At 40.7% G+C, this 64,646-nt stretch overlaps 1 protein-coding gene across 1 annotated transcript; it reads left to right on the forward strand.

Annotated features, from left to right (window-relative positions):
• The first annotated feature begins 10,709 nt into the window (after window positions 1–10,709).
• Window positions 10,710–57,110, forward strand: marc1 (mitochondrial amidoxime reducing component 1). Its single transcript, XM_063055831.1, has 7 exons — window positions 10,710–11,269; window positions 15,198–15,371; window positions 24,259–24,424; window positions 30,122–30,262; window positions 32,629–32,690; window positions 38,132–38,203; window positions 47,227–57,110. The coding sequence occupies exons 1-7, from the start codon at window positions 10,998–11,000 to the stop codon at window positions 47,354–47,356; spliced, it is 1,017 nt and encodes a 338-aa protein (XP_062911901.1). The 5' UTR covers window positions 10,710–10,997; the 3' UTR covers window positions 47,357–57,110.
• Window positions 57,111–64,646: the final 7,536 nt, after the last annotated feature.

Here is a 64,646-nt window from a genome sequence, read left to right on the forward strand (position 1 = left end):
TGACTTCCGCTAATGCCCCACCTCCCCCTCGTACCCCATCTGTTACTTATTTTTATACACACATTCTTTCTCTCACTCTCCTTTTTCTCCCTCTGTCCCTCTGAATATACCCCTTTCCCATCCTCTGGGTCTCCCCCCCCCCACCTTGTCTTTCTTCCCGGACCTCCTGTCCCATGATCCTCTCTTATCCCTTTTGTCTATCACCTGTCCAGCTCTTGGCTCCATCCCTCCCCCTCCTGTCTTCTCCTATCATTTTGGATCTCCCCCTCCCCCTCCCACTTTCAAATCCCTTACTCACTCTTCCTTCAGTTAGTCCTGACGAAGGGTCTCGGCCTGAAACGTCGACTGCACCTCTTCCTCGAGATGCTGCCTGGCCTGCTGCGTTCACCAGCAACTTTTATGTGTGTTGCTTGAATTTCCAGCATCTGCAGAATTCCTGTTGTTTGCCCTGACATCTCCTCTGTACTTACTTCCAAGCACCTTAAAACTGTGCCCTCTCGTGTTAGCCATTTCAGCCCTAGGAAAAGGCCTCTAACTCATTCAATGCCTCTTATCATCTTATACACCTCTATAAGGTCACCTCTCATCCTCTGCCACTCCATGGAGAAAAGGCCGAGTTCACTCAACCTATTCTCATAAGGCATGCTCCCCAATCCAGGCAACATCCTTGTAAATCTCCTCTGCACCCTTTCTATGGCTTCCACATCCCTCCTGTAGTGAGGCGACCAGAACAGAGCACAGTACTCCAAGTGGGGTCTGACCAGGGTCCTATAGAGCTGTCACATCACCTCTTGGCTCTAACCTCAATCCCAAGGTTGATGAATGCCAATACACCGTATGCCTTCTTAACCACAGAGTCAACCTGCGCAGCGGCTTTGAGTGTCCTGTGGACTCAGACCCCAAGATCCCTCTGATCCTCCACACTGCCAAGAGTCTTACCATTAATACTATATTCTGCCATCATATTTGACCTACCAAAATGAACCACCTCACACTTATCTGGGTTGAACTCCATCTGCCACTTCTCAGCCCAGTTTTGCATCCTATTGATGCCCTGCTGCAACCTCTGACAGCTTTTCACACTATCCACAACACCCCAACCTTTGTGTCATCAGCAAATTTACTAACCCATCCCTCCACTTCCTCATCCAGGCCATTTATAAAAATCAGGAAGAGAACAGATCCCTGAGCCACACCACCAGTTACCAGCCTTCATGAACAATATGACCAATCTACAACCACTCTTTGCCTTGTGTGAGCAAGCCAGTTCTGGATCCACAAAGCATTCTCCCCTTGGATCCCATGCCTCCCTACTTTCTCAATAAGCCTTGCATGGGGTACCTTGTCAAATGCCTTGCTGAAATCCATATACACTACACCAACTACTCTACATTCATCAACGTGTTTAGTCACATCATCAATAAATTCAATCAGGCTCGTAAGGCATGACCTGCCTTTGACAAAGCCATGCTGACTATTCCTAATAATATTATGCCTCTCCAAATGTTCATAAATCCTGCCTCTCAGGATCTTTTCCATCAACTTACCAACCACTGAAGTAAGACTCACTGGTATATAATTTCCTGGGCTATCTCTACTCCCTTTCTTGAATAAGGGAACAAAATCCACAACCCTCCAATCCTCTGGAACCTCTCCTGTTCCCATTGATGATGCAAAGGTTATTGCCAAAGGCTCAGCAATCTCCTCCCTTGCCTCCCACAGTAGCCTGGGGTATATCGCATCCGGTCCCAGAGACTTATCCAACTTGATGTTTTCCAAAAGCTCCAGCACATCCTCTTTCTTAATGTCTATATGCTCAAGCTTTTCAATTCACTATAAGTCATCCCTACAATCGCCAAGATTTTTTTCCATAGTGAATACTGAAGCAAAGTATTCATTAAGTATGTTTACTACTCCTTTGGTTCCATACACACTTTTCCACCGTCACACTTGATTGGTCCTATTTGTTCACGTCTTATCCTCTTGCTCTTCATACTTTGAGAAAGCTTAGGGTTTTCTTTAATCCTGCTCACCAAGGCCTTCTCATGGCCCCTTCTGGCTCTCCCTAATTTCATCTTTAAGCTCCTTCCTGCTAGCCTTATAACCTTCTAGATCTCTATCATTACAGAGATGAATTTAATAATAAGTACTTTGGATCTGTCTTCACTAGGGAAGACACAAGCAATCTCCCAGATGTATGGATGGGCCAAGGACATAGGGTAACAGAGGAACTGAAACAGATTGACATTAGGAAGGAAACGGTGATGAGTAGACTGATGGGACTGAAGGCTAACAAATCCCCAGGTCCAGATGGTCTGCATCCTAGGGTACTAAAGGAGGTGGCTCTGGAAATTGCGGATGCCTTGGTGATTATTTTCCAGTGTTCCTTAGATTCAGGATCAGTTCCTGAGGATTGGCGAATGGCTATTGTTATCCCACTTTTTAAGAAAGGAGGGAGGGAGAAAACAGAGAACTGTCGCCCTGTTAGCCTAACATCAGTAGTGGGGAAGATGCTAGAGTCCATTATTAAAGATGAAATAGCGGCATATCTTGAGAGCAGTGATAGGATTGGGCTGAGCCAGCATGGATTTACCAAGGGCAAATCATGCTTGACTAATCTATTGGAGTTTTTCGAGGATGTAACCAGGAAGATAGACGTGGGAGATCCAGTGGATGTGGTGTACCTTGACTTTCAGAAGGCATTTGATAAGGTACCACATAGGAGATTGGTGGGTTAAATCAGAGCTCATGGCATTGGGGGAGGATATTGACATGGATAGAAAACTGGTTGGCAGATAGAAAGGCAAACAACAGGAATTCTGCAGATGCTGGAAATTCAAGCAACACACATAAAAGTTGCTGGTGAACGCAGAAGGCCAGGCAGCATCTCTAGGAAGAGGTGCAGTCGACGTTTCAGGCCGAGACCCTTTGTCAGGACTGTCAGATAGAAAGCAAAGGGTAGCAGTGAATGGGTGTTTCTCGGAATGGCGGGTGGTGACTAGTGGGGTGCCACAGGGCTCGGTTTTGGGACCACAGCTGTTTACGATTTACGTCAATGATTTAGAGGAAGGCATTGTGAATAACATCAGCAAGTTTGCTGATGATACTAAGCTGGGTGGCAGTGTGACATGTGATGAGGATGTTAGGAGACTTCAAGGTGACTTGGATAGGCTGGGTGAGTGGGCAGAAACTTGGCAGATGGCGTTTAATGTGAATAAGTGTGAGGTTATTCACATTGGGAGCAAGAACAGGAAGGCAAATTATTATCTGAACGGTGTGGAGTTAGGTAAGGGAGAAATACAAAGAGATCTAGGAGTACTTGTTCATCAGTCACTGAAGGTGAATGAGCAAGTGCAGCTGGCAGTGAAGAAGGCTAATGGAATGTTGGCCTTTATTACAAAGGGAATTGAGTACAAAAGCAAGGAAATCCTTTTGCATTTGTACAGGGCCCTGGTGAGACCACATCTAGAGTATTGTGTGCAGTTTTGGTCTCCAGGGTTAAGGAAGGACATCCTGGCTGTGGAGGAGGTGCAGCGTAGGTTCACTAGGTTAATTCCTGGGATGTCCGGACTGTCTTACGCAGAGAGGTTAGAGAGACTGGGCTTGTACATGCTGGAATTGAGGAGATTGAGGGGGGATCTGATTGAGACATATAAGATTATTAAGGGATTGAACAAGATAGAGGCAGGAAATATATTCCAGATGCTGGGAGAGTCCAGTACCAGAAGGCATGGTTTAAGAATAAGGGGTAGGTCATTTAGGACAGAGTTTAGGAGGAACTTCTTCTCCCAGAGAGTTGTGGAGGTGTGGAACACGCTGCCTCAGAAGGCAGTGGAGGCCAATTCTCTGGATGCTTTCAAGAAGGAGCTAGATAGGTATCTTATGGATAGGGGAATCAAGGGTTATGGGGACAAGGCAGGAACCGGGTATTGATAGTAGATGATCAGCCATGATCTCAGAATGGCAGTGCAGGCTCGAAGGGCCAAATGGTCTACCTCTGCACCTATTGTCTATTGTCTATTACCTAGTTTTTTGAACCTTTTGTAAGCTTTTCTTTTCTTGACTAGATTCACAACAGCCTTTGTACACCATGGTTCCTGTACCCTACTATCCTTTCCCTGTCTCATTGGAACGTACCTATGCAGAACTCCACACAATTATCCCCTGAATATTTGCCATATTTCTGCCATACATTTCCCTGAGAACATCTGTTCCCAATTTATGCTTCCAAGTTCCTTCCTGATAGCTTCATATATCCCCCTACTCCAATTAAACGTTTCCCTAACTTGTCTGTTCCTATCCCTCTCCAATGCTATGGTAAAGAAGATAGAATTGTGATCACTATCTCCAAAATGCTCTTCAACTGAAAGACCTGACACCTGACCAGGTTCATTTCCCAATACCAGATCAAGTACAGCCTCTCTTCTTGTAGGCTTATCTATATATTGTGTCAAGAAACCTTCCTGAATACACCTAACAAACTCCACACCATCTAAACCCCTTGCTCCAGGGAGATGCCAATCAATATTTGGGAAATTAAAATCTCCCACCATGACAACCCTGTTATTACTACACCTTTCCAGAATCTGTCTCCCTATCTGCTCCTCGATGTCCCTGTTACTATTGGGTGGTCTATAAAAAACACCCAGTAGAGTTATTGACCCCTTCCTGGATCTAACTTCCACTCACAGAGATTCAGTAGACAATTCCTCCATGATTTCCTCCTTTTCTGCAGCCGTGACACTATCTCTGATCAACAGTGCCATGCCCCCACCTCTTTTGCTTCCCTCCCTGTCCTTTCTGAAACATCTAAAGCCTGGCACTCTTTGTAATCATTCCTGCCCCTGAGCCATTCAAGTCTCTGTAATGGGCACAACATCATAGCTTCAAGTACTGATCCATGCTCTAAGCTCATTTTGTTCATGATACTTGCATTAAAATAGACACATCTCAAACCATCGGTCTGAGCGTATCCCTTCTCTATCACCTGCTTATCCTCCCTCTTGCATTGTCTCCAAGCTTTCTCTATTTGTGAGCCAACCGCCCCTTCCTCTGTCTCTTCAGTTCAGTTCCCACCCCCCAGCAATTCTAGTTTGAACTCTCCCAATAGCTTTAGCAAACCTCCCTGCCAGGATATTGGTTGCCCTCGGATTCAAGTGCAACCCGTTCTTTTTGTACAGGTCACGCCTGTCCCAAAAGAGGTCCAATGATCCAGAAATCTGAATCTCTGCCCCCTGCTGCAATCTCCTATTTCTTACCTTCTTATGTAGTGCAACAGATGGAGTATCATGCACGACAGGTCATCATGCTGGTTTAATAGCATTTACGAAAAATGAAATTCCAAGCCTCTTTGCAATCATTGTGTAATTCATCATCAACATCTCGTAGCTAAATACCTCAGCCAGAGACTTTTTTCAAGCATGACTCTTGTAATATCTGCTATCAACTAAATTAAAGCTCATCCATTAAATACAGTACCTTGTAAAAGTATTCAACCCTGAACCCCTTGTTCACATACATGAGTATTACAGCTAGGGATTTTGACTAATTTAACTGAGAATTTTTATTTGTGAATTACATGCTCCTTTTTCACTTGTAGAGCCCATAATCAGAGAAAATTGTAAAGCATGAAAAACTAAAAATTCAAAACCTGACATGTCAGCAGTTCAAAAGCATTCCTCCCCTTTGCTCAGTACTTAGCTGAATCATCTGTTGCAGATATTACAGCCAGTATTCTTTTTGGATAAATCTATTAGCATTGCACAATATGATGGAACAAGATTTGCCCATTCCTTCTTGCTGAATTGCTGAAGTTACAGAGAAACATAGAAACATAGAAAACCTACAGCACAATACAAGCTCTTTGGCCCACAAAGTTGTGCCGAACATGTCCCTACCTTAGAAATTACTAGACATCCCCAAAGACCTCTATTTTTCTAAGCTCCATGTACCTATCCAAAAGTCTCTGAAAAGACCCGCCTCCACCACCATTCCACACACTCACCACTCTCTGAGTAAAAAACTTACCCCTGACATCACCTCTGTACCTACTCCTCAGCACATTAAACCTGTGTCCTCTTGTGACAACCGTTTCAGTCCTGAGAAAAAGCCTCTGACTATCCACATTATCAATGCCTCTCATCATTTTATACACCTCTATCAGGTCACCTTTCATCCTCCGTCGCTCCAAGGAGAAAAGGCCGTTCACTCAACCTGTTTTCATAAGGCAAGCTCCCCAATCCAGGCAACATCCTTGTAAATCTCCTCTGCACCCTTTCTATGGCTTCCACATCCTTCCTGTAGTGAGGCGACCAGAACTGAGCACAGTACTCCAAGTGGGGTCTAACCAGGGTCCTATATAGCTGCAACATTACCTCTCGGCTCCTAAATTCAATTCTACGACTAATGAAGGCCAATACACCGTATGCCTTCTTAACCACACCATCAACCTGTGCAGCTGCTTTGAGCGTCCTATGGACTTGGACCCCAAGATCCCTCTGATCCTCCACACTGCCAAGAGTCTTACCATTAATACCATTGTATGCGCCAGGTTAGTTGGGGAATGGCAGTGGAGAGCAATCTTGAGGTCTTGCCAAAGATGTTTTGTTTGGGTTAAGATTAGGTTTTTGACTGGGTCACTTGAGGACATCAATTTTCTTCATTTGAAGCCACTCCGTGGCTGCTCTGTCAGTGTGCTTTGGGACGTCGTCCTGCTGAAAGACAAACCTCCTCCCCAGCTTCTCCCCTGCCACTCTTCCATAAATACCCTTTTTGCAAAGGCCTTCATTATTGTGGAGCCATGAACTTCATCTCCAGTTGCAGCCACTGACGGCTGCAGCTCACTCAGACTGACTGTTGACAGTAGCCTCTTTTACAGTTGACATTCTTCTCTGGCGTCTAAGTTTATAAGGGTGGCCTGAACTAGGCAGTGTGTCTGTGGTTTCTTATTTTTTTCCACTTTTTCATGATGGTCTGCACTGTGCTCTGAGGTATGTTCTGTGATTTTGGGATGCTCTTGTACCCTTCCCCAGATGTGTGCTTCTCTATTATCATTTTCCTGACTTGTCTTGAATGCTCTTTTGTCTTCATTTTGGTTTGGTCTATTGAAAATCTACCATACTGTTGCACCTTACAGAAAGGGGGGTTATTTATTCAGGTGATTTTCTTGTTTTCTGCATCAACATATTGGATGCATTGGTACTATGCAATATTGCACCTGATGTAAGTTAGCATAGTAATTACAAAGGGGATGTATACTTTTTCAACCTCACAATTTTGGTTTTTAATTTTTAGCAAATTGTTGAAAGGTTTTGGATTTTTTCTTTCGATCCGACATGATGCGCAATGTTTTGTAGATTAGCTCAAAATCCGACTTCAATATATTTTAAATTTATAAAATGAGACAGTAAAATGTGAAAACAGTTATGCCAAGATAATGATGAAGAGTTTGAATGCTTGCTTCTTTACACTGAAGTGTGTTGGCTGTTAAAAGCTGCTGTACAGTGCACAGGTACTGTGTAAGCTAGACGTAAAGACAAATAGAAATTTAAAGCAGGGTCATTTATCTCATCTGGTAGACCTGTTTTTATACTATGGGCGTGCTGGAAAGTATATTGAGTCTAAGGGATAAGAAGGCTGTTGGCAAGTATGAAGGAACTTTAGGGGGGGATTTTGGCGAGTATGAAAGTGACTTGGGGGGGGACATAGGGCTTAAAAAGGTTGGGAAATACTGGCCTTTGGTCATGTGTTTAAACAGCCTGAAATATCAACAATTTCTTTCTTCTCACTGATGCTGCTCGACCTGCTGACTCCCTCTAACAGATTGTGTGTTGCTCCAGATTCCGGCAACTGCATTCTCGTGTCTCCATCTCATTGTGGGTTAGCCACAGAATTTTTTCTGATAATACTCCAGCAAAGGGCATTATATAAATGTAAGCTCTTACTAAATTGTGCCGAATTCTGGTTGCCCTTTGCTTGATGCAGACAGCTCAGCTATGATGCATCATCATTATCATCAGGTGCCATGCCCAGTCTGAGCTTTGACTGCCATGGCCCACACACTCCTGTGGGTCAAGTGGATCAATTCATTGGTATTCATTTCCAGTTCTCTGGCTGCTGTCCCCATCATCATTTGTCTTTGCCTTCCTTTTGCTTTCTTCCCTTAAATCTTTCCCATAATTACCGAGCATTCTAACTCCTCTTTCCTAATCACATGCCCAATGAAGTTACGTTGCCTTTTCATGATCTCATACATTACTTCTCTTTTTGTGCTTGCTCTGTTCATGACATCCTCGTTAGATATTTGTTTCGTCCATGATATTCTTTGCATCCTCCTCAAAAACCACATCTCTGCTGCTTCAGTTCGTTTCCTCATGTTACTAGATATTGTCCAACATTCTGAGCCATATAACATAACTGGATAAATGTAACATTTCAGTACTCTGAGGTGGGTTGTCATGCCTAGTTTAGAGTTGGTCATTATACTCTTCATTCTCGTAAAGGTGTCTTTTGCCATCCCTATTCTTCTTTTGATGTCCATGTCGCACCTGCCATCTGATGTCACCCAACTTCCTAAGTAGTAAAAGTTCTGTACTTGTTTTACGTCTTCCCCGTTTATTTTCAGCCTGTAGATAGGATTCTCTTTCTTTTTGGATATCACCATACATTTTGTCTTTTCGGGTTTGATAGACAGACCCTGTTTTGCACTTTCTTCAACAATTATATCAATTAAGTTTTGTAGTTCTTCCTCCGTACCTGCAATTAACACAGCGTCATCCGCATATTTGAAATTATTGACGTTTTCACCGCCAACTTTGATTCCCAAGATGTCTCTTATTTTTTGTAATATTGTTTCACTGTACACATTAAACAAATCAGGGAAGAAAACATATCTTTGTCTAACGCCTCTCTTGATTTTTGTAAACTGACTCACTTCTCCATCTATTCCTACAGTGGCAGTTTGCTCCCAGTGCAGATTTCTGATTAGGTGGAGGTCTTTCGAATCTAGATCTAGAGTTTCCTGTAATATTTCAAATAACTTATTGTGCTTCACTTTATCAAATGCTTTTGTGTCGTCGATAAAACAAACAATCTTTTTGCACTTGAATAGCTCGTTCTGAAAATATCCTTAACATCAACATCGTGTTTCTTGTACCTTTGTCTTTCACAAAACCACATTGTTCTTTACCTATTTCAGCTTGTATCTTACTTTTAGCTCCTGTCATCAAAATTCTTAAAAGTATCTTAGTGATATGACTCATTAAACTCATGGTCCTATGTAATTCACATTCTATTGCTCCAGGTTTCTTAGGAAGAGTGATAAATACTGATTTTTTTCATCTCTTCCGATATTATTCCAGTCTCATAAATGTCATTGATTAAATCAGTAAGTTTTTCAATTCCATAATCTTCAAGGGCGATAATTTGTTCTATTACTAATTCATCGGGACCTGCTGCCTTTCCTTTCTTCATCACATTTATTGCATTACGAACTTCGGATTTTAAAATACTTGGACCTTCAATGTTTTTCTTAATTTCTGGTTTATTGTCTCCATTGTCTTCAAACAATTCCTGAATATATTCAGTTCATCTGTTCATAATCTCATCTGTTCATCTTTTCCATGATAATGGTACCATCCTTTGCTTTCAAACATCCACCTGAAGAACAGAGGAGCTTTTTACCAGTGATATTCTTGATTTGTTGATGTAACCTTTTTGGATCAGTAATAGGGATTCTTTCTAGTTGCTTACATTCCTGGTTTAACCATTCTTCTTTGGCTTTTTGACATAAGCTTTTAACTTTTTTATCTAAGGACTTACATTCCATAGGATTTGCTTTCTTCAGTCTCCTTTCTTCCATTAGATTTTTGATGCATATTTGTGTGCACCTATTGATAATAAACTGAGAATTCCAGTGTATGATATCCCCACCTTCACTTTTGTTTCTGTATCCCTTGAATTATCATTTTAAGGGGCATCACTGAATTGTATTTACTATGCTTTTTGTTGAAGAGTAAATATTAAACAGTAAACTTAAGGGCATATTGCAACAGCCTTAGATTGTATAATTGTTGAACTGGAATGTAGATCCCTTTGTTATAATATACTTAATCTTGCTCTCTAATTGGCATCTGTTGTTCATAACCTTTAATGTAACCTGTGACTGAGATTAGCACCCTCAGAATAGAATGAAATTATTCCTATTATTAACTTTACTTGATGTCAACCTGAGTATTTTATTTGCTATTTCTTTTTGGTAAAGTTACCAGCATAAGTAATCCCTGAATTTTCTAATTCAAAGGGGGAGGGGGTGATGGGAATAAAAATGATTGTGCCTAACAGCAGGGAGAATGAATTGGTAGTGTTAGAAGTGAAGGGGTGTCAGTGTGGGCAGTGGTGTGGGGGTGAAGGGTAGGTCTGGTTTTTGGACAAGGATAGAAGCTAAGGAATGCGCTTCCCTCTTACTCTTCAGCCAAGAGAAGGGTCGGGTCTTTCTTATCCCAGTTTTACCTCCTCCTAGAGTTACCAAGAGCTTTAACTTTTTAACTCCCCACCCCGCCCCCGAAACCGAACACTTGTGAATTTGCAGCTGTGTACGGATTAGTGCCTGGCCCTGAGACAAGGAACATTTTGGCTTCGTTCTTAAGCCGTGCCATTGAAAATCGCTAGATATTTCCGCAGTTGACAAGAATTGCGACCGGGACAAACATGGTTTCCGAGCAGAGTGTTTCCAGTTAATGTGCTGAAACCCACACAGTTCCCGGCAGTTTCGGCGAGTTGATCGAAGTTTCGATTTTTGCCCGGGAGGACCTTGGATCTGGATCCCATAAGAGGATTCGCTGCATGGGATGTTTTGATGTAGAGCGGGAAGCAGTCCGCGTTCGATCTGAACTGTTGAGAAACACCGCCCCTTTGCTGACATCAGGGCAGCCGAGCGCTGGGGGCTGTGCGAGAGACGGCGGGACGGAAGCCGGTGATCGCAGTGCCTGTCCAAATCCATGAATCGTCTGGCCGGGCCAGGGGGAACAGGGAGCTCAAGACAGACCATGTTGGCACTGGCGGCAGGGCTTGGAGTCGCCGCCGGCCTGGGGCTGGGAGCCCTCGGGCTCAGGCGGCTGTGGCAAACCTTCCAAGCAAGTCGAGTTGAGCTGGTCAAGGTGGCTGAAGTTTCCAGACTCTTCATTTACCCCGTCAAATCCTGCAAGGGCATCCCCCTGACCGAGGTGGGGATTGACGAGTTAGGATTTAAGAAGGGCCCGTTGAAAGACAGGTACTCACTATACTTTAATCCCGTCAATATCCTTTGATTCTCTGTAAGTGTTTTCAGACTCCAACTTATAACATTGCTTCGTGTCAATAACGGTAGCAACACTTATTCTCTTGTTTGACGCTGCCATAACTTGTTTTCTTGCTTAACACTGTAATTTGTAGTAGGATGTTGTTAAATATAACTTTTTATGTATCATCGAATTTTATTCTTCGTTTATCTTGACGTTGTTTGCAACACATTTAAACACGCATCCCGGCAGATCAGACGATGATTCCAATAGCGTTTGATTTTGACCTTGTTTGAAAGCAATTATTTGTGTCCTATTTCATTCATTCTACTGCTGCATTGTAATTTTAGGTCTGAATAGCGTTTCGTGTTGCACGCTTTGTTTTGTTGCGAGGTTCCAGTGGACGTGCATTCTAACAAGGGCTATTCACCATCACTATTGTCCTGTTTCTGGTTAGTAATGTAAGAAACTGTATACACGCCCTGCTTTAAAAGATCAGAGAGAAATGGAGAAGTCCTGCTGAAGGGTCTCGGCCAGAAACGTCGACTATATCTTTTTCCAGATACTGCCTGGCCTGCTGAGTTCCTTCAGCATTTTGTATGTGTTGCTTGGATTACCAGCATCTGTAGATTTTCCCTTGTTTGAGAAGAGTAGGAAGTTGGTTTTACAAATAATGTTTTGTATTTGACCTTGAGGGAAGAGTGGATAAGCATTAATGTGGAAAATATTGGTCAAATAGTCGGTAGTGGATGTGTATGTTTAATTTTAAGTACGTAGAAGATTCAGTAACAATAAGGCTGATGGATATGCTTTTTAAAATGCGAAACTTGAGTAAATTACCTTAAATTGACCTGCTTAAGGGTCTCGGCCTGAAACGTCGACTATACACTTTTCCATTGACCTGCTGAGTTCCTCCAGCATTTTTTGTGTGTTACCTCAGAACTGAATTCAGTTTGTGAATCGGAGAGAAGCTAACATGCACAGAAATGCATGGGAGTTTTTGGGATGTTGGAGCAATGTAAGTGGAGTGTTAGATCGTTGTTTGGTATACTGGAAAAGGGCTAGGGCATATGTAAGCAATCTTTATTCCCCCGGGGTCTTTCCGCGGGTATCGCTTCCTCCGTGATTCCTTTGTCCATTTGTCCCTCCCCACTAATCTCCCTCCCGGCATTATTACCTGCAAGCGACCAAAATGCTTAAAAAAGCATGCCCATCAGCTTTATTCTTACAGAATCTTCTACGGACCTACCCATTCACCTCCTCCCTCGCTTCCATTCAGGGCATCAAACAGTCTTTCCAGATGAAGCACACGTTTTGTTAGTTTTAATTATCGAAGGTGAAAGAAAAAATCCTGAACATGACTTCATGCTTTTGAGAAAACTTAGTTGTGTCCTGCTTCTTATTGCTTTCCAGTGGGCCCTGGTGGAAGGTATGTTAGTATAGATATAGGGAGCGTCCAGCTGAACTGTGTTATAACACAGTCAACTTTCTGTAAAGTTATACTTGCAAAATAATAATTTAGGCAGGCATTTCACCATATAAGATATCTGCAGAAGTCAACATAATTAAAAATTTTCAGTAGAAGTGGAAAGATATAATGAAAGATTGTAATGGCACAAAGGCTGTTAATTGTTTACTTATCAGTGGCTCATTGAGCAGGAGTACACTAGGGGACATAAACTTCATCATGCTATGTTAAGGATTAATATTGCAAAATATAATTTTTCTAGAGGAGTTGTCCATTTTAAAAATATGATTTAAATAATATATACATGTGAGTTTTAGTTTCTTTCAGTAATGTGCTACAGCTATTTAATTGACTATCTCTTCCATTGCTTTAAGGGAAATTTGAACTGACAGCTGCAGTTTGGCTGGTTGGTTGCCAACAGGTTCCAGTAATGGCTTAACTAGATTTTTATCTACATCTAAATGTATTAATATGCACCTCATTATTTTGGAAATGCATTCAATACCCTGGGGTAACAAAATAAACTATAGAAACATATTTTTCCTCGTTAGTTATACCTGGACCAATCTGCATTTGCTACATGCCTCATATCTCACTTTGTGGAATAGGGAATAAAAGAAACATACAGTAGGTGGAATAGCTAAATCTGCTTTAGTTGAGTCATAAAGCTATAACTGAACCTCAATGGTAACTACCTCATGGCACTTATGTTTTACTGAGCAAACACCCAAGGTGACAGCTGCCAAAAAATATAAGTATTTCAAAAGTTACTACTTATTTAATTTCTTCTGAATGAAAAAAAGACAAAAGCGAAATTGCTCTTAAATGATTGTGCATTAAATAAAATCCTCTGTAGATTAAGACGTGTAGGTTCCTGCTGAGAGATTGCAGAGCTGAACTTTTTTTAAGCCTGAGTAATGTGACAGGAAACAAAATATTGCAAAGCAACTACTTTTGAATATGATTAATGAAGAGGTGAAGAGCAATGGACAATGTGCACCAAAAGAGCTACTCAAGACTGATCTCACTAATACCTTGCTATTTTCTGTCAAAGCAGAAGAAAAGAAAGGTAAGTTAAGGACCCATGAGAAGAGTGGTCCAAGCATGTGGTTGCATGGATTAAATTTAATAACCAATGCTTAAAACTATTACAAAAGGGTAGATGGGACTTTAGAGGGACATGGTAAAATTAGAAAGGTAAGGATATCATTTTGGTTGAAAGTTTAAAGTTCAAACTAAATGTATTATCGAAGTACTTTTAAAAAATATAGCCCTTAACTCAGCAATGGAATTACCGGGGCACCGTCTTTTGACGGTGTTTCCGTAGCAAGCTATTCTGGTTTTTTTACGAGGCCGAGTTGCTAGCTCGACGCTCAACCTGACTTGGATTCAAACTTGGGAACCTTCGCTCCGGAGTCTGGCGCTGATATTATTGCGCCACCAAGCGGGACAATCGAAGTACATACAAGTCACCATATGCAACCCTGAAATTCCAATGGAAAGGAAGGAAATTGCCTTTGAACTCACGAGAGAGCAAAGGCCATCAACTTTTTTGCTGTTGATGTTTCTGTAGCAGGCAATTTCTTTTTTACGAGGTTGAGTTGCTAGCTCGACGCTCAACCCAGCATGGATGGAAAGCGTGCTGGGGAGCCGGCTGGATTCGAACTCAGGAGCCTTTGCTCTGAAGTCCAGCGCTGATGCCACTATGCCACCAGCCAGCTCAAGATTCCAATAATCATAATAAATTCAATGAAAAGCAACACTAACTGGGTGCACAACCAGTGTTCAAAAGACCACAAACTGTGCAAATACTAAAAGAAAAAATAAATAGGTAATAATAACAACAATAATAAATTAATTACTAAGCAATAAATATTGAGAACATGACATGAAGAGTTTTTGAAAGGGAGTCTGTAGGTTGTGGAACATTTCAGTGATGGGACATTGAAGTTGAGTGAACTTATCCCCTTTGGTTTAAGAGCCAAATATTAGGCTCTTTCAGAGTAGTCAGGGTACAGAGATACTAGAAATCTGAAATTTAAAAATAGAAAATGTTAGAAGTATTCAGCAGGCCAGGCCACATCTGCATTGAACCAGTATGCAAAAGGCACCAAACTCCAAAAAAACTAAAAGAAATATAGGCAATAAATATCAAGATCACGAGATGAAGACTCCTCGAAAATGAGTCCATAGGGTGTGGGAACAGTTCAGTGATGGGGCAGGTGAAGTTGAATGAAGTTATCCCCTCTGGTTCAAATGCCCGATGATTGAGGAGTAATAGCTGTTTCTGAACTTGGTGGTGTGTGTCTTCAGCTTCCTGTACCACCTTCCTGATGTTTATAATCAATAGAGAAAAAAGGCAGTAAAATCTGAAATATTTGGAAATAATATTTGGACAATTCTCTTTTATGTACATTTAGGTCTCCTAATAAGCTTTTTCTTTAATGTTCCAGACAATGGCTTATAGTCGATGAGAAATGGCATATGATTACTGGTAGAGTAGAGCCTACCTTGGTGCTTGTCACAGTATCACATGAGGGTGGCTATCTATGTCTTAATGCACCAGGCATGGAAGAATTGAGGGTCCCTTTGAAACTGCCAGCGTCCAATCCTGTGAAAATGTGCAGGTAACCAAATCATTTTTTTGTGCCTACTGTGTTTCCTTTTGCCCACATACAGTGAAGGTAAATTGAAGTTATCTGTTTCTTGCTGAAGAGTTGATTCACTGAGATAACTGAGCAGACTTACAGTCTGTAAGATTTTAATGGATGAATGACACACTTGGTGCACAGATGGATTTTGTGGTGCAATGAATTGGATCATTATTTTCAAAACAAAAATCGTTATTCATCTTTGTGACCTATGTTTGAACTTTGTACTATAATGGACAGCTGTTTAGTTTAATTTATAACAAAGACTCTGTGGAACAATTGTAAATTGATGATTTCAAACAAATTTAAGATAGTGGGTTACTAATTATGGACCAATTCTGAATTCTTATTGCGTACTTCAGAGTTATGAAATATTAACTATTTGCATCGAGGGGATAGAGTGTCCTGTAATCAATTGCTGAAGTGGGATAAAACATCTGTAGCATAATCAATGATAGGCGGTGCCTCAGAGATCATGTTAGCCATCAAAAATGTTATCTCTTCCAAAATCAAATCATTCTAAAATCAACATTTTTAATAAAGCAACAACATTTTTGCAATTAAGTTGGACTGGTTGATATCCTAATACATTAACCATTAGAAATTGTGACATTATTCCAAATTATAATGGATAAATATTAACTGTATGATTATAATGTAGTTCTTAAAACTCTTAACTCCTTTCTTAGGCAGAGGCCTGCTGCCCAACCTGGGATCACAGAGCTAACAACAGATGTGAAATCAGCTACACTTCTGTTGTCCAGCTGATTAAATGTTCTTGCCACCTCAGGAGTGGATATCCTTTCAATTTACACTGTGTTTTAAAATATAGTATTTTCTTGATTATATGGAGATTTTCTGCATACATTAATGGAATTTCATGTACGAACTAAAAATTCATGTATGAACTAAAAAAGTAATAATCTCTGGATTGTTACCTGGGTCATGTGCAGATTCGGACTGGGTTAATAAGATCAGAGAGCTAAATGTGAGGCTCAAAGATTAGTGTGGGAGGTGTGGGTCTGAGTTTGGTACCAATGCCATAGGAAGGAAAAGCAAAGAGGTCCTGAAGAGAGAATTTAGAGAGCTTGGTAGAAAGCTGAGAAGCAGGACCTCCCAGGTAGTAGTTTCTGGATTGCTACCTGTGCCACACACCAGTGAGGGTAAAAACAGGATGATTTGGCAGATAAATGCATGGCTGAGAAGTTGGTACAGGGGGCAGGGCTTCAGGTTCTTGGATTATTAGGATTTCTTCTGGGGGAGGTATGACCTCTTCAAAAGTGATAGGTTGCACCTGAATCCGAGGGGGACCAATATTGTCGCCGGCAGGTTTGTTAGATCTGTTGGGGAGGGTTTAAACTAACTTGGCAGGGGGTTGGGAACCGGATTGAAAGGACTCAGGATAAGGCAGATGGTAAAAAAGTAAAGATAGCGTGTAGTAAGACTATCAGGAAGTGCAGGCAGGTGATGGGACTTAGTTGCAGCCAACAGGCTGAGTATCAAAACATTAGGGATGCAGAGTCAGACAGGACAGCAAATATGGTATTCAGGGTGTAGTATAAGAAATAAAGTGGATGATCTTGTTGCACTATTACAAATGACCAAGTGTGATGTTGTAGACATTACTGAATCGTGGCTGAAGGATGGTTGTACTTGGGAGTTGATGTCCAAGATTACATGATATATTGGAGGGATAGGAAGGTAGGCAGAGGGGTTGGTGTGGCTCTACTGGTAAAGAATAGCATCAAATCAGTAGAAAGATGTGACATTGGATTAGAAGATGTGGAATCCTTGTGGGTTGAGTTAAGAAACTGCAAGGGTAAAAAGACGTTGATGGCAGTTATCTGCAGGCCTCCCAACAGTGGCTGGAAGGTGGACCACAGGTTATAATAGGAAATAGAAAAGACGAGTCAAAAGGGCAATGTTATGATAGTCATAAGATTTTAACATGCAGGTCGATTGGGAAAATCAGGTTGGGAATGGATCTCAAGAGAGTGAGTTTGTTGAATGCCTAAGAGATAGCTTTTTAGAGCAGTTTGTCATTGAGCCTACTAGGGGATCAGCTATACTGGATTGGGTGTTATGTAATGAACCGGAAGCGATTAGGAAGCTTAAAGTAAAGGAAGCCTTAGGAACCAGTAATCACAATATGATTGAGTTCAATTTGAAATTTGATAAGGACAAAGTAAAAGTCTGATGTAGCAGTATTTCAGTGGAGAAAGGGAAATTACAGTGGTATGAGAGAGGAGTTAGCCAAAGTAAATCGGAAGGAGCTGCTGGCAGGGATGTTAGCAGAGCAGCAATAGCGTGCATTTCTGGGAAAAATGAGAAAGGTGTAGGACATATGTATTCCAAAAATGAAGATACACTCAAATGGTAAAATAGTATAACCGTGTCTGACAAGGGAAGTCAAAGCTATTGTAAAAGCAAAAGAAAGGACATACAATAAAGCAAAAATTAGTGGGAAGATAGAGAATTGGGAAGTTTTTAAAAACCTACAGAGAGCAACTAAAAAAATCATTAGAAGGGAAAAGATGAAATATGAAAGCAAGCTAGCAAATAATATCAAAGTGGATAGTAAAGGTTTTTTCAAGTATGATAAAAATAAGAGAGATGAGAGTGGATATAGGACAGTTAAAAATGAGGCCAGAGAAATCATAATGGGGGACAAGGAGATGGCTGATGAACTAAATGAGTATTTTGCATCAGTCTTCACTGTGGAAGACACTCGCAGTATGCCTGATGTAGTTTGTGAAGGAAGAGAAGTGGGTGAAATTACTATTACAAGAGAGAATGTGCTCAAAAAGCTGAAGGTACATAAGTTACCTGGACCAGATGAACTGCACCCTGGGGTTCAGAAAGAGGAAGCGTTAGAGATTGTGGTGGCATTAGAAATGATCTTTCAAAATCATTGGACTCTGGTACGGTTCCAGAGGACTGGAACATTGCAAATGTCATTCCACTCTTAAGGAGGAAGGCAACAGAAAGGAAATTATAGACCAGTTAGCCTGACCTCCGTGGCTGGGAAGATGTTAGATTCATTTGTTAAGGATGAGGTGATGGAGTAGTTGGTGACACAGGACAAGATGGTACAAAGTCAGCATGGTTTCCTTCAGGGAAAATCCTGCCTGATGAACCTGTTGGAATTCTTTGAAGAGATTACAAGTACAATAGATAAAGGGGATGCAGTGATGTTGTATATTTGGACTTTCAGAAGGCCTTTGACAAGGTGCCACACATCAGGCTGCTTACCAAGTTAAGAGCCCATGGTATTACAAGAAAGTTACTAACATGGTTAGAGCATTGGCTGATTGGTAGGAGGCACCAAGTGGGAATAAAAAGATCCTTCTCTGGCTGGCTGCCAGTGATTAGTGGTGTTCAGCAGGGGTTGGAGTTGGGACCACTTTTTTTTATGCTTTATATAAATGATTTAGATGATGAAATAGATGGCTTTGTTGCCAAGTTTGCAGATGATACGAAGATTGGTAGAAGGGCAGGTAGTGTTGAGGAAATAGATAAGATGCAGAAGGACTTAGACAGATTAGGGGACTGGGTAAGAAAATGACAAATGAAATACAATGTTGGAAAATGCATGGTCATGCACTTTGGAAGTAGAAATAAATGTGCCGACTATTTTCTAAATGGGGAGAAAATCCAAAAATCTGAGAAGCAAAGGGACTTGATAGTCCTTGTGCTGAACACCCTAAAGGTAAACTTGCAGGTTGAGTCAGTGGTGAGGAAGGCAAATGCCATGTTAGCATTCATTTCAAGAGGTCTAGAATACAAGAGTAAAGATGTGATGCTGAGGCTTTATAAGGTACTAGTGAGGCCTCACCTTGAGTATTGTGAATAGTTTTGGGTCCCTCATTTTAGAAAAGATGTGCTGGCATTGGAAAGGGTCCAGAGGAGGTTCATAGGAATGATTCTGGGAATGAAAGGGTTATCATACAAGGAATGTTTGATGGCTCTGGGTCTGTACTCGCTGGAGTTCAGAAGAATGAGGGAGGATTTCTTTGAAACCTTTTAAATGTTGAAAGGCCTAGACAGAGTAGATGTGGAAAGGATGTTTCCCATGGTGTGAGAGTGTAGGAGAAGAGGGCACAGCCTCAGGATAGAAGGTCGGCCTTTTAAAACAGAGATGTGGAGAAATTTCTTTAGCCAGAGGGTGGTGAATTTGTGGAATTTGTTGCCACATGCAGCTGTGGAGTCCAAGTTGTTGGGTGTATTTAAGGCAGAGATTGATAGGTTCTTGATTGGACATGGCATCAAAAGTTATGGGGAGAAGGCTGGGAACTAGGATTGAGGAGGAGGTTAAAAAAAAAAGGATCAGCCATGATTGAATGGTGGAACAGACTCATTTCGCCACATTGCCTAATTCTGCTCCTATGTCTTATGGTCTTATGAATTTGTAGGACATTGGCACCAGTATTGGGGAAGTACTGCTGTATGAAAGGGATGGACTTCACTTGAATCATGCTGGGACCAGGCAAATCACATAACTAGGGCTGTGGATAGGGCTATAAACTATAATAAAATATTAGGAGGTGGCGTAGGGTTTGCTTCAACAGCTTGGAAAAGTAAGGATAAATTAAAAGGGAAGGTGAGTGCAGGAAAGGTTATGGGAGTCTCCAGAACAAGAGAATGACAAAAATTTTAGAAAGGGATAAAAATTTAAATTCTAGTAACATAGAGACAAAATTGAAAAGGGTGATGAATACAGGACCGAAGGTGTTAGGATCATACAGGGCATAGGATCAGGCGATGCAGGATCCTTGTGGGTAGAATTAAGAAACTGCAAGGATAAAGGAACCCTGGTGGGAGTTATATGCATGTCTCTGAACAGCATCCAGGATGTGGAGTACAAATTACAATGGGAGATAGAAGATGCAAGTCAAAGAAGTAATGTTACAATTGTCATGGGGGGGGTGGATTTCATTATGCAAGTAGATTGGGAAAATCAAGTTGGTGCTGGATCCCTTGGGAAGGCATTTGTAGAAATCTTATGAGAGAGCTTTTTAGAGCAGCTTGTGGTTGAGCCCACTAAGGACAAAGTAATTGGGTATTATGTAATAAACCAGATTTGATTAGAGAGTTTAAGGTAAAGGAACCCTTAGGAGCAAGTAAAATGATAGAATTCACCCTGCAGTTTGAGAGGGAGAGGATGCTTGGTATTATAGTTGAGTAAAGTTAGAGGCATGAGAGAAGAACTGGCCAAAGCTGATTGGAAGGGAATATTAGAAGGAATGATGGCAGAATAGCAACGGCTGAAGTTTCTGAGAGTAGTTTTGAAAGCACAGGATCATTTTGTCCCAAAGAAGAAGGCATTTTCTAAAGGGAGGATGAGGCTTCTTGCTGACAAAAGCAAAAGAGAGGGCATACAATTTAGCAAACTAGAAGATTGGAAAACATCCAAAAATCAACAGAAAGCAACTTAAAAAAAAACAATAAAAAGAGAAAAGATTAAACAAGAAAGTGAGCTTGCTAATAATATAAGAGAATGCCAAAGGTTTTTTCAGATATATAAGGATAAAAAGCAAGAGTGGATATTGTACCGCGAGAAAATGAGGTAGTAATGGGAGAAAGAAATGACAGACAAACTCTAAGTATTTTGCATCAGTATTCACTGTAGAAGACACCAACTGTATGCCAGATATTTGAGTATCAGGGTGCAGAAATGAGTGCAGATGCTATCACTAAGGGGAAGGGGCTTGGGAAGGTGAAAGATCTGAAGGTAGATAAGTCACCCAAACCAAATGGCCTAAACCCCAGGGTTCTGAAAGGGGTAGCTGAAGAAATTGTAGAGGCATTAGTAATAATCTTTCAAGAATCACTAGATCTTTCAAGAGTCACTACATTTTGGAAGGTTACAGAGGACTGGAAAATTTCAAATGTACTCCACTTTATAAGAAGGAGGGGAAGCAAGAGACAGGAAATTATAGGCCAAGTAGTCTGACATCTGTGGTTGGCAAGCTGTTAGAACCCATTATTAAGGATGAGGTTCCGGGGTACTTGGAGGCATATGACTAAATAGGCCAAAGCCCCCTAAGGTGGTTTTCTAAAGGGAAGATCTTGTCTGAAAAATCTGGTGGAATTCTTTGAGGAAATATTAGGCAAGGTAGACAAAGAAGAGTCAGTGGATGTTGTTTACTTGGATTTTGAGAAGACCTTTGATAAGGTGCCACACATGAGGTTGCTTAACAAGATAAGAGCCCATGCTATTAGAAGAAAGGTACTAGCATGGACAGAAGATTGGCAGGAGGCAAAGAGTGGAAATAAAGGGGGCCTTTTCTGGTTGGCTGCCGGTGACTAATGGTGTTCCGCAGTGTTTGGTGTTGAGACAGTTTCTTTACTCGTGAAAAATCTGCATGATTGAATTGATCGCTTTGTGAACAAATTTCATGGTCATAGTCATACTTTATTAATCCCGGGGGAAATTGGTGTTTGAAACGGTGATAGGTGGAGGGTCAGGCAGTATTGAGGAATCAGGGAGTGTGCAGAATGGATGGGAAGGGTATGGAGGTCTGTGGTCCCTGGGTAGGTCAATGGGAGTAGGCAGTTTAAATGGTTCAGCAAGGACTCTTTGGGCTGAATGGCCAGTTTCTGTTCTGTGCTTTTCTATGACTCTAATACTATAACTTGGACAGATTACGAGAATGGGCAAAGTGGTAGATGGAATATAGTGCAGGGAAGTTATGGTCAAGTGTAAGGTGTAGCTTATTTTCTAAATTTGGAGCAAATTCTGAACTCAAATATGCAAAGGGACGTGAGGGTCCTAATGCAGGATTTCTAAAGCCTAGCTTGCTGGTTGAGTTGGTAGTAAGGAAGGCAAATGCAATGTTAGCTAGCATTCATTTTGAGAGGACTAGAATATAAAAGTAAGGATCTAAAGCTAAGGTTTTATAAGGCATTGGTCAAACAGCATATGGAAAATTGTGAGCGGTTTTGGGTCACTTATCTAAGAAAGAATACGTTGGCATTGGAGAGCACCTAGAGGAGGTTCGCAAGAATAATTCTGGGAATAAAAAAGTTAATGTATGAGGAGCATTTGATGGCTCTGGACCTGGACTCACTGGTGTTTAGAAAAAAGAGGGGAGATCTCATTGAAACATACAAATATTGAAAGGAACACACATCAAAGTTGCTGGTGAACGCAGCAGGCCAGGCAGCATCTCTAGGAAGAGGTATAGTCGACGTTTCGGGCCGAGACCCTTTGAACAGTCTCAGCCCGAAAAGTCGACTGTACCTCTTCCTAGAGATGCTGCCTGGCCTGCTGCGTTCACCAGCAACTTTGATGTGTGTTGCTTGAATTTCCAGCATCTGCAGATTTCCTCGTGTTTGTGTTTTTAAATATTGAAAGGCCTAGACAGAGTGGACATGGAGAGGATGTTTCCAATAGTGGGAGAGTCTAAGGACTAGAGGCCACAAACTTAAAATGCAAGGATGTCCCTTCAGAATAAAGATGAGGAGAGATTTCTTTAGCTAGATGGTGGTGAATCTGTGGAATTCATTGCCATACTTGACTGCAGAGGTCTATTTAAAGTGGAGGTTGATAGGTTCTTCATTAGTAAGGGCATCAAAGTTTATGGGTAAAGGTAGGAGAATGGGGTTAAGAGGGATAGTACAACAACCGTGATCAAATGGTGGAGCAGACACTGTAAGATGCTAGAAAGATGTTAATAAATCACCGGGCCTTGTATGTAATATAGACTAGGCTATTGAGGGGAAGTAAAGCTGAACTTGGAGAGGTGTTGGCCATTATCTCTCCAACTTTCTTTATCACTGGGTGATAATGCTAGAGGGCAGAAATTTAATATTACGGCAGCTTTGTTCAAAACAAAAAGATGTAAAGATAAATCTAGCTATTACATGCCTGTCAGATTACACAGGCCTTTGAGAAAGGTGCTAGATATAAAAATAGGGAACAAAGCTCATTATCATTTGGACAAGCATGGACAAGCATGGACTAATAAACAAATAAAGACATATTGTGCAATGTCTGATTTGATTTAACTTTTTGATGATGTAATGGAGTGGGTTGATGAGGGCTGTGATATTGTTGTGAACATAAAGCAGTGCCACATGGATTTTGCTTTGGCAGTGGGACAGCAAACAATTGTTTCTTGATTTAGAATAAGGTATGCAGTACTACTTGTCAAGGGCTGGTACTGGGACGACCATTTTTCTTTATGTGTAGGCAACCTAGGACTGCTGTGTCAGGGCCACCATTTCAAAATCTGATCTGTCACATGCCTCAGAAGGACATTCATAGAATTCACAAGGATATCCTCAAGGTAGTGACATGAGCTGAAGTTTGTAACACAAATAAATGCAAGGTGATACAGTTTAGTGGGAAGAATTAGGAGGCGTAAAATAATATTAAGGCCACAATTCTAAAGGAGGTTCAGGAACTGAGATATACCCAAATCTTTGAGGGAAGCAGGACAAGTTGAGAAACTGATTTTAGATATAGAGGCACAGAGTACAAGAGTAAATAGGTCATGGCTGAATCTTTCTTAAACATTGTTTTTAATTGGAGCAGAGAAGACTGAGAAGAGTTTTAATAGTGTTCAAAATCTGGAGGGATAATATTCTTACTAACAGAGGAGTTGAGAACCAGGGGCATGAATTTAATCCTTACATGTAGGGATCAAAACAGTTGTAACATTTAAGAGAAGTTTGGATAGGTACAGTATGATGGGATATGGTCCACATGCAGGTAGATGAGGACCATAGAAGATCAGGTTGGCAAAGACCATATGGGCTAAAAGTCCTGTTCTGCACTATAGTACTCTATGACTTAAGCATATGTGGTATCTGATAAGATGAACTTAATTTACTTTTAAAACATTCTTCTTTTGTAAAGAGTGTGGGGATGCAATATAGAAGGTAGAGATTGTGGTGATGAAGCAGCTCATTGGATCAGTACCTACCTAAAACATAGCCGGGCTTTCCGACTCGTGAACTATGAACCTTCAATGAAACCAAGATTTCCAAAACAGCAAGAATCACTTTTCAGGGATAAAGATAAGGTAATTCATTGCCATATGTAAAACAGATATGATGTGTAAAATTATACTAAAATCATTTTTTATTTCATTGGAAGTAAAAATAATTTTACATTCTTGAACTTCCCTGGTCTTGAGAACTAGGGCTGTCAGCATTTTAACAAGTCTGGAATTAAACTGCTCATCTGTGATTAGAGATGTTTAACATGTCTTGAGATTTTTTGGAATCAATATTGAAAACTCAGGGTCACTCCCACCCAACAATGAATTACCACTTACGTGAGTTTTTCTTGGCCATTTGACAAAAAGTAGTTGGGGATTGTGCTGGAGAAGTCCGGCTTGTTTTCCCATTGGATAGATTATAGTGGGTGCTGCTTCCCTATGAACCCCCAGTTCCCAGATGTTCACAAGGAGAACTTCATAAAACTGACTGGGCTGTAAGGAAGTTGGCCTTGCCCAAATTCAGTGATAATGTCAATGCTGGGTGTTCTGTCTAGATTTATCCTTTCTCTTTTTCAATGTAACCATACTACTAAGCCAATTCAATAGTTTGTCATAATGGTGAGGCCCAAGTCACATGACTTTTTGTGACTTCACCAAACAAGGTAATTTGAATTATAAACCATTTCAATTATACTGCTTATTTATGTTTTATTCCCCAAATGCTATATTCTAAACATATTAACAAACTGCATCAGCCATATGTCTGTCCATTTCACCAGTATGTGCCCTCTTCATTTTTGCTTCTACCGAGACTGTATTACAAACTTTTGTATCAACCACAACGTTTGAAATCCTATATCCAGGTTATTTAGAGAAAGAAGCATTGTTGTCCTGTTATTGAACTTCTGTTCAGTCATTACCAGCATGCACCATATACTGTATCTCCTCACCAATTTGTAAAAATTTTGTTTTATTCACAAATGCTTTTAAATACCAAATGAGTATGTTCTGTAGTCTTTAAAAATCAAATTCCTTAAATAATTTATATAACAGCTGCTGCACTACAACAATTAACCCTTCTGTCATCCCTTCAAAGAATTCAAACTGGCCTTTTAAGTATTTATTTTTATGGATGCTTGTTTGATTGGTTTTTGTTATTGGGATTAAGCCCTCTTATTAATGAAATAGAGTGTATAATTTGCATTGTTTAAATCTGATGGTTTTGCTCTGTTCTTCACTTTAGCTTCAATCAGCAAACTCTCTGAACTGGATTTTACCCAAACTAGTGAACTTGTTAACTTCTTGTTCTGTGGTGTCAATCTATTTAGTATTCCTTTCCATATAGTTCTGTCATTATAGCCCAGGCTTCTCTACAGCCATCATTTCCAAATGGACAGAAATCCCATGAAGACTGCCTTACTACTTTTCCTTTTATTTTGCTCCTTTTTGCATGACTGACTTAATTTAATTTTTAATATGTATTTCTTACTGTAAGTATAGTTATTATGTATTGCAATGTACTGCTGCCACTAAGCAACAAATGGTAGTGATATTAAATCTGATTCTGATTGTGTCCTTTTTTGGATCCGGGGGGTATTCCCAAGGTAACTTTCAGGAAGCTAGCTCAAAGCTTGGTTGAAAGGCCTTGTGAGTCAAAATAGCCTTTATTGTGAGAAGCCTGAAAATAGGAGAAAAAAACATTCTATATTTATTAAAACCAGAATTGGTGAAATGTGTTGGAATATTAAAGCACTGTTCTTTAGAAAAACAGATGAGGCTTGGATAGGTCAGCTACAATATTTTGACAGATGAGCTGAAAGCACCACCTGACCTATTCCTGCTCCTCTGTTCCTGCGCTCTTAGAAATTTGAGAATAAAGGTGATGATCATGAGCTGATTAACTATACAGTGGATTCCAGTTAATTGGGCCATCGGCTTACTTGGAACAACTCTTAAAGAACAAAATCAAATTGAGAAAATAGCTGGGACTCCCTTCATTTATTTGGGACACTGTGCCACTTAATGACCATTGCCGCACAGTTCCTAACTAGCGTCAGTTGTGTGCGCCTTGTGTGGTTGTTAGACACTAAACTGTGCTTAGATAACTTCCCTTGCGTGATTGAGTGCACAAAGCAGTGATTTTTGTCACTGACAGTTGGCGAGCAATAAATCGTAAGACAATCTGGAACTGTATTTCTCACTGCAGTTTCAAGCTTTCAGGCTTGGAGGTACCAGAAACGGTTGAGAGGGACTAGAAGGGCCGAGACGGCCTGTTTCCGTGCTGTAATTGTTATATATGGTTAAGTTAGGATCTATGGGAATTTGAAGGTATTGACAACCATCTTGAATGTTACAATTAAAATGAAGATTTTGAGAATACAATCACAGAAAGCACTGTTAGAAGTCAGTCCACTATCTGCACTAGGTGTCGGCGCTAATTTTGTTCATTTATAGCCAATCACCGAATAAATTCCTCTGTTGAAAACTATTAGGAATAAATACAGTTTTATAGTACTGTAGTACTATTGATACTGATCTAATGTATTCTGTATTTCATTTAAATAGCTAACTGGTAGCTTGTCTTTTTATACCTTTTTAAATTACTTCCATGAAATTTTGTCTCATTGAGACAGCTACTTAATTGGGCCAAAATGTACTGGTCCTGATGTATCCCAATGAACTGGAAACCACTGTATTTGGGGGAAAAAATACCTCATCATTGTGAACCCAACTCACTGTTTAATATAATATTTTGCCTAAATTAAGTTTATCTTGGGGTTGGTGATTTAATTAGATTGGATCTGCACTGTACCCAGCAGGAATATCTCAGACAGCCTTGTGCTGCTCAGGGATATGATTGTCTACATGCGGGACACTTGCTTTGCCAGCTTGCACTAAAAGAAGGGCTGTATTACATGCATTTACAGATACAGTACGGTGGGCAAAGTCACAAAGTAGTATTTACAGAGGATATCCATAAACATCTATACAAATGTTAGTAGCTGTGTCTGAATTATAGAAAAAAGAAAAGTTTCACAATCAAATCTGGAGATAGATGGCTGCCTCCCTCTGCTCTGTCATTTTCATGTGTTGTGTTTAGCCTTTTGATAAATTAATTGGGATGGATGCAGCTCTGAGAGAAGCAACAACCTCAGCTAGCAGAAGATTTATGGTCACTATTTCCCTGTACATGAACGATGTTACTATCAACCACCTGAACTCACTGTTGGTCTGAAGATTGGCCATTTTAAACAGGCGAGTGTACAGTACAGTGCAAAAGTCACAGGCACATATATATAGCTACGTTGCCTCAAACCTTTGCACAGCACTCTATTTGTCAACGTGGAGTAGAGAGCAATTTGGTAAACCTGACAGGAGCAAAGGATATTGGGAATGGTGAGGGTGGAGCACCGTGGGAAGGGTGTGGGACAGGCGGCATGGGTGCAGACACACCCAGCCCTGAGACAGCAGGCAAGATTATTTGATTCCAAACAAATGGTTTATTGATCATTACAGAAAGTCTCTCTGGTGCTTTCCCTTTCTTCCTTTTTCCTTCCTCTTTTCCTAACTATGATTCCCTTCCCCCTACCCCCTTCCCAATCTCAGTCCACAGTAGAGCCCCATATCAGAATCTGGTTTATCATTAAATCACATATGTCATGATTTCTTTTTGGTGGCAGCAGTACAGTGCAATGCATAAAATTAGTACAGTACCATGCAAAAGTCCATGCACTCTAGCTATATATTCTGTATGTACTGTAGAAAGAAAGGATATTGTTATGTTGCTGTGGAACATTCCATTCAGGTATCATATGCTATTTCACCCGTCCCTTGTAGGAAAGTGTGTGGAGAAAATATTCTTTAACTCCAAGGCAATCAAGCAAAGAATGGCCTTGAAGTTCTTGTAGGAAGATAGATGGAGGATCTTGTGAATTGGTTTCCCAATTATCAAAAGCCCTTCCGTTATTGCACAGTGTGAAGCTGGAACCTGTATATAAACTCCATGGACTTACCCCATGTGGAATAAAAATTTATATCATGCTGACAGTAATATAAACCTCGTAAGCAAATGGAATGATATACAGTGCCTATAAAAAGTATTCACCCCCCCCACCTTGGAAGTTTTCATGTTTTATTGTTATAAAATATCGAGTCACAGTGGATTTAATTTGGCTTTTTTAAATACTGATCAACAGAAAAGACTCTCGTTTCAAAGTGAAAGCAAATTTCTACAAATTGGTCGAAATTTAATACAATCATTAAGTACAAAATAATCGCATAATTTCTCACCCCTTTAAGTCAGTATTTGGTAGATGCACCTTTGGCAGCAATTACAGCCTTCAGCCTGTGCAAGTAAGTCTCTATCACCTTTGCACATCTGGACATTGCAATCTTTCCCTATTCTTCTTTACAAAACAGCTCAAGCTCTGTCAGATTGCATGGGGACTGTGAGTGAACAGCCCTTTTCAAGTCCAGTCACAAATTCTCAATTGGATTGAGGTCTGGACTCTGACTTGGCCACTCCAGGACATTGTTGTTTTTAAGCAATTTCTGTGTAGCTTTGGCTTTATGCTTGGGGTCATTGTCTTGCTGGAAAACAAATCTTCTCTCAAGTTGCAGATCTTTTGCAGACTGCATCAGGTTTTCCTCCAGGGATTTCCCTGCATTTTGCGGCATTAATTTTACCCTCTACCTTCACAATCCTTCCAGGGCCTGCTGTAGTGAAGCATCCCCACAACATGATGCAGCCAGCGCCATGCTTCATGGTAGGGATGGTGTGTTTTTGATGATGTGCAATGTTAGGTTTACGCCAAACAGTGTTTAGTATGATGGCCAAAACGTTCAATTTTAGTTTCATCAGACCATAGAACCTTCTTCCCGCTGACGTCAGAGTCTCCCACGTGTTTTCTGACAAATTCTAGCTGAGATTTCATGTGAGTTTTTTCCTACAGTGGCTTTCTCTCTGCCACTCTCCCATAAAGCTGTGACTGTTGAAGCACCTGGGCGACAGTTTTGATGTGCACAGTCTCTCTCAGCTCAGCCACTGAAGCTTGTAACTCCCCCAGAGTTGTCTTAGGTCTCTTGGTGGCCTCCCTCACTTGTCCCCTTCTTGCCTAGTGTCTCAGTTTCAGCTGTGTCGTATTCTTTCCATTTCTTGATGATTAACTTAACTGTACTTTAAGGGATATTCAGTGACTTGAAAATTTTCTTGTATCCATCTCTTGACTTGTGATTCTCAGTAACCTTTTTGTGGAGAATGCTGCAGCAGAAAAGCATCTAGCTCAAAATAAGAAACATTGCAAGTGACTAGAATCAACTGGCTTGATTCTGGCCTGCTTGTATAGTGTTTGCACATTTTTTCACATCTCTTCACTTTTGCTTTTCTTAAGTCAATTTTGATACCACTAGTTCCTAAACAGTGGATATAGAGAAGTGGATGTTGTTATTCTGGAATTAGAATTACAGGTGTCAAAACCCTGGGGAGATTGTTTTTGACATACAAATTAATATCTTGATGAATGATGTTCATTAAATGAATCCTTTTAAGATATTGTATATATTATTTATATTTATTTTATGCATTATTTATATTTATTTGTTGATTTTTGTCATTCATCCAAGAATATTGGTGATACACTTCTAATTTGAAAGGTTAATTTGATATAATCCTGTTTGCAAAAAAATCTCCAGTATGTCTAATTTAGTTTCTGATTAAAATCTGCATTGAAATAATGTCTGTACTGAAATAATGTCTGTACTTTGTCTTCCCTGTTGTAGACTGTGTACAATGATCTCAGTTCCTGCATGATGATGTCTGAGGCAACGGTTGAAGAGTTTAACACCAAATTGGAGAAAAAGGCTAAGATGGAGGCTTTCAGGCCTGTATTGGTGGTAAAGGATTGCAAGCCATATGCTGAGGTATAGAGCTTGTGTCCATTTACAAGGGAACGAGAATTAAAACGTAGATGTATTCTGTATTTGATGTAATCGAACCAAACAATAATGTTCACTGAACTTGCAGAGAATATAATCATGTGTAAGATGGATGTTTTAGAGGTGATATACAAACCCTTGTTTGTATAATGCTCTGGCATAGGGATATCACTCTTGCCTTTGAATCAGAAAATTAAAAATGAAGGTTTTCAATTTATATTCTTGGAGACCAGAAGGCAATATTCAAGCTTATGTTTCAGTGTTCTGTATTTCATTTTAGCTCTAAAGGAGCTCTGTACTAAGAACGTTTAGGCTTTATTTACATGCAAACATTTCCATGTGTCACTGTGAAGAAAAGCAGGAGTGTCTACCTGGTGTCCTTGCCAATTTTTTGTCAAAGCAACATCTCGGATCATTTAGTGGTTAATTTTCAGATTACTTGTTTGTTAACCTACCGCCCTTTAAAGTACCTAATTTGGCTCCTGTGTTTTTTATATTTCAAAAGTGCAGCATTCTTTGTTACATTCTGAGGAGCAGGAAAGTGAAGAGTCACATAGGAACAAACTATCATTTTCTGGAACAAACTATGCAGACATACCCCTTCCTCCATTATGAATAAGAATAACACCAACTTGGCGCATAACTCAACGACTGAGCTAAACTAATTCAAAGCAACCATTTCCCAAAGGATTATTACCATATTTTGTATCCTGTTATTGTGTATAGTTTGATTAAAACTTCCAATAAGTTAAATTTAATATCTAATGTGTGGCACGTATCCACAAGCATGTGAATGACTGGAAGATTATGACTAGTTTTGCTCAACAATCTTCCGTTTTTTAAACTCCATTTAGTTTTAAGTTTAAGCAATGCATTTAAAAAATCTTATTGACATAACGTTAAATATTGTTTATTTGAAGACACTGGTTGGGTTTGTGCTGTTGCTTCTAAAATATTTTATTAATCTAGTGGACAGTAAGATTCAAGTTAATTTTTGAATACGTTATAATTGTGTTTTCCTACTTATTCCTTACATTCCATTTCCCCAAAATGGCTAAAATGGCTCAGTTTCAAAGTTGACAGGTGATGTGCACTTGGAAATGCAATAAATGATAGCACACATTTTGGATGACATAGCTAGAAGTAAAACAAATGATGTGTGACATAGAGTTGTGAATGAATTTATTTGATAGGAAGAACGAAAGCAATCTAAACTCAATGTTCCTGTTTTAAAGAGGACACAGGACAGCAGAAACCTCGTGTATGTACAATAATATTTGGGGTTGTAGCATGAGGTGTAAACAGTTAAAAAGGTTTTATAAGTAAATAGCTAAGCAAGGAAGTTGTGCTAAAATTTTACCGAAGTGTTTTGTCCCATTTTTTGTGCACTACACTTTAGGAAATATGTTGAGGTCGTGGCAAGGGTGCAGAGATTTACTACAATGGAAGTATATGGACTACATGGTGTGACAATGATATTATTACTTGTTACTCTATTTAAGAACAGCTGCCTTTAGTAAAGGATGTTGAGCTCTGAGCATTTTTTTGTCTGCAGTTAATACTTGCAACATCATTAAAATAACCCACAGGTACTACTGCTACCAGAGGTGAATGGCATGGTGTTTACAGAGAGAGGGAGGAGTCACGGATCCTGTCCTTTTAAATGGAAATTGTAAATGCATTTTTAGAATGAAGGCTTTTGATCAAGAAGTATACTAGAATGAAGAGCATAACTACTATAAAACTTCCCAGAGGAATTTTTAAACATTAAAATACATGTAATGCAAAGAGTAAAGAACAGCAAAGAACAACTGTTTGGACAGATTTCTCAAAAGAGCAGGCACTGGTTTCCTTCTGTGCTGCATCTTTCTGTGATTCTTTACGGAAGTGAGGATGTTAAAATTGTGGAATGGAATGTATTTCCATATTAGCTGTGAATTGAGATTACAGTAATTACCGACTCTGAAGGGAATGGGGGAATATGTATGCTGCACAGGAGGAAGACATTTAGTACAAATTAGTATATAGATTGCCACCACATTGTGGGCCCAATGGCCGTTCTAGTGTTGTACTGCTCTGTTAGTTTCTTAGCAAATATGTGTTTGCTAATAGACAACTATGTTCAGTAAAAACTTTTTAATCAGATAGCATTAATGAATGAGCTGATTGTACAGATTTCCTGGTATATAAAATGAAAGAAGGATCTTCAGCTATGTTCATAGATGTACATAGCTGAACATAGATATCAATGTTCAGCAGTAAGACAATGAAGTGGAGTTTTGACCTACTTATGGACATGAATGCTCTGTAAAATTTTCTTTGCGCTTAATTTCTGTGCTTTTGATTTTTAGGATACTTGGAAAGCAGTACAGATTGGGACTGCAAAGCTGTATCGTACAATGTCTTGCACTAGGTAGGTTCTCAGCTATTTTAAAGTTGGCGGTGGCTTATGGAACTTGTGTGAGGTTAAAGGTAGATTCACTGAGCTCAATATGAGGAACTGCACAATGAAAACCAATGAATTATATTACCATATAACATATAACAATTACAGCACGGAAACAGGCCACCTCAGCCCTTCTAGTCTGTGCCGAACGCTTACTCTCACCTAGTTCCACCGACCGGCACTCAGCCCATAACCCTCCATTCCTTTCCTGTCCATATAGCTATCCAATTTAACTTTAAATGACAACATCAAACTTGCCTCAACCACTTCTGCTGAAAGCTTGTTCCACACAGCTACCACTGTCTTGAGTAAAGAAGTTCCCCCTCGTATTACCCCTAAACTTTAGCCCTTTAACTCTCAACTCATGTCCTCTTGTTTCAATCTCCCCCACTCTCAATTGAAAAAGCCTATCCATGTCAACTCTATCTATCCCCTTCATAATTTTAAATACCTCTATTAAGTCCCCCCTCAACCTTCTACGCTCCAAAGAATAAAAACCCAACTTGTTCAACCTTTCTCTGTAACTTAGGTGCTGAAATCCAGGTAACATTCTAGTAAATCTTCTCTGTACTCTCTCTATTTTGTTGACATCTTTCTTATAATTGGGTGACCAGAACTGTACACAATACTCCAAATTTGGCCTTAACAATGCCTTGTACAATTTTAACATTACATCCCAACTCCTATACTCAATGCTCTGATTTATAAAGGCCAGCATACCAAAAGCTTTCTTCACCACCCTATCCACATGAGATTCCACCTTCAGGGAACTATGTACCATTATTCCTAGATCATCCCTCTGTTCTACTGCATTCTTCAATGCCCTACCATAAACTACATATGTCCTATTTTGATTAGTCCTACCAAAATGTAGCACCTCACATTTATCAGCATTAAACTCCATCTGCCATCTTTCAGCCCACTCTTCTAACTGGCCTAAGTCTCTCTGCAAGCTTTTAAAACCTACTTCATTATCCACAACACCACCTATCTTAGTATCATCTGCATACTTACTAAATCCAATTTACCACCCCAACATCCAGATCATTAATGTATATGACAAACAACATTGGACCCAGTACAGATCCCTGAAGCACACCACTAGTCACCAGCCTCCAATCTGACAAACAGTTATCCACCACTACTCTCTGGCATCTCCCATCCAGCCACTGCTGAATCCATTTTACTACTTCAATATTAATACCTAACGATTGAACCTCCCTAACCAACCTTCTGTGTGGGACCTTGTCAAAGGCCTTACTGAAGTCCATATAGACAACATCCACCGCTTTACCCTCGTCAACTTTCCTAGTAACTTCTTCAAAAGATTCAACAAGATTTGTCAGACATGACCTTCCATGCACAAATCCATGTTGACTGTTCCGAATCAGACCCTGTCTATCCAGACAATTATATATACCATCTCTAAGAATACTTCCCATCAATTTACCCACCACTGACGTCAAACTCACAGGCTGATAATTGCCAGGTTTACTCTTAGAACCCTTTTTAAACATTGGAACAACATGAGCAATACGTCAATCCTCCAGCACCATCCCCGTTTCTAATGACATTTGAAATATTTCTGTCAGAGTCCCTGCTATTTCTACACTAAATTCCTTCAATGTCCTAGGGAATATCCTGTCAGGACCCAGAGACTTATCCACTTTTATATTCCTTAAAAGCACCAGTACTTCCTCTTCTTTAATCATCATAGTTTCCATAACTTCCCTACCTGTTTCCCTTATCTTACACAATTCAACATCCTTCTCCTTAGTGAATACCGAACAAAAGAAATTGTTCAAAATCTTTCCCATCTCTTTTGGTTCTACACATATCTGTCCACTCTGATTCTCCAAGGGACCAATTTTATCCCTCACTATCCTTTTGCTATTAATATAACTGTAGAAACCCTTTGGATTTATTTTCACCCTACTTGCCAAAGCAACCTGGTAGCTTTTAGCTTTTCTAAATTCTTTCTTAAGATTCTTTTTACATTCTTTATATTCCTTGAGCACCTCATTTACTCCATGCTGCCTATATTTATTGTAGATATCTCTCTTTTTCTGAACCAAGTTTCCAATATCCCTTGGAAACCATGGCTCTCTCAAACTTTTAACCTTTCCTTTCAACCTAACAGGAACATAAAGATTCTGTCCCCCCCCAAAATTTCACCTTTAAATGACCCCCATATCTCTATTACATCCTTCCCATAAAACAATTTGTCCCAATCCACTCCTTCTAAATCCTTTCACATCCTTTCGCATCTCTTCAAAGTTAGCCTTTCTCCAATCAAAAATCTCAACCCTGGGTCCAGTCCTGCCCTTCTCCATAATTATATTGAAACTAATGGCATTGTGGTCTCTGGACCCGAAGTGCTCCCCAACACGTACCTCCGTCACCTGACCTGTCTCATTCCCTACCAGGAGATCCAACACTGCCCCTTCTCTAGTTGGTACCTCTATGTATTGCTGCAAAAAACTATCCTGCACACATTTTACAAACTCCAAACCATCCAACCCTTTTACAGTATAGGCTTCCCAGTCTATGTGTGGAAAATTAACATCTCCCACAATCACAACCTTGTGCTTACTACAAATATCTGCTATCTCCTTACAAATTTGCTTCTCCAATTCTTGCTCCCCATTAGGTGTTCTATAATACACCCCTATAAGTGTTACTACACCTTTCCCATTCCTCAATTCCACCCAAATAGCTGCCCTAGACGAGCCCTCTCATCTATCCTGCTAGAGCACCGCTGTAATATTTTCTCTGACAAGCTATACAACACCTCCCCCTCTTGTCCCTCCCCATTCTATCACACCTGAATCAATGAAATCCAGGAATATTTAGTTGCCAATCACACCCCTCCTGCAACCATGTTTCACTAATAGCTACAACATCATACTTCCAGGTATCAATCCATGCTCTAAGCTCATCCACCTTTCTTATAATGCTCCTAGCATTCAAATATTAAATTATTGACTTCTATGTCACTTTCTGCCCTCTTGAATACATACATCCTTTAGTTGATCCTGTGTCTCACCAATCTGTTATGCTGGATATTGATACTGTTTTACTCATGTTTGGAACGAGCTTTGCTGGCAAAACCAGCATTTATTGCCTATCCCTAATGATTGGAACCTGTTGTAATTCTTATGATGAGGGCACTAGCGCAGTGTCTTTAGGTAATGAGTCCCAAGATTTTGTGCTGGAGATGACCAAAAAATCACAGTACTCTTCCAGTGCATGAGTTGGAGGGGAGCTTGTTGGTCTTGGCATGTTGGTGTCTCTTTTGCCCTTGTATTTCCAGATAGTGGGTCAGGAGGATGCTGTTGGAAAAGTTTTGGTGTGCTTTTAGGACAGAGTATAGAATCCTACAGCACCGTACAGCCCCTTTAGTCCACGATGTTGTGCCGACCTTCTAACCTACACTAAGATCAATCTAACCCTTCCCACCCATATAGGCTGCACTCTTCTGTCATCTAATGTACCTATCTAAGAGTTTCTTAAATGTCTTTAGTGTATCTGCTTCTACCACTACCCCGGCAGAGCATTCCAAGCACTCACCCAGACTGTGTTTTTAAAAAAAAACGTCTGACGTTCCCCCAATACTTTTCTCCAATCATCTTAAAATTATGCCCATCCCCCTCCCCTTGGGATTAGCCATTTCCACCCCGTAAAAAAAGGCTCTGGCTATGGCTATCCACTCGACCTATACTTCTTATCTTGTACACTTCTATTGAGTCGTCTCTCATTCTCCTTCGCTGTAAAGAGAATGGGGAGTTTTGTGATACTACTTGCTACAGCCACGATGCACTGATGATGGAGAGAGATTGTATTTGAACAGGCTGTCTTGTCCTGAATGCTGTAAAACTTATTGATTATTTAAGTTGTTACTGCACTCTTTCAGGCAAGTAGAGGGACTCCTGATGTGCCTTCCAGGTGGCTGAAAGGCTTTGGGAAGTGAAGAGGTGATTCTTTTGCCACACAACATCCACTCACTGCTGTGGTATGTTAAATTAGCCAGGTTCAAAATACATCTAATAGCCAAAACCCTACACCATCACACACGCCAGGCCATGATGAGCTGCACAAATAACAGTTTTGAAAGACTCAATTTCAAGGACTCTACAACTCATGCTCTCAGTAGCATTTATTTACTTTTTAAATTATTTGTAAAATTTGTCTGTTTTTGCATATTGGTTGTTCATCAGCTGACGAAGGATCTCGGCCTGAAACGTCGACTGTACCTCTTCCTAGAAATGCTGCCTGGCCTGCTGCGTTCACCAGCAACTTTGATGTGTGTTGCTTGAATTTCCAGCATCTGCAGAATTCCTGTTGTTTGAGCTTTACTAGTAGTTTTTTCCATAAATTTTATTGTATTTCTTTATTTTCCTGTAAATGCCTGAAATAAAATGAACCTCAAGGTAGAATATGGTAGCATAAACGTTCTTTGATCTACCACTACACCACTGGCCTTTGGGGCAGCAATGAAGGTCCTCCATCTGCTGTCAGTCATGCAAGTCCTAGGCTGAGACTCAGGAATACCATCACACTCAGATGTACAAACGTAGAAGGATTCTCCATTGCTGTTTCCGCAACAGTTTTGTTTGACCAGTCAGGGTTGTTAGCCCTGAGCTGAACCCCGGAACCTTGAGGACCAGTGGACTACCCTGAGTCTGGCCTCTACCCTTTGACCTGTTTGGCAATGGGTGACCCTACCAAGGGTCAAGGCATAAAGCCCTGACTCCAGCCAATATAGCTCTCCAGGTCATTGAGACACACAAGCCTCCAAACCCAGTGATAAGTTTATGGTCCTCTTGGAGGATGTTCTTTGATAATAAATTTAATTTGACTTTGTCTTTTGAACAATTTAACTCCTTCAGCTTGACATTCAACACGTCACCATTGTTAAACTTACCATCAACATACTGAAAACCACAGGCAGTAAAAATTGTTCCCTTTGCTTATGGCATGTATAGCAGACAAGATCAATGTTTATTGCTCAACTTTAAGTACCCTTGAAAAGATAGCTTTGAGTCATTGCAGGAATTGTGGTGAAGGTAGTTAACACTAATTTTCAGAGCACTTCCAGGATTTTGATCCAATACCTCAATGAAAGAACAACAATGCATTTAAAATTTAGAGCCATAAATCTGGTAAATGACATTGTTCTAAAATGGACCTGACACTGCGGAAGGAGATCCTGCTTGACACTCAATCTGACTGTAGGCTATGCGCTTGTCACACAATGTGCTAGAGGGTATCGTTTGTCTGAAGGTGGGACTTGTAACCACAAGGACTGTATAGTGATAACTTCAACAGTATACTTTGTCATTGCATTTACATCTTGACATCACTAAAATATTTCATGCTTTAATGTTTTTTGAATATTTTCTCTTTAGGTGTGTTTTCACAACGGTGGATCCAGATACAGGAATTATAAACAGGAAAGAGCCACTCGAGACTCTCAAGAGGTATATGTAAAAATAAACTAATGCAATCACTGATGAAATGAAGTGCAAGGCTCCCTGATGTCCCACTGGGTAATTGACAGTTGTGGCTGATTATGTGATTGGTCGCAAGTCAGCTGCTCTTATTTACCTTTCGAGTTAGGTTCGGTAAGTCTAATATTTGGCCAAAACATTTGGGCAAATCAAAATTTCAGTTCTTTTTTGTTTTCCAGACAACCCAGCAAGTGTGCAAACAATTTTTGAATTATCTCTACTTCTTAAGCAGTTCATATTTCAGCTGGGCATGTACTGTGAAACCTTTTTGTTTTCCACCGATGTGAAACCATTAGGTTGCTCCTCATGGTGTGTTTTACACGCCATCTCTTTTGGTAAGATGCATTTATTGAGTGAAAAGGTGCTTTAGTGTCACCTTTCTTGATAGGGGCATCACACATGAATTATTTATGCTGCTAACAACATGTGGTGCTGAGTTCATAGCTCCTTGCCAGCATTGTGTAAAACTGCAATGTTATACAGCATGGAAGAGTCAGAACATTGATCCAGAAGTATTATCTATTCCTATTGGGATATTTGACACATGCTTGGTAACTGGGGATGTTAGTGGGATTTATATTTGTAAATGTTGAAGTATAGGCAAAGTAACAAATTCTGTCGACGCTGTTAGGGTTAACATAAATACAGTGGATTCTGGTAATTGGATCATTGGTTAATCAGGGAATTGGCTTAATTGGGACAACTTTTAAAGAATAAAAATTTATCTAGAAAACAACTGGGATTCCCTTCATTTATTTGGGATATTATGCCACTTAATTGGGGCGGGAGACTTGCCAAACAGTTTCTAACTAGTGTCAGATGTGCGCACTCGTGTGGACACACTACACTGTGCTTAGAGTGAACTATATTTAAATAGCATCAGTTGTGTGTGGTTGTGTTAACAGATCAGTGATTTTTGTCACTGATAGTTGGCAAAGAATAAGCAGTAAAACAAGTCAGAACTGTTTTTCTCACTGCGGTTTCAAGCATTCCAGCTTGGAGGTGCCAGAAACAGTCAGGAGTGAAAATGAAATGACTTCACTACTTCAAGTTATGAACTTCTGAAGAATTTGAAAGTATTGACAATCATCTTAAATGTTACAATGAAAATTAAGATTTGGAGCATGCATTCATCAAAAGCATTGTATAAAGGCTGTCCATTATCTACACGAGGTTTCTGCGCTGACTTTGTTCATTTACGGTCAAAAGAACAGGGCAGATTACACTGAATAAATCCCTCCGATAACTATCAGGAACTAATACAGTTTTATAGTACTGTAGTAATATTGATAGTGTTCTAATTTGTTCTGTGCTTTATTTAAATACATAATTTGTTGCTTCATTAATTGGTAGTTTGCCTTTTTAACTATTTCCATGAAACTTTGGCTCACTGCTTTGGGGCAGCTGCTTCATTGGGCCAAAGTGTACAGGTCCTGATGTGACCCAATTAATGTATTAGGTTTTACTGCTTGTTAAACAACTTGCCATTGCTTTACTCTATTGACTTAAACTGGATTGCATCAAGTAACATTGTTATGTTTAGTGTTGGTACCAGTACAATATCTAGTCCTTCATAAAGTATTGTAAAATTGGATAAAACTACAAATGTGAAATATCAAGTTTAAGTGGTTTGCACTCAGAAAAGGGTGCTTAAATGGTACTTGCACAATTTTTGATTAGCATCACTGAACACAACTCTTGAGATTTTCGCTATAGGCACACTGGCGCAGCTCCAGTGCCCACACCCTCTTCAGTGAATTGAAGCAAGGTTTCTGGGTTAGAAATTAGTCCAGAATTCCCAGAAAGAGATCAGACTCAGAGTCCAAAGAGTAATTGCAGTCAGAAAAGTGTGCCAGCTCTTAATGCACCCCCAACCTCCCCCCATCCCCCGACCCCCACCACCATAAAGGCAGCCACACAGGAGAGGGAAGAAAGCTCCTACATACATTTAAAGGAGTATGCAGATTCTGATCCACAGGATGACTACAAGGAGAACTGCCAGACCTGTGTGAGAAGAGGAAGTGGCAACAATGGTCTGCTGCAGGTATAGGAATGTTTTCACAAGGAGGTAATGTGGAAAGAAAATTCATGTTCTTATAAGGTGTATCGGAGTCATTGACAATATGTTTAAACATGCAGAGGACAGGGTGGAGTACAGAGGGTTGCGCTGGTGATTGTGATTTTACAAACTCCAACATATTTGTAGGTCAAATATGATGTATTAGTGGTAAGACTCTTGGCAGTGTGGAGGATCAGAGGGATCTTGGGGTCCGAGTCCATAGGGAGCTCAAAGCAGCTGCGCAGGTTGACTCCGTGGTTAGGAAGGCATACAGTGTATTGGCCTTCATCAATCGTAGAATTGAATTTAGGAGCTGACAGGTAATGTTGCAGCTATATAGGACCCTGGTCAGACCCTACTTGGTGTACTGTGCTCAGTTGTGGTCTCGCCTCACTACAGGAAGGATGTGGAAGCCATAGAAAGGGTGCAGAGGAGACTTACAAGGATGTTGCCTGGATTAGGGAGCATGCCTTATGAGAATAGGTTGAGTGAACTCTGCCTTTTCTCCTTAGAGCGACGGAGGATGAGAGGTGACCTGATAGAGGTGTATAAGATGATAAGAGGCATTGATCGTGTGGATAGTCAGAGGCTTTTTCCCAGGGCTGAAATGGTTGCCACAAGAGGACACAGGTTTAAGGTGCTGGGGAGCAGGTACAGAGGAGATGTTAGGGGTAAGTTTTTTACTCAGAGAATGGTGAGTGTGTGGAATGGGCTGCCGGCAATGGTGGTGGAAATGGATACGATAGGGTCTTTTAAGAGAATTTTGGATAGGTACATGGAGCTTAGTAAAATAGAGGACAATAGGTAAGCCTAATAATTTCTAAGGTAGGAACATGTTCAGCACAACATTGTGGGCTGAAGGGCCTGTATTGTGCTGTAGGTTTTCTATGTCAAAAGAAGTGCCTTTTGTTTCCTTCTTTCTCTGGAGAATGCTGAGTGGGACCTCCATATCCCTACTGCTCTTCAGATTCATTACCCTGATTTTCCAGGCCAATCTGTTGCACTTCCCCTGGCACTGGCTGCCATCTTTGTTTTGGAAGAAGTACTGAGAGCAGCAGATGCTCTACAAGTATGTGAGCAGGAGACTTCAGTGCCTATCACCAAGAGTGGCTTGGTGTCACCAGTACCGAGCAGGTTGTCTGAGTCATCAGCCCGCATCACCACTCCACTCAGCACCAGTGAGAAGTTTCTGGAGTGGGAGAGACATGCATCCAAATAAGGAGGGGGGAGTGTCCCTTCTCACTGTGACATTGGGACATCTCTTTTTCCCTTAGGGAGAGAGAGAGAGAGCCTGTGGTATGTTGAATTACCAGGTGAACGAGTAGTCTTTGGAGTACTGCTAGTCTGTGTCTTTATTGATGCTTTGCTGCATGCTTGAGTGCTCGGTGGAGGGCGCCAATGCTTTTTTGCTGGTGGGGAGGTCGTTGTCTTGCTGTTGCTTGTGCATGGGAGGTGGGAGCTTGGGGGTTTTGGGGTTCCAATGTTTAACTGTCATTCATTCTCTGGGGCATTCCACTGTTTTCATGGATGTTTGCGAAGAAAAAGAATTTCAGGATGTATATTGTATACATTTCTCTGACATTAAATTTACTTATTGAATGGGGGTGGAGGTGGCTGTTTCCCTCACACTCAATAGCAAGATGATTAGAGGATCTGGACATTCTATTACAGTGGAGTAGCTGTTGCCAGTCCTGAACAATGATGTGTATTCACCAGGCTGATGTGCAGCCCTGAGCCTGCCTGTTGGCATTGAATGCCTGGACTACTCGCCAGCAAGTAACTGCCATTACGAAGAAGGCACGGCAGCACCCCTACTTCCTAAGAAATTTGCGCAGATTCGGCACAACGTCTAATACTTTATACTTTATTATATAACCATATAACAATTACAGCATGGAAACAGGTCATCTCAGCCCTTCTAATCCGTGCCGAACTCTTACTCTCACCTAGTCCCACCGACCTGCACTCAGCCCATAACCCTCCATTCCTTTCCTGTCCATATAGCTGTCCAATTTAACTTTAAACAACAACATCGAACCTGCCTCTACCACTCCTGCTGGAAGCTCGTTCCACACAGCTACCACTCTCTGAGTAAAGAAGTTCCCCCTCGTGTTACCGCTAAACTTTTGTCCTTTAACTCTCAACTCATGTCCTCTTGTTTGAATCTCCCCCACTCTCAATGGAAAATTTTTATTGTTGCCAAACAGTTGATACTAGAGCGTTCAATCATCACAGCGATATTTGATTCTGCTCTTTGTGCTCCCTGGACTACAAATCGATAGTAAATATTAAAAAATTAAATTTATAAATCAGAAATAGAAAATAGAAGAGAGAAAGTAAGATAGTGCAAAAACAAAACCGAGAGGCAGGTCTGGATATTCGGAGGTACGGCCAAGATCCAGGTCAGGATCTGTTCAGCAGTCTTATCACAGTTGGAAAGAAGCTGTTCCCAAATCTGGCTGTACGAGTCTTCAAGCTCCTGAGCCTTCTCCCGGAGGGAAGAGAGACGAAAAGTGTGTTGGCTGGGTGGGTCGCGTCCTTGATTATCCTGGCAGCACTGCTCCGACAGCGTGCGGTGTAAAGTGAGTCCAAGGACGGAAGATTGGTTTGTGTGATGTGCTGCGCTGTGCTCACGATCTTCTGCAGCTTCTTCCGGTCTTGGACAGGACAACTTCCATACCAGGTTGTGATGCACCCTAGAAGAATGCTTTCTATGGTGCATCTATAAAAATTAGTGAGGGTTTTAGGGGACAGGCCCTTCAGCGAACTTCTATAGCTGTGGGGTGGCGAGGATGCTGTCTGGTATAGAAACACCAACGCCCTCGAATGGGAGACAGTACAGAAAGTAGCGGATATAATCCAGTCCCTCATGAGTAAAGCCCTCCCCACCACTGAGTACATCAGCAAGGAGTACTGTCGTTGGAAAGCAGTATCTGTCATAAAGGACCCCCACCATACAGGCCATGCTCTCTTCCCACTGCTGATCTCAGGAAGGAGGTACATGAGCCTCAGGCCCCACACCTATCAGGTTCAGGGACATTATTACCCCTCAACCATCAGGCACTTGAACCAGAGGGAATAACTTAAATCATCCATACACTGAACTGACTTCAAAACCAATGGACTCTCAAGGACTCTACAACTCGTGTTCTCGATATTTATTTCTGATTTATTCATTATTATTATTATTATTATTTTCTCTTTGTATTTTTAGTTTGCTGTCTTTTGTATGTTGGTTGTTTGATCCTCTTTCATGTGTGACCTTTCATTGATTCTATTGTGTTTTTTTCTATTAACTGTTGCAAGACAGTGAATCTCTGGGTAGTATATAATGACACACATATGCTTTCATAGTAAATTTACTTTGAACTTTGAGGTTTGTTAGTTGGTAGGACAGCGTCCACGAGAATGTTGTGGTGGTGTATTTTCTTGAAATTATGCAAACTGTATAGTTTCAATTATCCCTATAACACTGTTAACTAGGAAGCTCTCTTCATCCTGTAGAGGGTGCAGACAAGAAAAACCACAATAGTTCTAGTAATTAAGTATCTTTGAAGTTACGCTGGAGAACATTGGGAAAGTAAGGTGGATCAAATGGCCATTTGAGTTTCAGTGCTATATCCTTCCAATTGTTAGTACCAAACAGATCACAACCATTTGACAGTGTGCTTCCTAGGCATTTAATTATTACCTATATTTAAGTGATATTATCTATTCTGTGTAATGCAACAAAAAGGAATACCTTGTTGCTGTGACATTCACAATGGTATTAGTCTGCCATCTACAGCACAGCTGAAGTAATGCATCCAGAAAGAAAACTACTTCAAGCAACATACATCAAAGTTGCTGGTGAACGTAGCAGGCCAAGCAGCATCTATAGGAAGAGGTGCAGTCGACGTTTCAGGCCGAGACCCTTCGTCAGGACTAACTGAAGGAAGAGTGAGTAAGGGATTTGAAAGTTGGAGGGGGAGGGGGAGATCCAAAATGATAGGAGAAGACAGGAGGGGGAGGGATAGAGCCGAGAGCTGGACAGGTGATAGGCAAAAGGGGATACGAGAGGATCATGGGACAGGAGGTCTGGGAAGAAAGACAAGGGGGGGGGTTGACCCAGAGGATGGGCAAGAGGTATATTCAGAGGGACAGAGGGAGAAAAAGGAGAGTGAGAAAAAGAATGTGTGCATAAAAATGAGTAACAGATGGGGTACGAGGGGGAGGTGGGGCCTTAGCGGAAGTTAAAGAAGTCGATGTTCATGCCATCAGGTTGGAGGCTACCCAGACGGAATATAAGGTGTTGTTCCTCCAACCTGAGTGTGGCTTCATCTTTACAGTAGAGGAGGCCGTGGATAGACATGTCAGAATGGGAATGGCATGAACATCGACTTCTCTAACTTCCGCTAAGGCCCCACCTCCCCCTCATACCCCATCTGTTACTCATTTTTATGCACACATTCTTTCTCTCACTCTCCTTTTTCTCCCTCTGTCCCTCTGAATATACCTCTTGCCCATCCTCTGGGTCAACCCCCTCCCTTGTCTTTCTTCCCGGACCTGCTGTCCCATGATCCTCTCGTATCCCCTTTTGCCTATCACCTGTCCAGCTCTCGGCTCTATCCCTCCCCCTCCTGTCTTCTCCTATCATTTTGGATCTCCCCCTCCCCCTCCAACTTTCAAATCCCTTACTCCCTCTTCCTTCAATTAGTCCTGACGAAGGGTCTCGGCCTGAAACGTCGACTGCACCTCTTCCTATAGATGCTGCTTGGCCTGCTGCGTTCACCAGCAACTTTGATGTATGTTGCCTGAATTTCCAGCATCTGCAGAATTCCTGTTGTCTGCGAGAAAACTACTTCAGCTTATTTTGGTTGTGAGACGAAAAAAGAAACTTACGACCAATAAATAAGGCCCTCTGGAAACTGTAAAAATGAATACATTGCAAGTCCCAAAATATCTGACTTTAACTACAAAGCACCAATTACTTCAGAAGTTTTTGCTCCCCCCTCTCAACTCCCTGGGGCTTACATAAGAAAGAGGAGTGGTTCACCAGTTTACTTGCTAACTTGTAAATTGGTTTATTGTTGTCACTTGTACTGAGGAACAGTGACAAACTGTCTTGCATGCCATCCATGCGATCTTTTCATTACAACAGTGTATTGAAGTAGTATAAAGGGAAAAAAACAAATTATAGTTTAAATTTTACAGAAAAAGTGCAGTGTAGGTAGACACTAAGATGAAAGAACACAACAAGGTAGGTGGTGATATTAAGAGTCTATTTTATAATAATAGACTGTTCAATAATCAACAGTGGATAGAAGCTGTCCTTGAGCCTACTGTTATGTGCTTTCAGGCTTTTGTATCTTCGCAGTGCAAAGGTGGAGCAGAAAGAATGCACAGGGTGGATGCGGGCTTTGATTTTGTTGCCTGTTTTACTTTGGCCGTGAGAGGTATAGGCAGAGTCCATGGAGGGGAAGTTGCTTCCGTCGCTCGCCAGTTACCTTCCTAATAGCTTATTGTACCTGTATATTGGTTTCATTGACTAGTGTATAAGCTTACCTCAGTTCCTTTGAGCATTAATCAATTTCTCTGTATTTTAACAAATGCGCTATTTTATTTGCACTCCAAAGTGGATGACCTCATAGTCAATCAAACTTGCTTCCTTACAAATAAGGTGGCCTGCTATCACATCCATCACTATGGATTCTAGCATTTTTCTGTACACTGATGTCAAGCCTTCAGTTTGATAGTCTCCATTTCTTTTCTTCCTTTTTTCTTAACTAGTGGGGTAACATTTGCTACCTTCTAGTTTCTTAGTAACCATTCCAGAATTTGTAGAACCTTGTGAGATGATAACTAGAGCATCCGTTATCCCTAAAGCTACCTTTTTCAAAACTTTGGGATCAAGATCAACAGCTCCTTGGGATTTATCAGATTCACCAATATCGTTTAGTGCTATTTTTGACAGATATTTAATTCCTTCAGTTCCTCACTCTTGTTAGATCCTTAGTTCTCTAAAGTTTCTGACAGTTCTTTGTGTCTTCCCAGATGATAGGACATAAATTATTTATTTGACTTCTCTGCCATTTAATTGTTGTGTTGTTCAGTCATTAAGTCTGCTCCGCTCTTTATGACCTCATGGACCATAGGGTCCATAGGGGTTTCATGGCCAGATATGGAGGTAGATTGCCAGACCTTTCTTCTGTGCAGGTACTGCTGCTGCCCAGGGCGGGACCTGGCTGGGTTTGAACTCAGGACCTTGAAGTCCAGTGCTGATACTCCACCACCACCAGCCGGCCCACTTAATTACTCCTTATTATAAATTATTTAATATCTATCTGTAAGGACCTGTATTTGGCCGAGCTAGTTTTTTTTTTACAATCAGGCTGAGTGTCTATCCATTCAGTCTGAGAAGTCAGTCTCATCTGTGTCTGCAGCAGATCCCTCAAACCAGACCATCTGCACCTCTGCACTGGAGCAGTGAACCACAGCGCACAAAGGGATGTGACTTGAGAGAAAAATTACCAAGGTAAAACAGTCCATAGACATGATTAAGGAGTACAAGTTAAATGTTTCACTAAGTAAAATAAGCATTTATGTGGCTTAAGTGATTTCTCCTCTTACAAGTAAATATAACCATGATTAATAGGAATAAATAATTTTCCAGAATTTTATTGTCTTCATTAGTTGCAGTTAGTTCACTTTGAGGTAGGTTCCACAATTCAGGAAGGGCTTTATACCTCCATTATTGTTCTTGGAACAAAAGTGGAGTTGTTTTATAAATCAGTTCTTGTGACAGATGCTCAGAGGGCCTTCTCTGTTTACTCCAATTGAGCCTTGATGAATTTTGCCTCTGTCTAAGCATGGATTTTAAGTTATTCTTTGTTTTAACATGGCGCGATTTGTTATTTGTCCATGTCAGCAACTCATTGTTTCTTCCCCCCCCCAGATATCGCCAGTGTGACCCAGCTGAGAAACATATTTACAAGTCCCAGCCCATTTTTGGCTCGCACTATGGAATTGACAAAGCAGGAGTGATTCGAGTCGGCGACCCTGTGTATATGATTGTTGAAAAGTAGGAGTGCAGATTGAAAGATTGTTGTATCTCCTGTAAAATTATTACATGTTTAATGTATTTCCTTTTGGTAACTCTAGTTTGTAAGATTCATAAGCTGAAGACTTAAAACCAGATTTTTCAGCTGTACTCTGCCTTACGTAACAGGTAAGGCTCCTTTTCAAAAAAAACAATTGAAGATCAAATTATACGAAACATGTTACTGTATAAAGTTCTATTGGCATGAAGCATTTAAATCTCCCTTGTAAAAGGTCAATGCATATTGTTGGTATATTTTTCATGAAAATAATTTAGTAGAAATTATTTTGGATATTAGGACTTTTTATGTGTGTTGCAGAAAGAGATTTAATCAAAAACTACTCCCAAAGTGGAATCCGATACCTGCCACATACCCACAATGTGATACATCCCATGCCCTCCACCCCTTCAATAAATTCCAGTTCCCCGGTCCCAACCGCTTCATTTTCACTATGGATGTCCAATCCCTATAGAGATATGGCCCTTGTGACTACGGGGATCAGGGGGTATGGAGGGAAGGCTGGTGCAGGGTTCTGAGTTGGATGATCAGCCATGATCATAATAAATGGCGGAGCAGGCTCGAAGGGCCAAATGGCCTACTCCTGCACCTATTTTCTATGTTTCTATGTTATACACCTCCATCCCCCATGAAGAAGGCCTCAAAGCCCTCCGCTACTTTCTGGATAATAGATCTCACCAGTTCCCCACCACCACTACCCTCCGGTTGGCGGAACTGGTTCTCACACTCAATAACTTCTCTTTTGACTCTTCCCACTTTCTTCAGACCAAGGGTGTAGCTATGGGAACTCGCATGGGCCCTAGCTATGCCTGCGTCTTCGTTGGTTGTGTGGAATAGTCTGTGCTGCAAACCTATTCTGGTACTGCTGCCCAATTTTTCCTTCGGTACATTGACGACTACATTGGTGCTGCTTCCTGCACCCATGCTGAGCTCGTCAATTTCATCGAATTTACTTCTAACTTCCACCCAACCCTCAAATTCACTTGGTCTATCTCGGACACTTCTCTCCCCATTCTCGATGTCTTGGTCTCCATCCCTGCAGACAGACAGTCCACTGACATCTTCTACAAGCCCACTGACTCTCATAACTACCTCAACTATATCTCTTCCCACCCCGCCACATGCAAAAATGCCATTCCCTATTCCCAGTTCCTCCGTCTCCGCCACATCTGCTCCGAGGATGAGGTTTTCCGTTCCAGGACATCTCAAATGTCCTTTCTTTAAGGATCGTAGTTTCCCTTCTGCTGTCATTAAAGATGCCCTCACCCGCATCTCCTCCATTTCCCGCACTTTGGCTCTCACCCCATCCTCCCGCCACCGCAACTGGGACAGAGTTCCCCTTGTCATCAGCTACCACTCCACTAGCCTCTGGATCCAACATATTATCCTCCGCAACTTCCGCCACCTTCAACAGGACCCCACCACTAAGCACATCTTTCCCTCTCCACCCCTCTCCGCCTTCCGCAGGGATCGGTCCCTCCGCGACTCCCTGGTCCACACGTCCCTCCCCATGGATCTCCCACCCGGCACTTATCCCTGTAAGCGCAAGTGCTACACCTGTCCCTACACCTCCTCTCTTGTCACCATTCAGGGCCCCAAACAGTCCTTCCAGGTGAGGCAACACTTCACTTGTGAGTCTGTTGGGGTCATCTATTGCATCCGGTGCTCCTGGTGTGGCCTCCTCTACATCGGTGAAACCCGACACAGATTGGGGGACCGCTTCGTCAAGCATCTCCGCTCCGTCTGCCAAAACAGACAGGATCTCCCAGTAGGCACCCACTTCAGCTCTGCTTCCCACTCCCATTCAGATATGTCCATACCTGGCCTCCTCTACTGCCATGATGAGGCTAAACTCAGGTTGGAGGAGCAACACCTCATATACTGTCTAGGTAGTCTCCAGCCCCTTGGTATGAACATAGAATTCTCCAACTTCTGGTAATTCCCTCCCCCTCCCTTCCCCTATCCCTATGTCACTCTGCCCCCTCCCCCAGCTGCCTACCACCTCCCTCTTGGTTCTGCCTCCTTCTACTACCCATTGTGTTTTCCCCTATTCCTTCTTCACCTTTCCTGCCTATCACCTCCCTGCCTCCCTTCCCCCACCGCTTTATCTTTCCCCTTACTGGTTCTTCACCTGGAACCTACCAGCCTTCTCCTTCCCACCCTCCCCCCACCTTCTTTATAGGGCCTCTGCCCCTTCCCCCTACAGTCCTGACGAAGGGTTCCGGCCCGAAACGTTGACTGATTGTTTCCACGGATGCTGCCCGACCTGCTGAGTTCCTCCAGCGTGTTGTGAGTGTTGCTCACAATGTGATATTTGTTTAGTCATTGGTTGGATAGATGCAGTGGTTTCAATGGACGTGCCAGGCATGTTTTGACATTAGATGAAATTTGCTTGTGTGTGTGTGACCTGCACAGAGCAGAGATTGTTCATACAGAAGCAGAGTCCACCATAATGGAGAGGTCTGTTTCTGCATCACCAGCCCTGCACGATTCATGCCCCCCGAAATCGGATACGTGGATCCAGCTGTAGGTTGATTCATTTTACTCACTCTGGTGTCCCTCACAGCAACTAACTTTCATACCAACCCCATGCATTCCCAGCTACATTCCCCAAACATACCATCATCACCTTCGCTAACCGAACACTCCGAGTATACTCTCACTAACTGATCACAATCAACCCCCAACACTTAGTCTGTCCTGTTTACCTGCTACTCCACTTTGCTGCCTCTTTCAATGATAAACCCCTCCCGATGCCCAATATGTTGTATATGGCAAAACAGGTATTGCTTCCTTCTGACTCAGTCCCTCGCCACCTTTGATCTCCAGCTCAACATACATTTTAAGGCTCAGAACAACTTTTAGACCACCTGTAACCATTTGAATTTTGAAACAGTTGGTAAAGGCATATTTACTGCACAGTAGCCTTGGTACAATGTACTCTACCTTGGAAGAAAGAGGACAAAACATTGTAGTTACTATAAGAGTGTTTATTGCAAATGGAACACAAGGGGTTAAAGATCCATTTTGGGAACTGGCTTAAAAAATTTACCAAGCACATTAAAGTGAAGTAACCAATCCAGCCACTGTCTCCTGAACTCATTAGGTCAATGACTGAGCTCAGTCAATATCAACTCCACTTTCTATCATGGTAAAAACTTAAATTGTTTTCCAACACTTTGTGTTGCCTGCTTATGTGTCAGAATCCCGAACAGCTGAGAATGATTTTGGTAGCAGGATGGAGTAATGTTTTCATAATTTTAAAAGAAGTGAAAATAGTCAATGCAATGATATTTAGGACAGTAGGGCCCTTTTGCTGAATTTGTTACCTAAAGGTGCTCCTTTTATTGCATGAAGAAACCCAAGTTTCTAATGATTTTCACAGAGGGTCCATGTCTGCTGCTGCAGGTGGTTTACATAGATTCTTTGCTCCATCTATTTTCCCTAATGGATATTGTATTTTTAAACCGCCATTCAGTGATTCCAGCGGTCAGTTAATTTCAGTAATTTATTTTTCCCGAGAGTCAATGTTGGATGTACTCACTGACTGTACTCAGGACTAGACAAACAACTCATGGCAGTGGTTAATTGGGAAATAAACCACATTTTAAAATTGAAATTGCATGAGCTCCTCAGTTTTCACTCTCTTGTACCTCTGCTAATAATTCCTTCTAGGGTGAGTGTGTTCTTGGTCTTAATTCCAAAGCTTGTAAATCATTTTGTATATTTTTCCTCTGGTAATTTGGAGAGAAAGGTAGGATTAAATCAATGCATGGTTTTAGAGTCACTTGTAAATTTTATAGTACAACGCAATAAATTTGGGAACTACATGACAAAACAGATAATTGCCTTTGAAGAAATTGTTATGTAGTTTAAACAGCTTAGGATAGTGCTGTTATTTGTGTTCGGTGTTTAGTAACAGACAGCTCTGGTTAGTTAATAGATTTGGAAAAAATGTCATGTTTAGTTTGTGAAAATCTTGCTGCTTTGCGCGTAACCTTTCAAGTTCTAAACTTAATTTTGGAAGCTTAGACACGAATCCCCATTCCTAAAAGAAATTCATAAATCCATTTTTAAATCTGCTGGTTCTATCAAAATTCTACCATCCATAAAAAAAGCTCACATTTCCTCTCTGCTCATGATACACTACAGCAAGATGTAACTTCAAAATCACTTCTCTTTTTTTGTAAGTGATGTTGCTATAGGTAGCGATGGTTTATTTGTTTTTCTTACCCAGTGTGACATTTCCATTGATTTTATTAATGTTCTTCCTACCAAATTCCCCAGATCAGTTCCATGCTGTGTAACCTCAGGAATAGTTAATGGGAATGTGTTATTTACTGCTGTGTTCCTCACGTGGTCTCTCTGTGCTTTTTATTATTTTCATCACATTCCTCTGTTTTTGAAGTTCTTTCTGTCTTGTTCCTGGAACATTGCATTCCTTCAGAACGTGCTCTTCGCAAATCTTAATTGCGTTTTTTTTTAAACTGTTCTGTCCTCAGAACTGGTCCTTGGGTGAAATTGGTCTTTGATCGCTGTAGACAAAGAACTAAAAGTAAAATCAGATGGCTTGTAAAATATGTGCCATTTAATTCTTCACTGCTTGGCACTGTTGCCAAAGACTATTTTAATATCTACCAACTTTATGACCACAAACCTCAAAGGATTCCTAATTTAACTTCTCTTATTATTCCCACTTCACTACATCGGAGCCAGTTCAATATTGTTCCCTCATTTATCATTTTAAGAAATACACATGGAATTCTTTAATAATCTCTGAACACATTATGACCCATTATGTTCCAGTCTCTGCCAAGCAGAATAAAATTTTCCACAATTACAATTAAGACTATAGAATTGATTTGTCTTTATGATCTTTGTACCTGTACAAGTAGATTGTTTAGTCTGGAAGTAGTTCCTTTTACACTTTTTTAAGCTGAAAGTCATCTTTACTGCAGCTGTTCTTGTGACCATTATGAGGGAAACTCCAGTGAGTAGCAGTTTCTCATAAAGGTCACGAACAACAGGGTTTAGACTGTTCAAACAGTTCACACTGAGGAGTCATCTTCTTTTCTGGATTTAATCAGTCTTGAGTGAAGGGAAAGTAGATGTACCCACTATCGTACCTAATCCATTTATTCTTTAGTGAGCAGCTGTGGTCTGCTTCAGGAAAGACCTGAAGATACATTAGAGCACAAGCTCTCCTGGTCTGTTTCTGTGCAATTATCATCATAGAGTCATAGAACACTGCAGCACAGAAACAGGCGTTTTAGCCTGAGCTATTAGTCTGCCTCGTCCCATCGACCTGCACCTCGATCTTAGCCCTCCATACCCATCCCTTCCATCTACATATCCAAATTTCTCTTAAACGTTGAATCAAGCCCTCATGCATTACTTGTGGTGGCAGCTCGTTCCATTCTCTCACCACCGCATGAGTGAAGAAGATTCCCCCTCATGTTCCCCTTAAATATTTCACTTTTCACCTTTAACCCACAACCTCTAGTTGCAGTCTCACCAAACCTCAGTGAAAAAAGCCAACTTGCATTTACCTTATCCAAACCCCTCATAATTTTGTATACTTCTAGCAAATCTCCCCTCAATCTTCTATGTTCTAGGGAATAAAGTATTAACCTATTCAACCTTTTCCCTATAACTCAGGTCCTGCCAACATTCTTGCAAATCTTTTCTGCACTCTTTCAATCTTATTTACATCTTTCCTGTTGGGAGGTGACCAAAATTGGATGCAATACTCCAAATTAAGTCTTGTCAATGTCTTCCACAATTTCAATGTAACATCCCAACTCCTGTACCCAGTACATTGATTTTTGAAGGCCAATGTGCTGAAAGCTTTATTTACAACCCTATCTACCTGTGATCCCGCTTTCAATGAATTATGACACTGTATTCCCAGATCCCTCTATTCTACCACACTCTTCAGTACTCACTGTGTAATACCTTAACTGTACAAAGTACAGCACCTCATATTTGTCTGCATAAGTTCCATCTGCCATTTTTAGCCCATTTTTCCAACTGGTCTAGATCCTACTGCGACCTTTCAAAATCTTCCTCCACTGTCCATTATATCCCCAATCTTGGTGTCACTCACAGATTTGCTGATGCAGTTTACCACATTATCATCCAGATAATAATATAGATGACAAACAAAAATGGACCCAGTACCAATTCCTGTGGCACACCTCTAGCCACAGGCCTTCAGTCAGAGAGGCAACCATCTACAACACTCTCTGGCTTCTTCTGCGAAGGCGATGTCTAATCTAATTTACTACCTCATCTTGAATTCAAAGGACTGAACTTTCTTGACCAACCTCCCATGCAGGATCTTGTCATAGGCCTTGCTGAAGTCCATGTAGACAATATCCACTATCTTGCCTTCATCAACTTTCCTGGAAACTTCCTTGAAGAACTCTATAAGATTGATTTGGCAAAACTTATCATGTACTATCCATCCAAATACTTATACACCCAGTCCCTTAGAGTACCTTCCAATAACTTTCCTGCTACTGACGTCAGGCTCACTTGTCTATAAATTCCTGGCTTATTCCTAGAGCCTTTCTTAAACAACAGAACAGCATTAGCTATCCTCCAATCCTCTGGCAACTCACATGTGGCCAAGGATGTTTTAAGTATCTCTGTTTGCGAGGGCCCCTGTAATTTTCGCACTAGCCTCACATAGGGTCTAAGGGAACACTTTGTCAGGCCCTGGGGATTTATCCACCCAACTTGCTTCAAGACAGCAAACACCTCCTCCTCTGTAATCTGTATAGGGGTCATGACCTTGTTGCATTGCCTCATATCTGAAGGCTTGGTGTCCATCTCTCCAGTAAATACAATGCAAAAAATCCATTGAAGAACTTGCCCATCTCTTCGGCTCCACACATTTATTACCATTCTGATCTTTAAGAGGATCAACTTCTACTTGGTCCAAGTAAAAATCTGGGAACCTTAGCTCCTGTAGGGTTATGTCACTGAAAAGACAAAGGTCCATATTAGTTCTGTCTGGCCAATGTGCAAACTTGGTTTAAAAGGATTTGCAAATTGTTAAATAAAGTTGCATCTTTGACTAATTATCAGTCATTGTAAAAATAATTAAATAAGTTGACATTCTGCACAAACCTGCATCCTGATCCCACACGAGACAGTCATCCAAATATATTTAAAACAACATAAGTGCACCCATTCTGTCCACTAAAGCTGATGGGTTGGAATCCAGGGAGGATGAGCACAGAACCAGACATCCCAGTTCTAGATGACTACAGGAAAGAATTGAGGGAAATTTTGTTAATCTGTTAACTAGTTATTTCTACAATCCTAAAATTATTTAATGTAATCAAACTTCATAGATGTCTCATTCCTTTAGTACTAGGTCCACTAGTCAATCACAGAATTTCTATTTATCATTTTCTTCTGCAATGTAACTACAATTTAACTACAAAATAAACAGGACAACATAAATTATTTAAATGTATGAGGGTTTTGAACCCCTATCATACCTTTATAATCATTCATATGGATAAAATATTTTCAAACCTTGTGTGGTATTTTTAAATTGACAAGTTGTGGATAGCATAGAAGACGAGTAAAGAATACAACGGGATATGGATCAGTTGCAGATATGGATAGAGAAAGGGCAGATGGAGTTTAACCCAGCCAGATGTGAAGTGTTGCACCTTGGTAGGCCAAGTGCAAAGAGACAGTACATTGTTAAGGGCAAGATCCTTAACAATGTTGAAGAGCAGAGGAATCTTGGGGTCCAAGTTCATAGCCCCTTGAAAGTGCTACACAGGTTGATAGAGTGGTTAGGTAAGGATATGGTATGCTTTATTAGTCAAGGCATTGAGTTCAAATGTCAAGAAGTTATGTTGTAGCATTATAAAACTCCATTTAGGCTGCATCTGGAGTATTACATGTATTTCTGGTCCCCCATTATAAGAACGATGTCAAGACTTTGGAGAGGATGCTGAAGAGGTTTACCAGGATTGGAGAGCATGTATGATAATGAAAGGTTGGGACAAACTTGGATTGTTTTCTGTGGAGTGACAGAGGCCGAGGGGAGATCGGGTAGAGGTTTATAAAATTATGAGAGCTAAAGAGAGAGTAGACAGACAATATCATTTTCCAAGGGCTGAAATGTCTAATATGAGATGGCATGCATTCAAAGTGAGAGGGAGCAATTTCAAAGGAGATGTGAAGGGCAAAGTTTTTTTTTAAAACACTGAGTGGTGGGTGCCTGGAATGTGCTTCCTGGGATTGTGGCAGAGGCAGAGACATTAAGGACTTTTAAGGGACGTCTAGATAGGCACATGAATATGAGGAAAATGGAAGGATATAGACATTGTGCAGGTGGAAGAGATTAGTTTAATTGGCCTTTTGATTACTAATTTAATTGGTTCGGCACAACGTTGTGGGCCGAGGGGCCTGTTCCTGTGCTCTATGTTTTACATAGAGGTGGAAAGCAGTGGAACATCGTGATTAGTGTGGATTGTTCTGAGAGATATTACAAAGCTTACATTATATACAGTATTGCTATGAGAGCTTGCATGGCTCTCAGCTTTAGCATATTACAGTATAAAACAAATATAACCCATCTCAATCTAATTTTATTTTTCTTATTGATGCATCACCAGACTGAATTGCTCTATAATATACTATAAAGTTACCTAGATACTCCTATCTTAGCATGTTCCAATGTAAAGCGATATACTTTATCAAGTCCCATTACAGCTGCGCTGTACTGTAGAACATTACAGAATTGCAGTTTTGCAGTGTACAGCTGGATGTGACTCATAACTGAATTTTATTTTATTTTAAATCAATGTGTAATTGCTAGACACTATTATGATGTGGGACTGTATGCTATGAAAAATTGTTTGTCTATTCTGTAAGACATATAGCTATTAGTTCCATGTCTGGCTCAGTTAGTAGCACTGTCACCTCTGAGGATGAAGGTTATGCATTCAGGTCTCACTCCAGAGAACTGAACACAAATAACCTCTGCTGATTTGCCAGTGGAGTACACAGGAAGAGCTGCACTGAAGGAGGTGCTGTCTGAATGATGAAATATTAAACTGAGGCCATGTCTGCTTTATCATCTGCACATTAAAAATATCCCATTATTTTAATTTGAAATAGAGAAGAGAAATTATTTACAGTACTCAGCATTACTAAAACAGATTATTTGGTCTAAATGACTTGTTGAAGCATGGTGTCTGCCAATAAGCTTTCATGTTTCCTACATTACAACAGTAACCATACTTTAAAAACCTTTAATTGATGAAAAGTGCTTTGGGGAAATTTTGCAATGGATGTGAAAGGCTGCAATTGTAAATCTGTTTTGAGTGGTATTTGCTGTTGATTTTGAGAATTATGTTAAAGCTGTTAATATTAATATAGTAATAATGAAGACATCAAACATGAAAAGCGAAGTTTTCTGACAAGAAAGATAGCATTATCTGCAAAAGCAATCTGCAGATTGTAATATTTTTAGTAAAAATAAGCAGTTTTTCATACGTCAAGTTTTAAAACACTGTAGAGGGCACTGAATAATAGTAAGATGATGCTTTTTATTATCTATAATCTATCCTCATTAGTAAATACCATTTATTCTGTAACTGTACATGTACATCTTCTTTCTTGTGACAGTTCTTGGTTCCTAGTACATTTCTCCACAAGCCATTATTAAATTTCTAGTTTCAAATAAAAATTTTGCTGATGTGTCTGGTTTCTATTTTTAAATACTTTAAGTGTAATAGATTTGAAAAGAATTAGGTTGTGTTTTTATGTATACGAGGGGTGATTGATAAGTTCGTGGCCTCAGGTGGAAGGAGATGAGTTATTAACTTCAAACTTTCTGCATTTTCACTCAGAATTGAACTGCACATGCATGTAATGAGAGCTGTATAACTCATCTCCTTCCACCTTAGGCCACAAACGTATCAATCACCCCTGCTGTAGACCATCTGGAGGTCCAAGACACTCTCGTTACATGCACGTGCAGTTCAACTCTTTGAGTGATAATGCAGAAAGTTTGAAGTTAATAACTCATCTCCTTCTACCTTAGGCCACAAACTTATCAATCACCCCTGCTGTGGACCACTTCTACAAAGAAGGGATCCGTATGCTCCACAACCACTGGGCTAAGTGTGTAAATGTAGGAGGGGACTATGTTGAAAAATAAATGTGCTAGGTTTCCTAAAATAGACTCCTTCTACCCTAGGCCATGAACTTATCAATCACCCCTCGTCTGAGAAATAAAAATCAAAAGTAGATCAAGTGTTGCATGGCTCACTGAAATCATGAGAGCTTGTAGATCTAATTGTTATTGAACAAGCAAGCAACATAAAAATAAATTAGATTTATGTGATCATAAAAATTCCATTGCTTTTTATCCAACTCCACTATTTATTCCAAACTTCACATTAAGCCCCTTGGTATTTGTCACGTGAATAATCTCAGGTACAAATAACCTTTATCGCTTCAAATTTGGTTGCCTCAAAGTCTGCTCTTGTCATTCCTTAGTCTTCCTGATAATACATGACCTGTCCTATAGTGCTGCAGAGGAGGATCGTTGTAATGGTGTTTTGACATGCATCTTGATATTTTGTTAGGAAGTTGCTTTTCTGGACACGAGTGACATGGGTGGTTGGGTAGTGGGTGCAGTGGGTAATTACTGTCAACATTTCTGTAAGTAGGTCAGAATGACAATTCTGTAAAATTATTCTGTACAACACATAAACATCTGCTAAAAATTAAGGGAATCTTGTCATTTTTAGTTTGTGTTATATTCTTATGCCAAGAAAGCTTATTTTGAAAGTGTGTGGAAGAATTTTCCCAGATTGTGCTTAAAATAAAGCTGTTTGCCTACAAGGGAACATTGTACTGAACAGTGCTGCAAATGCCCTTGAGTAATATGGTAGATTTTGTTTTAAAGAAACAGAATAACTTAATGGTAAATTATATACTTGATCGAAAAAGACAATTAAGGAATTTATAGTCCTCTATTCTGACCTTATACTGTACCTCATATTGTTAGAACACGAGTACATGTCATTCAATTCTACATTGTTGAAGTGATGATTATAAGGCATTGAGTGATGAGAATGTTAACCAATTTTCCAATGACAACAGCTGGGAGAAGTATGCATGATTATTGGAGGATAACTGGAACAGGCTTGGCTATAATGTGCCCTAAGTAACCATATCGCATAATGCCGTCAGAGCAATGGAGAATGACAAGGGAAAGTTCATCTTTATAAAGGTATGAATAGATGCCTTTTAGTCATAATATTGCATCTGTGCTCATCTTACAGCTGTACACCTGCCAGGCTTCAATCACAGAGTGTTAATTGGACTACATTGTTTATGTCAAGGTAACGTCAGAGTACTTAGACACCTATTAGAATGTGGGTTCAGAGACTCATGGGACAGTGTGACAGCTGCAGTCTTCCTTTCTGCTCATTTCCAAAGTTCTGGCTAATGTCAATGAAGATGGGTTTCAGTAAACAAACCACCAATCGATCACCCTGCAGTCACATGGTTCCTACATTTATCATCCACAAGGACTCATTTGTGAACAATTCCTGTCAGCTGAATGCCATAACAGAGGAAAAATGATTATTTGTCTAGCAGATTTTACTGTGGAAATAGCATTGCTTTAACTGCCAAGACTAATGCAGTTATGATTTGTTAATTTCAGATTCTCTTCTGCTTAAGGTGAACTGAATTTTCCACGGAAATGTTACTGTTTCTTCGGCTGCATCGTAAATTTGTTCAAAGAATTTAATGATCTTTTGATATACTCCAGCAGGACAGATGCAGGTGATGGCAGAGAGAGAGAAAAAAAGTATCAGGGAGGAGTGTAAAATGTTATTGAATAAACATTACATAGTTTTTTATATATTAATTTTAGAACTAGTTGAGAAAAACAATTATTAAACAGGAGAGACATCAATATGAATTGCAAAAGAGCTTGCTTTATTTGTTATTTAATATAAGAAAAGAGCTAGATATTCTTCTGACCCTTTTGTAAGAAGAGTTGAACTCTTTAGTGAGAGAACGTTGCGATATTTGTATCGCAGGACCGATACTGCATTCTGACGCATAGTAACTTCAAACTAGTTCTTTTTGACAGCCTTCAAAGGGCCATGATTTTCATGAAATTATCCATCTGAAAACGTGTTGAAATAAATTTAATTGAAATACATTAATTCCTCAGTGACAAAATATTGCCAAGTATTGTTAGACTTCATTCATAAATTTTAAGATTTGCCAAAATATCATTACAGTTTACTTGCCTATGAACCAAACTGTTTATTCTAACAACACACATCAAAGTTGCTGGTGAACGCAGCAGGCCAGGCAGCATCTATAGGAAGAGGCGCAGTCGACGTTTCAGGCCGAGACTGACAAGTATTCAACTCTTGCAGAAAACAGCAAAGTTTAACAAGCCCGGTCTAACAGGGCTGTTTAATAAGGTGCTCCTCATAATTGAAGCCTTGTGGATGAGAAATGCAGACACTATTTCACTATAGAGAATCTGAATCAGGTTTATTGTCACCAGCATGTGATGTGAAATTTGTTAACTTGGTAGCAGCAGTTCAATGCAATACATAATCTAGCAGAGAGGAAAAAAAAAATAAAAATCAATAAAATAATAAATAAACAAGTAAATCAATTAGGTGTATTGAATAGATTAAGAAAAATGTGCAAAAACAGAAATACTGTACATTTAAAAAAAAATATAATGTCCAAAGATTCAATGTCCATTTAGGAAATGGATGGCAGAGGGGAAGAATCTGTTCCTGAATCACTGAGTGTGTACCTTCGGGCTTCTGTACCTCCTACCTGATGGTAACAGTGAGAAAAGGGCATGCTGGGTGCTGGAGGTCCTTAATAATGGAAGCTGCGTAACTGAGACACCGCTCCCTGAAGATGTCCTGGTTACTTTGTAGGCTAGTACCCAAGATGGAGCTGACTAGATTTACAACCTTCTGCAGCTTCTTTTGGTCCTGTGCAGTAGCCCCTCCATACCAGAGAGTGATGCAGCCTGTCAGAATGCTCTCCATGGTACAACTATAGAAGTTTTTGCGTGTATTTGTTGACATACCAAATCTCTTCAAACTCCTAATAAAGTATAGCCACTGTTTTGCCTTCTTTATAACTACATCAACATGTTGGGACCAGGTTAGATCCTCAGAGATCTTAACACCCAGGAACTTGAAGCTGCTCACTCTCTCCACTTCTGATCCCTCTATGAGGATTGGTATGTGTTCCTTTGTCTTGCCCTTCCTGATGTCCACAATCAGCTCTTTCGTCTTACTGACATTGAGTGCCAGGTTGTTGCTGCGGCACCATTCCTCTAGTTGGCATATCTCACTCCTGTACGCCCTCTTGTCACCACCTGAGATTCTACCAACAATGGTTGTATCATCAGCAAATTTGAAGATGGTATTTGAGCTATGCCTTGCCACACAGTCATGTGTATATAGAGAGTAGAGAGGCCAATAATGTTCTTTTAATTAGATTATTTAAATTTTCTATGTCCTTAACTACGAGTGAGTTGCCAAATGACTGGTGGATAGTGAATGGTGTCCTATTGTTCAAGAAAAACTCGAAGAATAAACTGGGAAATTATAGGCTGGTGACACTGATGTCAGTAGTAGGTAAATTATTGCAGGTAAATTATTGGTAGAAGTGGATAGAACAGGGTCTTTTAAGAGACTTAGATAGGTACATGGAGCTTCATAAAATAGAAGGCTATGCAGTAGGGAAATTCTAGGCAGCTTCTAGAGTAGGTTAGCTGGTCCGCCGAAGAGCCCGCAATGTGCTGTAGATTTCTATGTTCTATGTATTCTACGGGACAGGATATATAAGTATTTGGATAGACAGGGCCTAATTAGGGATATACAACATGGCTTTGAGTGTGGTAGGTTGTGTCTGATCAATCTTATAGAGCTTATCGAGGAAGTTACCCCAAAAGATGATGAACGAAAGGCCTCTCACCAGTGGAGTGCCGTAATGATTGGTATTGGGTCCATTGTTATTTGTCATCCATATCAAAAATCTGCATGATACTTCTGCATTTAATATTTCAGTAATATTGTAAATATATTACATAGAAACATAGAAAACATAGAAAATAGGTGCAGGAGCAGGCCATTCGGCCCTTCGAGCCTGCACCACCATTTATTATGATCATGGCTGATCATCCAACTCAGAACCCCGCCCCAGCCTTCCCTCCATACCCCCTGACCCCTGTAGCCACAAGGGCCATATCTAACTCCCTCTTAAATATAGCCAATGAACTGGCCTCAACTGTTTCCTGTGGCAGAGAATTCCACAGATTCACCACTCTCTGTGTGAAGAAGTTTTTCCTAATCTCGGTCCTAAAAGGCTTCCCCTCTATCCTCAAACTGTGGCCCCTCGTTCTGGACTTCCCCAACATCGGGAACAATCTTCCTGCATCTAGCCTGTCCAATCCCTTTAGGATCATATACGTTTCAATCAGATCCCCCCTCAATCTTCTAAATTCCAACGAGTACAAGCCCAGTTCATCCAGTCTTTCTTCATATGAAAGTCCTGCCATCCCAGGAATCAATCTGGTGAACCTTCTTTGTACTCCCTCTAAGGCAAGGATGTCTTTCCTCAGATTAGGGGACCAAAACTGCACACAATACTCCAGGTGTGGTCTCACCAAGGCCTTGTACAACTGCAGTAGTACCTCCCTGCTCCTGTACTCGAATCCTCTCGCTATAAATGCCAGCATACCATTCGCCTTTTTCACCGCCTGCTGTACCTGCATGCCCACTTTCAATGACTGGTGTATAATGACACCCAGGTCTCGTTGCACCTCCCCTTTTCCTAATCGGCCACCATTCAGATAATAATCTGTTTTCCTATTTTTGCCACCAAAGTGGATAACTTCACATTTATCCACATTAAATGGCATCTGCCATGAATTTGCCCACTCACCCAACCTATCCAAGTCACCCTGCATCCTCTTAGCACCCTCCTCACAGCTAACACTACCACCCAGCTTCGTGTCATCCGCAAACTTGGAGATGCTGCATTTAATTCCCTCATCCAAGTCATTAATATATATTGTAAACAACTGGGGTCCCAGCACTGAGCCTTGCGGTACCCCACTAGTCACCGCCTGCCATTCTGAAAAGGTCCCGTTTATTCCCAGTCTTTGCTTCCTGTCTGCTAACCAATTCTCCACCCACACCAATACCTTACCCCCAATACCGTGTGCTTTAAGTTTGCACACTAATCTCCTGTGTGGGACCTTGTCAAAAGCCTTTTGAAAATCCAAATATACCACATCCACTGGTTCTCCCTTATCCACTCTACTAGTTACATCCTCAAAAAATTCTATGCGATTCGTCAGACATGATTTTCCTTTCACAAATCCATGCTGACTTTGTCCGATCATTTCACCGCTTTCCAAATGTCCTGTTATCACATCCTTGATAACTGACTCCAGCAGTTTCCCCACCACCGACGTTAGGCTAACCGGTCTATAATTCCCCGTTTTCTCTCTCCCTCCTTTTTTAAAAAGTGGAGTTACATTAGCCACCCTCCAATCCTCAGGAACTAGTCCAGAATCTAACGAGTTTTGAAAAATTATCACTAATGCGTCCACTATTTCTTGGGCTACTTCCTTAAGCACTCTAGGATGCAGACCATCTGGCCCTGGGGATTTATCTGCCTTCAATCCCTTCAATTTACCTAACACCACTTCCCTACTAACATGTATTTCGCTCAGTTCCTCCATCTCACTGGACCCTCTGTCCCCTACTATTTCTGGAAGATTATTTATGTCCTCCTTAGTGAAGACAGAACCAAAGTAATTATTCAATTGGTCTGCCATGTCCTTGCTCCCCATAATCAATTCACCTGTTTCTGTCTGTAGGGGACCTACATTTGTCTTTACCAGTCTTTTCCTTTTTACATATCTATAAAAGCTTTTACAGTCTGTTTTTATGTTCCCTGCCAGTTCTCTCTCATAATCTTTTTTCCCCTTCCTAATTAAGCCCTTTGTCCTCCTCTGCTGAACTCTGAATTTCTCCCAGTCCTCAGGTGAGCCACTTCCTCTGGCTAATTTGTATGCTTCTTCTTTGGAATTGATACTATCCCTAATTTCTCTTGTCAGCCACGGGTGCACTACCTTCCTTGATTTATTCTTTTTCCAAACTGGGATGAACAAGTGTTGTAGTTCATCCATGCAACCTTTAAATGCTTGCCATTGCATATCCACCGTCAATCCTTTAAGTGTCATTTTCCAGTCTATCTTAGCTAATTCACGTCTCATACCTTCAAAGTTACCCTTCTTTAAGTTCAGAACCTTTGTTTCTGAATTAACTATGTCACTCTCCACCTTAATGAAGAATTCCACCATATTATGGTCACTCTTACCCAAGGGGCCTCTCACGACAAGATCGCTAATTAACCCTTCCTCATTGCTCAAAACCCAGTCCAGAATAGCCTGCTCTCTAGTTGGTTCTTCGACATGTTGGTTCAAAAAACCATCCTGCATACATTCCAAGAAATCCTCTTCCTCAGCACCTTTACCAATTTGGTTCACCCAATCTACATGTAGATTGAAGTCACCCATTATAACTGCTGTTCCTTTATTGCACACATTTCTAATTTCCTGTTTAATACTGTTTATTTTTAAACAGGAAATTCTATTATTCCTGTTTAATTATGTCCTTCCTTTCTATTGCGTTAATCTCTTCTTTAACCAGCAACGCCACCCCACCTCCCCTTCCTTCATGTCTATCCCTCCTGAATATTGAATATCCCTGAACGTTGAGCTCCCATCCCTGGTCACCCTGGAGCCATGTCTCTGTGATCCCAACTATATCATAATCATTAATAACAATCTGCACTTTCAATTCATCCACCTTATTACGAATGCTCCTTGCATTGACACATAAAGCCTTCAGGCGCTCTTTTACAACTCTCTTAGCCCTTGTACAATTATGTTGAAAAGTGGCCCTTTTTAATGCTTGCCCTGGATTTATCGGCCTGCCACTTTTACTTTTCTCCTTAGTACTTTTTGCTTCTACGCTCACTTTACACCCCTCTGTCTCTCTGCACTATACGATAGGGTCTTTTAAGAGACTCCTGGACAGGTATATGGAGCTCAGAAAAATAGAGGGCTATGGGTAATCCTGGGTAATTTCTAAGATTTGGCACAGCTTTGTGGGCCGAAGGGCCTGTATTGTGCTGTAGA

Source organism: Mobula hypostoma, chromosome 8, assembly GCF_963921235.1.
Source record: "Mobula hypostoma chromosome 8, sMobHyp1.1, whole genome shotgun sequence".
Lineage (NCBI taxonomy): Eukaryota > Metazoa > Chordata > Chondrichthyes > Myliobatiformes > Myliobatidae > Mobula > Mobula hypostoma.

Excerpts from the sequence above, each read along its gene's own strand:
- marc1 (XM_063055831.1), top strand. The coding sequence starts at position 10,998 with ATGAATCGTCTGGCCGGGCCAGGGGGAACAGGGAGCTCAAGACAGACC. Across the intron at positions 15,372-24,258 it reads AATCCTGTGAAAATGTGCAG|AGTGTGGGGATGCAATATAG; the intron begins GTAACCAAATCA and ends TCTTTTGTAAAG. Across the intron at positions 30,263-32,628 it reads ATTGCAAGCCATATGCTGAG|GATACTTGGAAAGCAGTACA; the intron begins GTATAGAGCTTG and ends TTTGATTTTTAG.